At 40.6% G+C, this 72,089-nt stretch overlaps 1 protein-coding gene across 12 annotated transcripts; it reads left to right on the plus strand.

Annotated features, from left to right (window-relative positions):
- The first annotated feature begins 4,412 nt into the window (after positions 1–4,412).
- EPM2A (EPM2A glucan phosphatase, laforin) lies at positions 4,413–58,332 on the plus strand. 12 transcript variants are annotated; one of them, XR_005104799.1, is made up of 6 exons: positions 4,413–4,769; positions 18,647–18,821; positions 42,111–42,352; positions 43,788–44,091; positions 46,356–46,405; positions 53,270–58,332. XR_005104799.1 is itself a non-coding variant. In XM_037391154.1 (5 exons), the coding sequence occupies exons 1-4, from the start codon at positions 4,508–4,510 to the stop codon at positions 44,066–44,068; spliced, it is 960 nt and encodes a 319-aa protein (XP_037247051.1). In that variant the 5' UTR covers positions 4,413–4,507; the 3' UTR covers positions 44,069–44,091; positions 46,356–46,683. The 12 variants fall into 12 exon arrangements, 9 of the variants coding, with proteins under 9 accessions (XP_037247051.1, XP_037247050.1, XP_037247052.1 ...); XR_005104800.1 differs by lacking the exon at positions 53,270–58,332 and adding an exon at positions 51,294–51,996; XR_005104798.1 differs by lacking the exon at positions 53,270–58,332 and adding an exon at positions 46,571–46,683.
- The last annotated feature ends 13,757 nt before the right edge of the window (positions 58,333–72,089 follow it).

A 72,089-nucleotide genomic window follows, 5' to 3' on the forward strand; every position in this document is an offset into this window, starting at 1 on the left:
ATTTTTAAGGAAATATGCTCCACAAAACCCCATGCAAAAGTGAAAATAATCTCCTGTAGTTTCCTCCCTATTACTACAATAAAAATTTCCAACACAATTCCTAAAATGGTCAGGCATGCCAGAACTTCTGTAGCTTAGTCTGCATAAAAGGCTGTTACTAGCACTAAGCAGTTAAAACAGTTCATGCAGTTATCACTGCTTTGACACAGCACCTAAACCTAAAAAATAGGAATAACAGTGCTGATCTGGTTACAGGTTCTTGAATTGCTTAGTCTTCTTTCAGTCTTCAGACTATAAAGGTAAAAATCTCAGCTTTTCTTTTCTTAGCTGATGTACTGTCAAATTAGAACAAACAGTGAAAGCGTTAGTTCATACTTCTGTTGGAATTATCACAAGAAGGACAATGATACTTCAGTATAAAGCACTGATTAGATTATTAATCAACACTCACTTAGAAGAGTGGTCTTAAATTATTTGTATTAACTAGTTATTTCTATATTTAGTTCAATCTCTTTGACGAAACATAGACTTAAGTTTTTCAGCAATGAGCTTTTTACCTAAATCACTAATGCATGTAAATCAGCTTACCACATAATACATTTTCCCCTTTACATGCAAGACTATACAGTGTGCTGCCTTTCTCTTTTCTGTAATTAGCAAAACATTTGGAAATTGCAGTAACACTTTCTCCATATCTTTAAAAGAGAGAAAATTACCTAAAAAGGGAAGAAAGGCTCGTCTAGGAGGCACACAGCCGATCTAAACATCACCCACAATGTGCAGTCAGGAACACCCCCACTCCCCCTCCCTTCTCCAAGCAGATCCTCTCAGTATTTGTGTTTTGTTTTTGTTTTTCAAACTCTTGTCTTCACTACAGATTTCCCTACTTGGAAATATTACTGAGATCGCTGTACAGCAACAACAGATAAAGCTGTGCCAAGCAGCAAAGCGGCCCATGCTGTAAAAGTTTGTAATCAGTAAAGAACACGTACACTACACAGTCTACGCCAACATGGAAGTTCATCTGTCATTTTAGTTCAGATAACTCTGTGCTATTTCTATACCTAGTAGACACTTTTCAAATATGAAAATTGTGAAGAAAAATACAACTTTCCTCTTGGAAAGCTGAATTTTGGACTGCTGCATACTGTCAAACTTCTTAATTAGTGTCTTTATTACAATTTCAGCCAGGAATACTTTGTCCAATTTTCCTGAATGTAACAAATAGTTCAAAATTGAGTTCACAAAAATACCAGAACAATTTTATGCCAGGAAAAGACAGTATAAGAAATTAGAGGGACTTCTGTAGGATAAGAAAACAACAAATGTATCTTTCCTGACTGGGTAATCATCCACAGCAATGGGATTTGTATAAACACTGAATCTCAACATTAGTATTTCAGTAAGGCCCTATGTGGAAAGTTAGATTTACAATTCTGCAAAAGTTAGCACACAGCAACAGAAAATGCCTTTTAATGTTTTACATGTACATAAATATAATCACAGCTCCAGTTTTTGGACATTCAAACTTTTCCTTAGAACCCTTTTAGCTACAACAGTTAGGCAGGAACAGATGACTTAACTATTGATGGTAAGTTGGTACAAAGCCTCAGTGATTTGTCCCATGGAATCATCAACACCTGCACAAATTTTGAATAAACCACACATCAAGGCTAATTAGCTGGAAATTACATAAGGCTAGACCTACCAAGCACAATTTGAAAGAAATCCCACAAAGCAATTGATTCTTACAGAGATCGCAATACTAAAGCTATGGAAAAATAATCTTTATTGTACAGTTCTTTCCATTTAGTCAGTTACAAACACAGTATTGCCAAACACCTGGGATGGTAACAGTGACAATAAATTGAAGGCTTAAAAATAAATTAGGCATTAAGCATCACTATGTTGCTAATTTACTGTTAGATTTTAGGTAAGTCAAGGCTTCCGCTTAGATGCTGTAGGGTAAGTATATATTGCTAGATGCTAAACAGCTGTTAAGAACACAAAAGCACAGCGTTTATTATTACAGATCAGACAGGCCACCAAGACAGTAGTTTGTTCCCACAGGTATGAACAGTTAACAATAGTTTCTGAGACAGGTAAAAGCGATTTGATTATTAGGGTTTTGGCCCCCTTATGTCAAAGCATTTTGATGGGACCTGTAAGGCTTGCCAAGCTGGAATGAGGACTTGATATAGGAAAAAAAAGGAAATGGTCATGTTTAATTTTGTGGCTGTAAAACACGACTGGATTATAGAGAAATTTTTTAGCTTTGAGAATAGCATTGAGGACTGCGGGGGAAGAGCGCTGGCCAGGCAGTACTAGGATAAGAGGTCATTCTGGCAAAGGAAACTAGTTTATTAATCATTCCTTAGGAGGCTTGGGATGACACTTAAAATAAAATTCAGGGTTATGCCAATGGCCCCACAGTGGAAGTTCTTCAACAACTTCTGCAATCCCAAACACTAACAATGAACGTAACATCTCCCCTGCCCCCTCTTCCCCCACCTTTACTCTAGCTGAATTTCCAGTTTAGGAGATGACAAATCCATAGACCGTGCAAATCCAGCAATGGAAAACCCACGCCTTTGCCTTTGCTTCTGGGCTTAAACCCAAACCTTACGGTACCTATAGGTCACCTACCTTGGAAAATGCATTTTATCCTGCCTGCAGCCCTACTCAGTCCACAATTTCACCAATAAAAATTGCTCTTCTATTCCCACTTTCCCCAGCCATGAGTCTTCTGAGTCCCAATTCAATCTCCAGTTCTAGTTTTTATCCCAGTCTTGTAGAATCCAACAATAAATCCAGTTTTTCAGCCTTTCTTGTTTGATCTCTCAACTCTAACGCTAATTGGAACTAGGTTTTTTAGGAATCCGCAGGAAGCCAAGCTTGCCACTTTCTGTCATCTTTAAACTTTAATCTAAGTTTAATCTAACACCCGATATTGATGTCTGTCAAAATGGATTAAGGCGGAACCTGGATGGACTGAATTATTTTTAAAGCTAGTATTTGGCACATCAGGGTCGAAAGAACCATTTTTTTATTGTTCCACGTGGCTTACAGGTCTCAGATGAGGACTGAGTACTTATAGGCCCAAAGAAGTTAAGGTTTGTCTAAAGGTACACTGAGCCTTAGACAACAGCCAGGAACTAAACCTTCAATCAGATTTATCGGTGGATCCTGCAGTTTCTTAGCCCAGACTGTGACTGGAATGAACAGAAGCATATGGTTTTATGTAGACATAGTATGCTGGGGTGCTTTTAGGGCTACTGTCAAGCTTAAGCTTGAACTTTGGGATAAACCCCCAATGTTCACTGTTAACACTCTGCTGCCCAGAATACCAAAATCAAGGAGTATGGTAAAGGGGTGGGTGTCTGAAAGACAATGATGAGATAGGTTACGGGTAAGTCAACTCTAAGGCTGAGCAAAAGCAAAGATTAAAATGTAGTGCTCTGTTCCACAGTGGCAGCAGCGCTAACAGGGAGGGCTGGTGTGAGCAGAAATGCATGGAGGACAGCCAGAATTTCCTTAGCTTTGGTTATGTCTGGAAAAGTAGGGCCATATCACTTACACAAGTTCCATGAGCATCAATGAAAATGAGTTAAAGAACTCTGGAACACAAATTTGGCAGTACACACACTGCAGTGCGTCATCACCCCTGCACACAGGAAGCGGGCAGCCATCTTCTGAGGCGGAATTTCTTTGGACTCATTGCAAGGTCTTCATCCTGTTCCCAGAACTTGACCTAAACAAAGTTACTGCTCCTCTGCTTCTGTCCGTGAAGGCTTCTGAAATGGGCGGATTCAGACGAGAACCCCCCTATACACGGTGGATCGCATCCTCCCGTGCGTTGTCGGGAGCACCGAGTATCGCTGCGTGGAGCTCCCGATTCCAGCCGGCAGGGCAGGACGCAGTGCCTGCTCTCAGGAGCCGCAGAACGTTTAACAAGGAACGTTTAACAAGCCTTCTGCCCTCCCCAGTATTTCACATTCCTGCTCTCACCACCCTGCCTGCCCGTCTGCAGCAAAGACATAAACACCGCGGACACCGAACTCCCACCGGCGGCTAACCCGGGTGTGCGGTGCTGTGTAACGGTGCGCTCGCTGCGCTAACCGAGCCTGGGCTCGCGGCAGTAACGGCGCGTCACTCAACGGCCGGTACATGCCCACTCGCCCAGGCCTCGGCCGGGATCTACCGGCAGGGCCCGCTCCCCCTCCAGCGGGGCACCGGGGCAGGCGGTGCTCTAGCTCCCGGCCGGCGCTCCGGGCAGTCAGTCCCCCCGCCGCCGCAGGGCCCCGCCGCACCCGGGCCGGTGCAGCCCCGGCAGAGGACGCCGCTCCCCGCCCGCCGCCACGCCCGGCCGCAACCGCCCCGCCCCCCCAACCGGGCCCGGCGGGGGCGGCGTCCCGCGCGCAGCGCCCTGCCCCCGCCCCGGCCCCGCCGGAAGTGCGGCCCCGAGCGGCGGCGCGGCCTGGTGGCGGCGGCTGCCCAGGGACCCGCCATGCTCTTCCGTTTCGGCGTGGTGCTGCCGGCCCGCATGACGGAGGGCGGCGGCGCGCTGCTGGTGGCCGGCTCGCGGCCGGAGCTGGGCCAGTGGGACCCGCAGCGCGCCGTGCCCATGAAGCCGGCGCGGCCCAGCGCCCCGCTGCCGGCCCAGGAGCCCGCGCTGTGGCTGGCGGAGGTGGCGCTGCCGGACGAGGACGCCTCCAGCCCCTTCTGGTACAAGTTCCTCCGGCGGCAGGGCGGCGACCTGCTCTGGGAAGGTAACGGGCGGGCGGGCGCCCTCGGGCCGCGGGACGGGCCGCGCTGGCGGCTGGGCGGAGCCGGCGCCCCGCCCAGGGGAGGTGCTGGCGGCGGGGCCAGGCGGGGGGGAGCGGCCGGACGGCGGCGCCCTGGGCCCCGGTGAGGCGGGGGGAGCGCGTCGGGCGCGGGCTTCAGCCGGCGGGGTGCCGCCGGGGGCCCGCCTGGAGCGGTGGCTCGGCGTTGGGCGGAGCTCTCCGCCCTGGGGGCATCGCTTGCCCCGCTGGCGGCTCCGAGAGCCCCGCGCCTGGCCCCGAGCATCGCCCGGGCAGGGTCCTGTCAGAGGGGCCGGCCCCCAGCTGGGTGCTGCGGGGGCGGCGGGGACGGCGCTGGCCGCCGCCTGCGCGGGGTGGCCCGAGTCCGGCAGCGGGCAGAACCTGCGTGTCGTGACATGCCGTGAGCACTCGCTAACAAAAACGTTTTGTTACCATGTGGCGGAGGACGGTGAGTGCAGAAGGAACCTGCACTTCTAGGTTGATAAAAGCCCTCTGAAGCAGTTGCATTGGGTTTTTTCTTACTTTAGCACACGTTGTCTTTTTTTTTTTTTTTTTTTCTTTCCCCAGAAGTAAAGAGCTCAGAGTTTCGTACTTGCGCTTTAAGGTGCGATCTGTTACTTTTTTTTTTTTCAGTAAGCTGAAATGTCACGGTGGCATTTTCAGGCTGGTAAAGTTTACTATCGGAATTACTGGGAAAAAAATAGGGAAGGTTTTGTCACAGCTTTTCCAGTCGCCGTGCTGTTGCAGTAGGACTTCCACCTTTTTTCTCTTCTGTGTTGACAAATGTTGGATAACTAGTCAGTTTGCATGTGCTGTTCTATTATATCTGAGGATCTTAAAATACAACTGTATGCTGGGTCACATAAATCACTAAATACGGACCTGACAGATGCCTAGGTAATTTGTGAGGGTGGTTTTTATTTATAAAATAGTTTTATAATCCACATACCGAAATAATGTGTTGTACAGCAGTTGCTCTTCACCCATTTTAAGAATACATATCACACTTTTAAACTGCCATTCTGTCACATAGACTAAAACATGTGTGTTGTCATAAGTTGCATTTATTTTTTTCTTTATGCTAATAAAAACTATATGTTAATAGTACCTTCGCAGAAGTTTATATTGTGAAGTACTGTTTACACTGTGTAATAGTAATTGTTTTATTTAGCAGCTAAAATAAATAGTATATTCTGCCTGTTTTAACCATGTTTTTCTTTTGCAGAAATGCAGGAAAAGTGAATTTATGGAATAAAAATCTTTGCATCTGTCCAAGGAAGCAGAATTGGGTCTCTTTTGAAGGTGCCGAGTTGTATATAATATGCCAGTGATACTGGTGTATAAAAAAAGTCCTCACCACACAGAATATAGAAATAGTAATAGAGCATTCCAGTCTGTAGAGAATTTGCGATTGTAAGGTGATGGTTTCTGCCTTGTTGGGAAGTAATGACATCTCAAGGTATTGTCTGTACCTGGGAGCACATTTACTAAATGGAGTCTGAGTAATAAATTATGTTTTGGCAGTAGTGCTACTGATGCACTTCTAGGATTTAACGTGCATGGGATTTTTTTTCTTGTCATTGTGAATGCTCAGCAGTTTGAGCTTAGCTCAAATGATAGAAAACAAACAGGCATATCATCCAAATGCAGAGGGGATTCTTAATTACTTATTCATATCAACCATTTTTTTCTAAGTCGTTACTTACAGGAAAGAACTAAATTAGCTTAAACTTTGAAATTTATTGTTCTTCATGTGTTACATGAAGGGAGCTGAAGGATGTTTTTCTGTCCAGTGATTAAGAAATATCTTGCTGTCCCTTTTTGTGTCATTTGTTTTAATGATCATTTTTTCAACTGTAAAACTTTTGTCTGTCATCTGTTTATTCTTGTAAAAATCACATTTTGAAAAGACAACTGCCTGTTTTTAAAAAAACTTTTTTTGTGATAAGTAAATGCTGTGCTTTAGCTCTTTAGTATCCTATGTGTTTATTAAAATGTACTTTGGGAGATATTTAGCAGTTACAAAACATCTGCAGTTTTGAAGCCATGGTTATGAGGGATAAAGGAAAGTGCAGAATGATCCTAGCTCGAAGTTTATGAGTTGAGGTGTTCATCTGTAACGAGAGAAAAACCTATCCAATTATGGGTGCAGATATGCGAGTGTGCCGTATTTAAGAAAATTGCTCCCAATTTTTTCATTAGTATACTTCAGTGAGAATTCCATTAGTAATGCATATTATTTTATAATACTACAGTACATGTTGAATCGTATGTTTTGAGTGTAAATTTTGTTCATCCTTAAAGCCATTCCACTGCAATGGGGAAACTTAAAGTGAAGTTATTTTTCTTGTGGGCTAGAAGAGTCAAAGTCACGGGCTAGTGTTCTGTGGCTTTTGGGTTCTGCCAGGTGGTCTGGTAGGAAGCCTTCAGGTGAGGCTTGGCCTGCAAGAAATGACAAGATGGCTTGTTGCTTGTGTCTGGAGGGCACTAGTTCCCCTCTCTAGGAGGATGAGGTGGGAGAGGAGACTCTCCTGTGCTCCTGAAGGTTCAGATACTTACCTCTGCTGTCCCAGGGCGATGATGCAGCTCGGTATGCAGGGCCTGTTGCTTAAAACTATTGAGCTCTTATGGCTCAAATCACGATTGCTGTATGCACTTTGGCTCAAGTGAGGTTTCTTCAGAGTTGGTACTTTGTTTACCTGCCGTGAGCTCAGCTGAAAGGCCTGTTACCCAGGAGGGTTTCTGACTGCTACAGCCTACCTGTGAAAAACAGGTTGGTTATGTTGAGCTGTAAAATCTGGGAATAGATTAGAAATAAGATTAAGACTAAATGAATGTATATATCCCCTGCCCCCCACCTGCATCCTATGTGTCTTTCTCTGTACTTTGGTTTTGATGTAGATTCTTCAGAACTGGGTTTATATGTCTCAGCTTGGAAAGTAAAAGTATATTGTGCCTACTGTCAAAACTAAATAAATACAAGATGAAACTTACAGTTGAATTTGTTTTTGTGAGTTTATGCTTGAACACTCATCTATGCCTTTATCCCCTTTACTCTGATCTAAATAAACTGTAGGTACTATGCAAGATACATGTTCCATAATAGGACAGAGGAGTTGCTAAGGGTATGCCCCAAACTGTAGTTTGAGATGATGGAATGCAGTCTGTTGACACCTTACATTTTGAAAAGGGGAGAAAACATATATAAAAAATATAAGGTTATATTCTAAAATGTTGATCCGTTGTCACATAACCATTAGTTTGATGTAGTTGGTGTTTGCTTGAAGCTTGCGAGAGACAAAGCTGAAAAGCATAGTCAGCCTGTGTTCTAGTAATTTGTACAGGTGAGCAGAGCCTTATTCCTTCCAAAAAGAAAACTTCTCTAGTTTTGGGGAGGGGGGAGGATAGAAAAGGTGTCTTGTTTGAACTGCTGTTGCTCTCTGTGGTTTCTTGGGCACCCAAAACCAACAATACAACACAGTTCGATTTAGAAACAGTTGGGTATGTTGGCCTTCCAACATTTCCAGTCCATGCTTCTGTGAGCTTGTTAGTTACAGTTGAAGCCATCTGTTGGACAACATACACTTCTGATGAGAGTTCAAAAAGACTGGAACATTTATGGAGTAATAAAGGTTTTCATAATGTCGTAATATAATTAGTGGAAATACTAGAAGTAAAATTTGATCATAGCTTTCAAGGGTTGAGCACTTGATTGGCTGAAAACATCAATGATAGTAAGGTGTATTAAAATTCCATTTTCAAAGTGTGTTGAAACCTAAAACAGTCTCTATTGGCCTCAACTCCATGGAACAAAATGGGTATAATTTCTTATTTTAAAGGGAGAGATTCTTTAAAGGCTGTATAGGCAGTTAATAACTAGTTGTCATTTGCATTGGAGAGATTGTAACAGAATAAAACATATTTTGGTCTAAGCCATAGCAGGATAAAGCAAAGTAAAAATTCTTTGAGGCTATTCTGGTGAAGCACAGTTGGACGTGACATTATTTTTCTGTAGCCTAGATGAATGTCGTCGTCTTTCCCAAAGCTAGTCTATAGATCGCTACATTAGGTAGCATTTTTATTATTAAACAAAGAAAAACAGTCTGGAGAGGATACCATTTCTTCGTACTCTTTTAATGCAGAGATTTTATGTAGTATTGTTCCCACTGGGTGTCGCCGTTTTACTTGCGTATAGCCAGTGACTGCCTAGTTTCTAGCAGCTACTTGCACATTTCATCAGTGTTTAATCTGTTCCGCTTTTGAAAATAATCCAGGGTTTTACTTGCTTCCCCCATCCCAGTCTTGTTCTGAAGTAGGTAGTGATGAGGAAGACACATAAAGCACAACTGGATATTGATAGTTGAGTGAGTGTGGGTAATTAACACATTTTGTTTGTGCAAGGCTGTTGCTTTCTGGACAATGCTAGATGCCTTAACACTTTTCAGGTGTGAGAAAACTTTATGAGTAAAAGTGGATAACTTTGAAATCTACTTTCCAATAAGTCTTCAGTGAATGAAGAGAAAATTTTGTTTACAAAGTGCAATAGCTCCTGGTGTTTTGTTCTTCATCCCCCTCAAGACATAGGTTTAGCGTGGATTCTGGTATAATTAATTGGTAGGAAGTTTTTCATTACTTCCTATCTGTGTGTCAGCATTAACCAACTTACACTGAGCAGACTCCTGGAGATCAATAAATCAACGGAGAGTTGCCCCTGAAACTACACAATTAGAAGAATAAAAATAAGTATGTACGTATGCAGTCCTCTGGATTTGGCAGGTATGTGTCATTTCCTACCCACGGAGACAATCTGGGGCCAGCTCTGACTGCTGTGAGAGCCCAACTAAAGCATTTGTGGTTATAGTGAGTAAAGTTACAATAAATGCATTGGTTTTGCAAATACTTTTATTTATTTACCATTTTTCCCATCCCCACTTAACTCCCTGCCCTCACTTCCAAGTGACAGCAGCCTGCGATATGGGTCAAGAATTTATTTTCAATGGCCAGAAGCCCTGAGAAGTGTAAGTAACGGGGATGATACTGTGGTTAAGATTTTACCATGGTTACTATTTTGATGTAGCTTATTTCCTACCTATCGTTCAGTAGTCTTGGCTGGTATGGTAGAAAGTAACAATCAGTAGCATACATAGAGTTTCAAAGCTGTTCGGAAGGCTGTATTACACTATACATCTTGTTGCTGTCAGCCATTGTTCTATCATCCTTATTTTCTTTAATATTATTTCCACCATCTATGTGAGAAGAACCTCTTTTTTTATGAGCTGAATTCCATTTTAGTTCTTATCTCTGGCCTAATCTACATCATTAGACGGGGCATTTGATTAAAAACTCTTTGTATGGTAGCGGCTCCCATTGAGAAACATCTGTGCCTAATCAGACATAGAGGGAGGAATGAAACACATGTTTTTGTAAGTTGCCTTTGAAATGTCTTATTTTTTCATCTCTGATTTAAGGGGGTAAAAAAAAAAGCCTTGTTGATTAACAACATTAAATGCTGAGGGTGGCTTTCTTGTAAACCACTTAGTTCTAATTCTGGCATAATTAAAAAAAAAATCCATGAAAAGTTCTCTGCAGAGTAGACTAATAGACAAAATCTCAAATTCAGCATGGATTCTAATAGGTTTAAAACTTGTTTCCTTGGTTATATATATCAGCCCTACCAAATCAGAAGTTGAAACAGTCTGATTTAAGTCTGGTAGGAAGTAAACGTGCGGTGTATGATACAAATGGTCATCTGCTTTTTGGTTTGGATATCTCTTTTGGGCTGGAAAATGCAAGGAAGCATTTCTGAAAATCAAACCAGTCATGAAGGAGTTAGTGAACCAGGTGTGGCAAATGAACAATTTTGTCTTATAGCAATATTAGATATTTAAGTAATACTATAAATTCCTCTACTGTTTTCAGAATCTAAAGGGAAGACGGTTTATTGACAGCAGAAAAAGTAGCATTAAAAAGCAGAGTAAGTATACTTTCATTAAGCACACAAGTAAAGGGTTAGTATATGACACAGAATTCAGATGCGTTATTTGGCACTTTGTCAGGGGTGTAAAAACAAAGCGCCTTTGCTGAGACTTCACGAAGGTGGGACTCTGGTCCAAGAGCCTGTGGCAGGTTCAAACTGGTGAAATGCCTGACTTCACTCAGTTCCAGTGAGGGGAATTCAGCCTCCCCTACCTCTGTGCTTTTAACAGTCAGGAGCAATTCAGCTGTGGGGGGGTTGAGACAGATCCTGGTTTAAGACATCAGAGATTGAATTTCATTTAGACAGGCGGCAGGGAGACTTCCATGATGTAATCTGGTGTAAAGGGTAAGTGAATTTGAATATCGTAAGTGTAGTGAAGGAAGTTCAATTAAAATAATATCCGATAATGACACCATGCAGTAGCACATTCGGGTAACTGTGAGAATTGTGTCCAAAATGGGACTTGAGGCTTTTCTTCGTTGGTATGAAAGATAAGGAAGCTAGCAAACACTTAATCTTTTAAATCATTCATTTTGCAGGGTTTTTTTTCCCAATGTTTCTCATAGTTCCTGTTGTTCTATTACTGTTTTTTTTTTTAAATCTTCTATTCCTCAACCCCTCTGTGTTTCTCTGCCCCCAGAGTGTTGATGGTGCTTATGATGTTATTAAACTCTTCCAGGGGAATTTCTAAGCAGCAAACTCAAGATGTTAATTTACCTTGTTAAAGGACCTCATTTAATATTGCAAGTGTAATTAGTTATAATATTTAGGCATACTTAAAATTTTGACTTGATGTGTAAAGCCTGCTGCTTCATGCAAAATTTATGGCAAAGATTACAAGAGTAAGTCTTTGCTCTTACTGATTTGTAAGCAGGTGATCTGAAGATTGCCTGGCTGCTTGCTGTTTGGATTTGTTAGTTGCCATTGAAGCTAATGTGTGCATCTAAGGTTGTCTAAGTAGCCCTGTGGTTTTTCAAAAGTAGCAGTGAACTGAGAAACACACTGACCTTGCTGGGTTTGGAGGTTTGGAAGTTCTGTGTTTGTGGTTTAGGGTCTGCCTAAGGCAGGGACAAGGTACACAGCACCCCTATGGCTGCTGCTGTGCCCTGGAGTTTCTACATACCTTCCCTCAAACAGTAGAAAAGATAAAAAAATGCAAAAAGCTGGTAGCTGGGAGAGCTGTGGCTGAGCAGCACACTAAGTGGCTTTTCTGCAAAGAGCCTTGCAGAGACAGTGGAAGAGGCAATCTTATTTTTTTTTTTTGTTCATTCATGTTTTCTTCTGTTTGCCACACTTAATGGTGCTGAGAAATTTCATTGACCCAGATTTTGCTCATTATCTTTTGAGATCAAGCTGATAATTTCACCACTGTGACTCTTCTTTTAATCTGCATGCAGTTGTCCTCTGTGTCAGCATGAGTCTGTGCTGTTGGCAGACTGCTGGATTATAATTTTTTCATCCCTGCAGTACAGCTGTAATAAAATAGTAACTGATGGGTTTTCATTGCACTCTGTTACTCTATGTGATTAGATCAAATTTCAGAAGATCCTCCTCTGGTCCCTGCTTATCTTCTTCCAGTCCTCAGTCTTTGGACATCTTTTACTTACTGTATCTTCACCTATTTTTCCTTTGGTTTGTTCTGTCTCCATCTTTTGCCAGTGCCATTTATCATTTATGTGGAGATCTGTGGTTTTAATCTTTGGTCGGTTGCACAGCCAGCTTCCCTCTTGACCACTTTGGTCATCCTTCCTATGCATTAAATCAGGAGCCGTAAGTGCAGTCACGCAGATTTTGAAGGAGCTCCCTGTGAGGCTTGAGCTGTAAGCAAGGCTGCTTGGTTGCTTTGCTCTCCAGCAGTCCCCTGCATCAGTGGATTCTCCTGCACAACCATCTGCAGTAGAGACAAACAAGGGGGTTGCAAAAGCAATGAGAAGCTTTGTCATTTAATGCCTAGAAACTCATTTTTATGTTTTTCTTTCAGATAAGCATTTTTGCTGTGAAGAGTCACAAAGATGGAATTGAAATGAAATCATTCTGGATCTTATTGAAGGAAAAAGGGTGCTACCCTATTGGTTAAACAAGGACCCGTGCCTTCTAATAAACTCATGCAAATTCCTTTAGTGCTTTAATTAGGGAAGTCGATGTGATCGCTTGACAAGAGGATCGGTACCGTTCACATATGTAACTTACCCTTTTTTATGGCTGAATTTTACATGTTTTTAAATGATTGTGTGTTTGCCTCCCAAAAATAAATAGTTAAGCCAATGATTTGCTACTTGGAATAGTGTGAATAAAAACAAAATGAAGAAAAATACTAATTTAGAAGTGGTTTGCACTGTAAAAACTTGTCTTTTCTCTTGTGTATTGCCCTTTCTCAAAGAGCATTTGTGCTTATTTTCTCTTCTGCAAAGATGTATAGGTGAGTGGAAAACAGATTTGATTTTCTTTGCTTTACTATGGGCTCTAGGAACAGAAAAGTTGAAATGCTGTTAAAATCACCCAAATCTTTGAGGCTGCACAGTTTTCTTGATTATAAAAAACCCTAAAAATTCACCCAAATAATTGTTTATTTCATATTAAAGGTACCTGGAAGCCTACCCAGTGGTCTGGCGGTGTGTGCTGTGAGCTCTGGGACTGGAGCTCTTGTTGTCTGGCAGACGCTGGTGAGGAGTTACACAGCTGCTGGGCCTGAGCATGGTGTTTAAATGCGAGTTGTGATAAATTCCCACTCTAGAGACTGGGAATTCACGGAGGGTTTACTCAAAGTATCTTGAACTCTTTGCGCAAGGTTTGGGTAAGCATGGGGAGACTGGTTATTGTAAGGGGGCGGATGTATTTATAGTAACAATTTATTTATCAAAGGGTTCCTTTTGGTGAGAATTTGCCTCGCAGCTCCCCTAGGGATTCTGCAGCATGCCTTCAGCTCAGCACCATCTGTTTCAAGCTGTTGCCCTCCTAATGGCGTGAAGTCTAGAGCACCCAGCTTGTAAAAGGGATATGAAGTCCTCCGGCTGTTCAATGTCCATGTGGATGGCGTGTGCCTGGGACCGGCCATGGTGCACACTTTTCCCAGTAAAGATGTGACATGCACTTGTGGTCCTGGAAGCATGCTGGGTTGCAGCAAATTAAGCCCTGGCCCTTCTCTGTGCCATGCCAGACAGCGATGCAGAGGCACCCTGGCAGACGTGGCTGCCCAGCACGGTCAGGATAGCCTTCCCAGCTTGTAGGTGCAGCTTTCCCAGGCTTCAGGTGCAGAAACTAAGCTTCAGCACTCGGCTCTCTGTTTCAGTAACTTTATGAAATACTTTGTGCGTTTGAGAAATAAGCGATGCTGCTGAGCATGGCTTTCATGGGGAAGGGCTTCTTGGCGAAGTCACTTGGAAAATGCAAAGGTGCAGTGTCCTTTCAGATACAGAACTTAATAGGGACAAATATAGGGGTAGGACAAACTTAGAAGTGGAGTAGGAAGTTGGTGTGGTTACGAGCAGCTTCAGACATGAGCAGGCATGTCCTGACTCCACATACAGGCAGTCTCACGGCACTTCTGCCTGCACGGGCCGCTATCCTTTCTCTCTGGTGCCTGAACAGAAGGTAAGGAATTAAAAAGGGCCACAAGACACTTTTGATGCTCTGAGTCAGATGCTGCGGAGCTTGGTCCCACTGCCTTCAACATGTGCTCTGTCTCCTCCCAAACTGACCAACCACACCAACAGCCCTGGACTAGGGAGAGAGTGAGGAGGCAGTGGTCTTTGATCCATGGTGCTGGCAGTCACTGCCTGGAGCTGTCCTGGGTGTGGGGAAGCACCCCATGCTTCAGGCTTCCACATCCAGAAAGGGCTTTGCTTGGTCTGTTGCGGTGAGGGAGGAGAGAGTTGATGTGTCACTCTGTGCCAGATTTTTATCCTGCCTCTGAAAGCTATTTTCTTCTTGGTGTGAACTCTTCCAGGGCTTGTGGGAAGTCTTGGGCCAGCTTGTCGGAGCCTGACGGGCTCATGTAACTCTACCCCAGATGAGATGCAAGGAGCCTGCTCTGTCAGCAGAGCTGAAGGGGCTAAGTGAGGCTGAAGCATGTTTTCCCTGGACATAGCTCATACCATTAGGTTGATGCACCTTGCTTCACACAGAGGAAACTCATGAGGAAAGGCTGAAAAAGATAGGGATGGAAAAGGAAGAACTGAGGGTTATCCAGCTAATTAATAATTTCTGCTTGTCACCCAAGCTGTGCCCATTGTCCTAGCTGTATACATTCTGCAGATATACAACAGAACATGTAAGTGATGCTAATTATTTTCTATTTAAAACATGGTTTATGGTCAGTTACCTTGAACAAAAGCTGGCTTTATTGGTTGACTTTTATTTTCATATTACATGACTCTGGAAGATTAAAGTTGAGAGAATTCAATCTTTAGCCCTTTTATAGCAGCTCTAAATCATTCATGAGTTCTACATACTCCTTCAAAACTGTCACCTGGTTCTACTTCTGAAACTGTTTCCTTGCATTGTTCTTTTATGGCATCCAAAATACTGTGCGTTTGCTGTGACAAACTGCTAGCAGAAGCATGATGTGGACCGTTACAATTTTCTCTGTTTTTGAAACCTGGACCGTTAAAACAATTTTCTCTTTTTTTGAAATGTGTTAAATGTGTCTTGTGAAGCAAACTGTGGCGAGAAGCACTTGTGTATCATTTGGATATTACCTAGGTAGTGAGATCCTGATTATTTGTGGTAGTTGCCTTCTTTTGTAAGTCTTGCAAGGGGAATAGAGAATTCAGCTTCCTGAACACAGCTCAGTGCGATCACACTGTTCTCTAAATCAGTATTTCTTGGCGATTTCAGGCATTCTCCCCTGAAATTATATCACTGTATTTTTTGAATATATGTTCAACAAATACATGAATATATATACACACATGAAAAAATGTGTTGAATGTATATGCACATACATTCTGTTGCACAGCCGTCATAGTTCAGTTAGAAGCTAATGTTAATTCATGGATTGGTATAATAATACTTAAGGAGTAGTAAAGAGCTATGCAATTCTTATGACAAATGTTAAGAATGCAAGCTGTTCTTGTTTACTGGAGTATTACAGCCAAAGTGGTAACATACCTTTCGAGATTCCTGTTTGACTGCAGGCCACAGCGGGAAGGTGAGGTCAAGTGGTGCAGAAAAATCAACAGCAATAAATAACAATTAAAGAAGGAAGCTTTTCAGAATGAGATTTGACAAAACCTATTTGAGGGAACAAATGAAACAAATGTCTCATGACAATTTACTCTTGGGTCCACTTTCATGTAGGCTAGGTTGGGGAATGAAGGATGGTGAACGTGAAAAGGGTACAAGGCCAGGAGGTTACTGCCATTTAAGAAGGCAGATGATAGAGAAGGAAGTTAAAAAACCAGCCAAATTAAAACTAGAGGAGGAGGATGGACAGTAAAACTGGCAAATGACAAAGGTGCATGCACGTCAAGCAGCAGCGGCTAGAAATGGGAAAGTAGGAAGCGTGTCGTGGTGCAATTGGGATCATGGAGGCAGAGGCTTTGTTGTCTTGTAGGACTGACTAGTGATTCGAGGAAAGATGAAATTAAGCAGGAGGGAGAGAACACAGATTGTGATTGCAAAAGTTCACAGAGAAACACTTGTGAGAGAGGAGGAACAGTTGTGAGCAACGGAAGGGGCAGTCCTTGTGGGAGCCAGGGAGGGCACCCAGGCACTTGCACGCCAGGAGAAGTAGGGCTGGGAGTAGCAAAAGAGCCAGAGATCCTGAGAACATGGTTTAAAACTTCCAGGGTGCAATGAGGGCTGGTGGCTCCCTGGGGTCACCCCACGGGGCTGGCAGCCAGAAGCAGGCAGCCGGGGGCAGCAGGGGTAGCCCCAGCCCTGGGCATCAGACACCTCCCTGGGGATGGGGATGGGCCGGGACATCTGCCCGTGGGTGGGTGGTGGTCAGGATCAGACACAGCCTTGTGATGGCAGGACCATGGTGATGTGCATCGCTACAGACAGTTGTCAGAGAATAAAACGGGAAGGCAAGATGTGTTATTTGTGGTTGTAAAGATTTTGCTGAATATATGAAGTTAATTAAGTGCCATAAACATCCCTAGCTTTTGTTATGCTGTTGTATTAGTCGATGTATACTGCTGTCTTCAAATACTGTTTAAAAGTGGTAAGAATGTGTAAACAATTAGAAATGTTAGATAAAAATATAGTGGTAAGATTTGTAACTTCAAGGGCTATATACTGATCTTGCTCACCTTATTTATCAAAAGGTGTGTCCTACCATTGCATATGATGCGTAATGGTTCAGCAATATAGAAAGCGAAAATAGTTTTCTGCGTAGTATTTTCTTTTTGGTAAATGTTAGTATTTCAGAATTATGGTAAGACATGCTGCATGTCAGCTGGAAATAAGGAGATTGTTGGAGCTTTAGTATTAAATGTTAGTCTTATTCTCTAATCATGGCATTAAAACATCTCCAAAAATGCTCTTGCTGTAGCAAATTTCCCTAAATGTGGTGCTTGAAAGCTGGTCATGCATTTATGTGCAGCGTGAAATTGAAGATACTCCTTCGGGCATAACTTTACTCAGAAATGTTCTAACATCATTAATAATTTATAAGTGTAACAGGCTTACGTTAAAAGCAAGCCACAGACTAGGTCACTTCCAATCTGCACAATAATTCCTACATGGCAATTAGTATTACAATAAGTATGAAAAAATGGGGGGAAGGAGAATTTACATGTACTGAAAATTTGGAGGCAAAATAACCTTTTGATTGATGACATGACCCAGTTCAACTCAGGTCACTTACTCTGGCATGGTATTAAAAATTTGTCTTCTGGACTAAAGCTCGCACTATTGCCATAAGAGAAGAAGAAGGGGCGATGGGTATTAGTTAATGGAAAACAGTAAGAGAAAATTTTTTCTTTAGACAAGGCCGTTTTAGGTGATTGGGATCGCTTGCCATTGCAGGTGTGACCGTCTCTCTCTTGGTCACTTTGGGCAGCTTTTACTATGTATAAATAGACCCTGTAAGCAGGATGTGCATCTGAAGAGTACAAAGCGATTGTTTATTGGTTAGCAAACGTAAAAGATGGGTAGGATTTAATGAGCTTCTAGGCTAGACACCAGTGTTGGGTCCTGTCACGCCTGAAGTGTCTTTGCTGGCCAGGCAGGTGTGAAAGAGGAGGGGGAGGACCACCCTTCTCTCCTCCCTGAAACAGGTATTCATTGCTACCAGGCTGCTGTCCGCCACCTGCTACCTTTCTTTCTTTGGGATTTGATGCCTTTCCATGTTTTTCCTCTTGAATCCTTAAGCTGGCAACAAATCCAATGTCAGAGTCCTACCTTTGTTTGCAGTTTTACCCTTCTGATCTTGAATGGCTGTACTTTCTGCTCTCTCTGAGGTCTTTCTCGTAGCTTGGCAATTCCTTTAGAAGTAAGCCTGAGGCAAGGTGATGCTGCTTGCCCTGTCAGAGCTAGACCTGGGGCCACAGAAAGCTGGACCCTCCAGAAGACGACCACCCAGCAGAAACATTAAATGCTGAGGTCACATATTATCAGACATTAAATGAAATTAATAATTCTTGAAATTTTTAAGTACCACAGTTCATGATGTGGGAGTCTTACGCAGTTTTAATGCTTTTCAAAAACAATTAGCAAACAATTATTTTAATGCTGAACATTTCCTTTGCAGCAGCACTTCTGTTACCGCTATTTCAGGTGTTAGTAATGTGCTGTGAGAAATGCAGTTTGAACAGGCAGCAAACACCACTCCTGGCCATAAATGCTCTGTTCACGTCTCCTGCAAATCTTGCAGAAGATTTTCCAGATACACAGCCTGCAATTGTCCTCTCTTCTGTTCTAGGTAATGGGCCCCATCATGATCGGAGTTGTGTTTACAACCAGAGCAACATAGTAGATGGAGTTTACTGCCTCCCAATAGCACACTGGATTGAAGTTTCTGGACATACTGATGAGATGAAACATACAACTGACTTCTATTTTAATATTGCAGGACATCAAGCTATCCATTACTCCAGGTAAAAGAAAAGTGCAGGGCTTGGCTGGTGTCAAGTATTCAAACAGAAAATCTGTACCAACACAATGTCAGCAAGATTTGAATTTGAGGTGGTGAATGGTAGTATGTATGTAACAGTAAAGTTTAACGAAGATTCAATACCTCTTTGCAATTAAATCTTACTTTTGGCAATAAAAAGGAGAGATGCTGAGTTCAATGATACCTGCACCTTGTACAGGTGTATTAAGTTGCATCACATCTTTTCAGATTTTTATGACTAGTGGTAATTTATGGATAAATTTATGAGGAACTGTAATTTTCAAATGCTTGTCCACATACACATGTAAATATGCATGTATGCAATGTGTTTGGTTTGGGATTATTTTGCTGAAGAACATCTCCTGGGAAACAAAAAGAATATATTCCATCACTAGAACTTTAGGTGTCACATTATATTGCTCATGTGTGGCAGCAACTGCAATTAGTGACAACGATTAGATGAATTCTCCTTCTGTGCATGCATTGAAAAAAAATACTAAAATTTAGACAAGTCTTAACAAGTTTGTACTTCTGTAGTGTTGAGTCCACTGCCTCACCAGTGAAGCATCCTGGCCTCAATTAGGAGACAGTAAAGCTTAAAGAGGGCACCCACCCTTTAGGGCTGCAGATAAAGCACAGGCTGTATGTAGAGTGCCAGCCTTAGCACTGGTGGTTAACAAAGTGACACTGAGGAATTTGGGACCATTTGAAACTTTTTTTCCATCTCCAGTCACGGATGTGGCAGCAAGTTTGTTGATTGATAATCGTTGCATGAATGCTGGCAGCCCTGGTGTGCCATGTGCAGCTGGTGTTCGTTACAGAGCAGTTAGTGGTCTCAAAAGGCTATGTATTTTTTTAAGAAATCAAACCACCTGGTATTTTCATTAGGTCTTAGCATTGCTTTGTGCAGACTTCTCCGCATTACTGTTTCAGCTACACCAGCCTCACCATCTTGTCGCTCCTCTTTCTACCCTTTTGTCTCTAGCCTCTCACAGGGTAGGAAGCTGAGTTGTCTCGTTCTCATCGTGTTGCAGTATGAGGGAAAGATTTCCTTCCCTTGCTATCTTTTGGAACAGTACGGATTCATAAACACTGTTAGGCCTATGTAGGCATTCGTGTGGCTTGGTACCTTTTCCCTGAGACCCCCTCAAGCTATATAATACGCCTGACAGACTATACTGTTATCTGTGTCTTAAGCATCCGTTTCCATCAAAGCATCCGTTTCCATCACCCTATCAGAGAAAAGATCTTGTTTATTCCAAAGCACAGATTTGCCAATCCCAAATAATCTTTGCTTGGCAGACTAAGTTTGTGAGAAAGAACAGCTGTCAGAAAGCCAGTATCTGAGTACCAGACGCTAACTTATCTTCCTTTCCAGAGGCAGCAGTGATCCATTTAATGCTGCCTTATCTGCATGACTATATGTTTCCAAGGTTAGGTAAAAAGCTGTAGATTCCACTAAAGAATATTTGAAGGAAATTTTCTGAATTGTGTAGTCTTTCCCAGATGAGGATCTCCTCCTCTGTTCCCCTCTCTGAGACACATGCCTTCATTGTAAGACAGTCTTATGCATGCACACATCTTCAGTGATTCTTATTTTTGAGCTATATTAAGTCAGCATACCCTGTAACAGTCCTGTCTCATAATTATTTGTAATACTTTGAAGATACGCAGCCTTAAATGACTTAACAGTTGGAGGCAGATTCACCATTCTGCTGCTTATAACAAAGCAACACAAAAATACTGGCTAAGATGATTTTTTTTGTTGTGTTTTTTTTTTTGGCAGAGCAATTGAAGTGAGCTGCTGAAAAGGCCTTTATTTTATAATGAATTTCTTGATTCAGAAGAGTACTATGGAGATTAATATTACCAAAAAGGAAAAAAAACCCAAACCGCAAAAACCTCCCCCAAACCAGAAGCAAAGAGCCAGTCCCCCTGCCCGTACGCAAACGGCTCAGTGCGTGATGGGGTCGCAGGTGCCCAGCTAAGGTTACTTTTTTCCACACTGTAGCAGAGACAGCAGTACTGTCAGGAGCTTTATGAGCACAAATTCTGAGTTCTGTTGCCAGCTGTAGGATCTTTACAGGATGGTGGCGGCTGGCAAGAAGTGATTTATCAAAGAAAACTTGTGATATGAGCCCCTTCTCTACATCGCTCCACTTTATAGAATTTTCAGGGCGTGAGTTAGCTGGAGAGGAAAGTTTCTCTCTGTTAAAATGGCCTCACACACAAGCCCTCGGACTGATTTTACTTGTCATCTGTCCAATCACAACAATTAGAAACAGTTGCTCTGAGCCTTGCCTCTTCATAAAAATGTGTGCTACAACTTTAAAGGGGCTGCAGCAGGGTGGGAAACAGCTGCTTCCTGCCGGTGCCAAAAATCATTTTGAGTCATGCTGAGGCTGATGGTAATGCTCCAAGGAATCAGATTTTTCTTAGTTGGTATAGATATATTTGCTCATGAATCAGTGAATTTATGTTTAAACTTATTAGAGAACTCACTTTGTGTTGGTTGTTCAGGTTGGAGAGTATATGATGTGATTTTTAAGCATAGCAGGACTGGAATTAATTTTATGAAAGTGTGAAATGGACCTCACCTGCAGCAAGAGTCGTGACTGATACCTCCGTGGCATTAGTGTTCACTTGTTTTGGACATGTAATGACACATATCACCAAATCTGATTCAGGAGAAAGATAACAGTCCCTTTCTCTTTTGCGCTAGATATTACTGCAATAAGATGCTTTCAAATTGCGGGAGAGTTCACTTAGGACACAGTAATTTTCCAAAGCAAATTAGAGTTATTGTAGTCTTTTTCTGGGAGAAGATGACTTCAGAAAATTTGTAAATCTGGGGCATGCTAGTTCCACTTCTGTTCCATCTGTGAAAGGCAGAACTTCCTAATTCTTAAGTGTTACATGCCTTATTATTTATATAAAATCCTCTGCAATTTTCAGAAGAAAGGCATTGCATAAAAGCAAGAGAGGGAGAGACACCTGAAATTACAAAAGCCTTAAATAATATGTTGGAAACAATTATGCTTGATGGCAGAATTAGGTGCTACAGGAATGAATATCACTGAGAGGAAAAGCCATCTAGTTACAGTTTGCTGCTTTCAGACTAATTTTAGGTTTCTGAATCCACCTCTGGTAAGTAGTGACTTCTCACAGATTTTGCCTGCTCATTCTAATATGATGTATGACTACCACCTCTTCATTTTAGGACATACACTTTGATGCCATCTGGTGTCTAATTTTTTAATAATGTGTGTTTCAAATTTGCTGTCTTCATAACTGTAATTTTATTCAGTGTATGTGCTTTTTGGTCATATCTCCTAAATCTGACGACAAAAAATATTTTTTACATGCTTTGCCTGTAAAATGCAGCCAAACTAGGTTTTGTAAGTGAATTCCTCAGACAGAAATGATAGCTAATCTGTAACTGAAGTATTGTTATGGCTGCCAAACATTTTAGAGGAAAATAACACGTCAGCTTTAAATATAAAAGAATGTGACAGGAGAGTTGCTACATGAGAGTAGCTGTGGGTCCTGACAACAATTTTATAAGGTACAGTTTTTATAGTAGTTTTTTTTCCCACCTAAATATTAAGGCTATTAAATATTAATATTTTTATGTTTATGGAGTGAGTGGGATGGTCCTGTAGCTGGATATAATCCAAGAAATTCTGAAGCTGGTGGATGTGTTGCTGTCATCAGTGTTTATGTCCCTGATTTTTTCCATAACATAAAATAAAGCAAAACATAAAAGAAAATAAACCCTTGTGCTTGGAAATACTGTTTTTTCTTTGTTTGTTTCTTGATGATTGCAAATCAAACTTAATTTATGATGTAGTCTTTGTAGCTTGATGGTAAGACTGCTTCCTTCAACACATGTAGGTTATAACCTAAGTTAAATGTTAAGTGGGGATGATCAGGAGGGTGATATAAAATGTGTGCTCCGGGTTTGTACTAGAATGTTAATGTAGACAGGTGAGTGAATGAGGAATGATCCAATGAAAATCCAGATGCTTCTTGTTTATCTTCTGGAGGCACTGAAACAGTATTCTGCTGATGAGTCCTGAGTTTCCTTTTGTCTGTAGTAATTCTGTGAAGAAAATGAGCATTTCCTTGACTGACATGCATCTTTAACTAGGGTGGAAAAGAGGAAAGCTAGTTGAGTATATTTTTGCATGAGAGTCACTGGAGAAGGGAAATAATGTAACTTCTGTAAATTTATTTGGGTCATACGAGGCGCAGTTATTGCTATTTGAGTTTTAGAACACTGCTGGGACTGATGAATGTAAAGATATACTTAAAGACATCTGTGGTAGCACTCAGCTTGAGATTAAGACCACTAAATTCATATGTCTATATACAGACTCGCCGGTGACTGCCTGTCTACTTTAGAGTGAATTGAAGAATTGAATTGGTCTCCAAACTGCACTGAGATGCTGATGAGATCTCTATTGGTTTGTAATGAGACATTAAACATCCTGTCTGGTTGCTTGGATGTTGATGTCTAGTGTCATTTGAGATACTCTAGAGTTTACTGTCTGGCCTCCAGCTGATGTGCTACAAGAACAAGATTTCTTTTAGCTCGTTGGCCATATCTGTGAGCCCCATCCGTGTGTTCCAGATGCTGTAGGACATCTCAGATGTCAATGGGAAACTGTCCTTAGGTAATGCTTTGAGCATTGCTGTGCCTGAAGACAGCAGTTTGTAGATAACAGGGGATAGCTGTCTTCATCTTGATCTTGTATCCCATCCCTAGCCTGTACTAATGGGTAATGTCCATCTCAGTTTTGTATGAAGTCAAAATTAACTTTGAATTCTGTGACTGGAGAAAATACAATAGAGCACTTTTATTTGTTTTTACTCTTTAACTTCTCTTCTGACTTACTGATTTTAATTAATTCACAAAATAAAATGCCCTTCTATTTTAAATGTAATTCTGAAGTAATTTTTTTATTACTGAATTATTTTAAAAGCTGTAAAAGAGGAAGCTGTCACACACACACCCCCCCTCCCTGAAGTGCAGTGAACTATGCTACTGAAGTAGAAAGCTGAACTGATACTTTATGCCTGTGTTATGAATTAAGAAGTGATGATGTCTATGGACATTACTGTAATTAACATTAAAAGCTGAGAGCTAGCTGTCCCCTGTGCCTAAAGAATACTTGTGGTATTAAAGAAAAGAATAAGAAATAATGAGCTCCAGAACAAAAGTCTTTGATTGTATTCTAGAAAAATAATCCTGATTAAAAATACTTAACATCAATAGGAGTTTGACCTTTGGTTTCAGTACTTGGGGTTCTAACTGTAAAATTATCTGGCCATTTTATACATTAAATAATGAAAATATTCTAAGGAACAGTAGTTTGCAGTATGTTCCCATAAACTAGGACATTTGACTACTTGTTGGAATACTGATTCATTATACAGAGCTATAGTCTTAAACTAGTCTAAACTGGAGTCATTGCTTACTTATCAATGGGAATCATCTTTTATAGAATGATTACATATTAATTCTAATTTTTGTCCCTTGTATATCATATTTTTTCCTGTATCACCAGCTCAACTGGAGCCATGAAATGCTTTTACTAGTCTGCTGTGAAGAAAATGGATTTCAAAACAGTGTAAGAAGTGACTTTTAAGCAATTTTTAATCTGAGTTCTTGAAAATTAAGATGCAGTGTGAGGAAATAGGAGCAAGAGTGAGAAGACAAATTATGAGGTCAGAATTTTATCCATTTTTAAAGTTCTTATTTGTTTACATTTACTTCACTTAGAAGTATATCTGTATTGGGTAACAAATACATTTTTCTACACATTTGTCACCCATCCAAACAAAAGGTTTTCCCTTTCATTAACTCCCCACACTGCCCTCCCTAACAATGGCTAGAAAATTGAAAACTGATTCTACTTTTCGAAGTTTTGTGATTTTTGCCTGGGCAGGATGATGGCACCTGGCTGGGACAACCTAAGCCAAGCTGTTGGAGAGTTAGTGACAAATCTGAGTCCCGTCAGCTGTGAACAGAAATCCAGCGAGGATGTGCCAGCAGTGCCGTCGCGGACTGTGGTACCTGTGTGATACCGTGGGTGAAGCGGACTGCAGGGACTCACTTTTCAGTCATTTTGGTTTTCTGAGTACTAGCAAATAACTGTTGTCAGCACAGCTCCAGTTCCCTTGCTGTGACCTACCACCTGAGCACTCGAAAGGAGCTTAGAGTGGGAACTCCTGGATCTCCTGGGTATTACACATTTCTGATTGCATTTGTTGTGAGTGTAACAACCAAAATCCGGCATTAGAATGGGTGATGTAAATTTTGCCAGAAGGAAAAAAACCACAGAGCTATTTAGATTAAAGGTTTTTGCATGACTGTCATCAGTGTTTGCATTCCCAGTATTACTTCTACCTATAGTGTCTGGTCTATTAAATCCAATGAACGGCTTAGCCGTTGTGGTGCCAGGTTTGCTGTGTACTGCAGTGGCTGAGGGACACAAATTATCATCTAGACCTTGGGATGACACTGTTGAAGTGATGGCTGATGAATGTGATCTATGTGAGTACAGTAAAACTGTGGGAGGGAATGATTTTGGCAGCAGATGGGACTGAAAACTAGCAAACTTGTGAACTATTAATATTTTTGTCAGCAGTTTTTCAAATGGCACCATTAATATTCACCAGCTTTTCTGTTTACTCTTCTTTTTATAAAGCTACAATGTATGTTGTCAGCATTATTGATAAATTAATAACTTTCAACAGTTCATAGACAGTCTAAATAGCATAACATTTTATAAATGTTTTAATGTGGTATTTTACATGCTTTGGGTTATTAAAGCAATTAGAATAATTCTTGATAGCACAATAAAAGCACATCCCACTGTTATGTGGATTTTACTTTTGATGGAAACCGATCTATTTCTAATGGAACACAGAATATTTTCACAGTTCAGAAATCACCGAATCCCCTGAAGTAATGCCTAACAATCATCTGCACTGGAAAGAAATGGCCTCCACAGCATCTTCATTTTTGCCTTCTTTTTCTTAAGTCTGTTATATTCCTCATGAGGGAGACAAGATCTGTGAAGCTCTTTCCATTGCTTATCCCTGGAAAGAAAGACAAAGGAAATCTTTTGGACGTTACATATCTAAAAAAATATTTTTTCCTAATCACATTCTGAATCATACTCAGAAGTAATGTCAAGCCCCTTCAAACTGCCCTGTGACTCAGCTGAGACAACCAGCTGGCTTGCCTAAACTTTGACGGCTACAGAAGTGGTACGAGTATGCAATGACTTCCTGAGAGTATTGCTAGAAACCCTAAACAGTAATGCCCCTGAGGCAAGAGAGAGCTTTTGCAGTGACAAATCTCTTAATGTACTCTCATCTCAGAAGTTCATATCATTTTGGGTGGTGCAGGGCTGGGCTGGGCGTTACGGGGTCTGCCCAGTGCCGCCGCTGGTCTGCGGCATGTGCGTGGTGGCAGGAGGAGGAGTGGGACCACAGCGGGGGTCCCGGTGCTCCTGACGCCACATCTGCACAAAGCTTTGCAGGGTGCCGGTTGTTAGATGTGTCATTCCTCTGGACACCAAATAATTTCTGTGTATCAATTATACATATAAAGTACATTGAGCGTGGCTCAATGTGCTTCTGGTCAACTCGGTGAATTTGGAAGACTTGAAAAAAAATTTGAAAATAATTTTAAAAACCTGGCAGGACGTGCATAGCTGAGTTGGACCATGGGTTGTGAGATGGCTGAGGGAGAGAAAGCTGTGAAGACTGGCTGCTGCTTTGTGGAAACACCTTGCTTTTGTCCACATACCAGGAGCTCGTGGCTTGCCAGGTGCGTTAGAAATAAACCTGAAATGAGGGTTTGACTCAGAAAAGCTAGTAATTTAACCAGGGAGGGGGCAACAGGACTCAACAAGCTAAAGGGGAGCTTAGCATGCTGTCTGGATGGTCTTGTGAGTTTTATCTGGACTTTTTTCTGAATTTTTCTGTACCATTCTGCCATTCGTGTGTGGCATTTGGAACAGGCATTTGATTGAGAATTATTTATTTAGAGGGATGATTGTTTAGGAATGAGTATTTCATTAATAAAATGGCAGCAAGCAGAGGCTGACTAGCTGCTGATGGGAAGATGAGCACCTTTTATCAGCTGGCTGGTAGTGGGTAATATTTGCTTAAAACCACTGTTGCTGTTTTAAAATGCGTTTTTTCATAGGTGTGTCGCTGCACAAAATTATTTCCTTACTTCTTAAGGAAAAACTGTGTCATTCTGGGAGCAAAACCCAAGGAAGAATGGGAACCCTCGCTTGAGAAGTAAACATATTTATTCGTTCTGTTTTTCTCTGTGGGAAGAACAGACAAATGTTGATAGTCTAGTAAATACGAATTGTATGTGGGATATCACTGTTAGGGAGCAAAAACCATTGTTGCTTCTAATTTCTCTTTCTGTATTACTGTGCCTCCCTGTCCCTTGTCTGTTTTTCTTCTGGAGGTCTTCAGCCCTTTTTCCTGCCTCTACTCTTTAACATTCAGGCTGTCAGTGAGGGAGTAAAGTTCTGTCTCCATTGGAAAGCAATTTGCTGGTGTTGCCAGCTGTGAATGAAATTGACTGAGATTGTGAAATCCTGGGCAATTTAGCTCGCAGCTGGGATGACTGGGAAGGGGCAGCAATTGCTCTTTCACCAAAGATGATGTTCCAGTTGGCTTACAGATATTTATTTCCTCTTGGTTTTTTACAGGCATTTATGAGGTGCCCTGTAATTGCTGACATTTCGTAGCAGAGTTTATCTAAAGATAGCAGAAGCTCTTTTTCAAAAGCAGAGACTGGGTACTCAACCTTGTTGCTGTTTAATTTACCAGGAGGGACCAAATTCAGGTATTTGGCTGTTATTGGAAGACCTTCACTAAGAGAACTCCATAATTTGCAGCTGGTGAAACTGTTGAACCAGGGACTTGTGTTTGCAGTGTAGACCCATCCTTCCTACCCTTCCCGTGGTTTTTCACAGGCACAACTCCTGGGGCAGGTTATCCTGGCCAGCCTGCAGCTTGCTTTTAAAGAAAAAAAAGCCTTGAAACGAGAGAGTTTTCGGTCTCCAAATGTGAAAGGTAACACCTTCAGATAATTTATTACCACCAGCTTGTTTGGTGTTTGCTTGCTCAGTGTATAACTGTAGATCTGAAACAGGTAACCTGTAAGTCAGAAAAATCTGAAATTAACTGCATAGTTGTTTCAACTCAAGCAAAATCAATGAACGGTAAAAAATACATCATTTAAAACAGTAGCAAGCTGAAGCCATTAAGTTACAAATTCTACCTCTATCTTCAATAATTTTATAAATGCTGAGAGATAGCAATGCATGTTGTCATGCTTAAGTGCTCTGGATATTTGCAAGATGATTTTAAAAATGCTTCTCAATATAAAAATATGGAGAATCCTATTTAAAGGATAAAGAATGATTTATTAGAAAGGAAACTTGAATGTAGCTCTAATTTCTTTGAAGTTTGTGTCAGAAACACAAGTATTTTATTTCCCAAGAGTAAATAGAGATTATCAAATTGCTGCTGTATTTTCCCGTATATAATTTTCTCTCTGCAAGAAAAAATGAAAAACAAAGAAATGAACTGTGTTTGTCTTCCCAGGGAACATGCTAAGAGGCTGAACTGAAAATCTCTTCTTCCCTCTTTTAATGCTTGTACTTTGGGAAATTTAATTTCAGCGAATCAGGTACATAATCCTTGCTGTTTTTCAGAAGTATAATATATGTCCTTTTGTGAACTATGATAAAAATTGAGTCAAATGTTGTAGATGTTGACAAGTTACAAGAAATACGGTTTCCTCTTTATTGGTCCAATGGAAATCATAGTTTGTAAGTTTAAATGAAATGTCTCTTTTCTTTGATGTACAAAAAAATAATAACAGAAAAGATGGTTTTAAGCATGCAAGAAGATGAAAAAGGGAAAACATGCATTTCAGTTTTAATATAGAGACAAGAAAATGTAGAAATAAAAATTAATAATGAATTAGAAGCTCACTCTCTTCTCTCCCTCCTTCCCTCCTTCCTTCCCTCTTATTCCATGTCTGTCTGTCTATCTATCTACCTATCCATCTACCTACGTACCTATAATTTTAGCTGAGTGAAGAGCAACAGGAATGGGATTGTAGCATTCATGCAGAAAGTCATCAGCTGTGGGCCAGCAGCAAGACTCTCCGTGGCTCTGCCTTGCAGTTTAGGGGCTGGATGCTAGATGCTAGCATTTATCTGTGGATGTTGGTGGGCTTCTAGAGCCTTCTTTATTTACAATTTTTTTTTTGTTTGTTTGTTTATCTAGCTTCCCTGGGACTGCCTTTTCAAAAATTTCCAGAACAGTTATATCCAGTGCCTTTACTTTCCCAAGGTGAAGATCTGATAAGGAGGATAGGCATCTTCCCTAATAAAATAATTTCTTTAGTGTTCCTTCTTTCTGCATTCCAGCTGCCAGCTTGAAGGGTTGGCTGTACGCAGACCATTCCTAAATGCAGCGTTAACTACTGCTTTCACTGCAGAAGACTGAATTGCTCAGCTTCCTTTAATACTGAGTTGCTTCGATCTGGTGAGATAAAAGGAGAAAAAAAGCTTCTCAACTATATTTGCGGTCCAGGTAATAGGGCTATCCAGTATGAGTAATGTTTTACAAATGTACAAAGTCAAGCTTCAGCTGAGAATATAAACACGTTTAAATAAATTTTAGTAACAGCAGATCACTTTAATACATTTCTTCAAATGCCTGCAATTTCAGTTTCCAAGCAGGTGAAATGATACTGTTCGGAAAAGAAAGAAATCTAAAAAAAATTTAAAAAAGCAGTTTAAATAAATAGACAACCCTTGGTAATTCTTGTCAATCTTTGGGCTCCAATAAAACCTGCAGCATTGCTCGTTCACAGAATTTAAGTCAAATGATTTTTTTACCCTTTTGACACCCAAGACTTTTTTGAGAGATCCCACTATACTTTGCAGTTTTGTGTTAAGAAGGCTTACACAGGTCCTTCTGGGGCCTCTCAGTAGCTCCGTTACAGTCTCAGCCTCAACTTTTGAGGCTGGCAACTCATCCACCAGGGTTATGAATTTTATGTTTATAATCTAGTAACCAGATATGTTAGCTAAAATGAAATTTTCTGACAATTTTGTTATGGTAGCACCATGCAGCTGTTGTGCCTTTGATTTGACTTTGTTGTGGGAACACATTATTTTAGATATTTATGTAGCTGACTGAGGTGATGCATTGATTCGGTCTTTCTCAATATTTCTGAGGTGTTGTCCCCCAGCCTGTGGTACTCTAGAATGTGTCTTTCCCAGTTTAAAATTAATATAAGTGAACTGATGTGAGTTTAGAAATTCTGAATAAATGTCTTAACCAGAATGATCACAGATACAGAGCCCATCAAGACTGTTGTATTTGAGTGGTACCACAAGGGATGGATGTGATGGATGTGCTTCTTTCTCTGACTGGTGCAGCTCTGAAGGGATTCCAGCACTCTGTACATGTGCATATGCTGCCATGTGAATCACAAGGCCACCTTGCAATAAACTGTGCTTTCCAATTATGTGATTTTCATGAATATGTGCTTTTGTTTCTGAAGCACTGGAATGCATTTCTGTTGGATTTGAAACGCTTTATTTTGAAAAGTGGATTTATCTTTTATTATTTTCACAGTCTAGATTTCTAAGCAGCTGCTAATAAGTAAACTCCGAAAGAGGATAAAAGATATATTTACCAACAATTCCTGGAACTTCTTGAGCACTAACTTAAAAGTTCATCTCTACTGGTTTAAGTCAATTTTGTTAAGATGCTTTAACTTAAAGGTGCCAGCAGTGGCATCATTCCCATTGCTAAGCATTAGTGTTAGAAATTCTCATTCCTAATGCCAAGAGATTCATGGCTCATTATGATCTGGCTTAGTTTAGTAGCCTGTTGTTCTTGTGTTTCCGAGTATTTGTTCTAATTCAAAACAAATGGGATTGCTGGCAACTGAACAGAGACATATGTAGGAAGTAACAATTGGCAACCGTGAGTGCATGAGGCAAGATTCTATAATTGGAGCATTTAGGTATTAATCCACACAAGCCAATGGACGAGTCCTTTCCAGGTTGTTCTGTACAAGCATTGGAACCGGATTCTCTTCTCAGGCTGTATTTTTGTAGTTGGCATATCGCTTGGTTCAGATAATGTTTATACAAATGAAAGTACGAGAAGAGTCATTCCCTACAAAGGCAAACCCTGCTTTCTGCTGCGTGCAGTGTGCTCCTTAGGCAGCAATAGAAACCTTGCGTGTATGTTTGAAAATAAAGTCTGGCTAGATCTGGACACCCTGCCCTACAAGGAATTGGCGTGCTTGTGAATGATTGCTTTCTTACCTTCACAGTAGAAATACATAGTGAAATATGACATATTTCCCTTTGAATACAGGGAGCGTTAAATTTTATCTTCCACAATTTAGTTTTGGCCATGTACATAGTCTTGTGTGACCAAGTTATTTTAGATCATATCTAGAGTAGCGATAAAACAGATTATAAAAAAATGTATAAGATATAAATTTATTTGCTGTAAGTTTTTTAATGGAGCGAAGTGAATGAGAGGGGAGAAAAGTGTATAGTATGTTTTTTCCCCGTATAGATTCAAATGACCTGCAAGCTTAATGAGAGCAATTTTGTTGAATTTATTGGACCATACACACTTACCTAGAGAGCAAATTAGATAAATTTGATCTGTTGTTGTGTCAGAAGAACAAAGATGGTTTAAAATCCCTTTTGCACTTCCATTTCCTAAGTGGGAACAAGTCTGGAACATGTTCTAGTCCTGGCATGGAAGAGATCAGCTGTGTCAGGCTGGTTTATCTCATCAGTAATTGGCCTTTGAGGTAATTTATGCGATCCCTGTTCATAGGGACATGCTGTCTCTTTTGTGTTGCCTTCTTCACAGGAACTTTGTGGTCAGGAGATATCCCACAAAAAAGAATGCCCAAGGTTGCTTGTTAGGAGAACTTTACATCCTCTTTGCATCACAGCAGGAATGGGAATAGCAAATTTGGTTTTGCAAACTCATTTAAAATACAAAATGATGTAACAGTCTTTTTTGTTTCTGTGTCAGGGTTTCCTTGACAGAAGATTACGCCTTTGTCACAAACTGCAGTGAAAAGCAGAGATACCTGGGCTAACCTGGAATGAATGAGGGCATTTGCCACAGGCTATGTAGCTTTTACGACACTGGAGTTGGAGCAAAATAAATTGGCTTGCAAGAAGCTCTGTGCTACATAACTCGACTGCTTCTGGTATCTGAGATAGACTGCATAGTTAAATTAAGACTGAGAAGGAGGATATATTACTGTTTGTAAAAGACATTCAGGAATAAGTACAAAGGAGGGAGAAGAATTATTGAAATTGAACCTGCTTTAAGATCAAATGGATATTAATTGCTTCTGAATGAATTTAGAGTGTAAATTAGAACAAGGTTTTTGACATCAAGGGAATGATGTCTGATATCTGGCATGACCTTTCAAATAGGGCAGGGAGGAAAAGGAACCTACATTATTTCAAGATGGATCTTGATAAATTAATATAGGTAGTGATCCCAGAGATGGAAATTAAAGTTTGTGATTATAATACCATAGATCATAGGCTCAAAGAGACCTCAGAAAGCATCCAGTCCATTTCCTTGCTCCAGCTTATTCTCAATTACCTTTAAATCATTCTAGGCTTATCCAGCCTGATCTTAAATATGATCTCATCTGATGAGACTCTGCTGCCCTGTTACTCTTCCATTCAATCACTAGTCCAACCATTAAAAAGCTTTCCTAATCTCAACTTAAGCCTTCGTAGCACAATTTAAGTTAATTTCTTCTTGTCCTTTCCACAGCAGGCTTGGAGAACAAATTAGCATCCTGCCCCTTTATAGCCATCTCTTATGTTCTCGGAAACTCCTGTCCCTTTTCCCAGAATCACGGAGTGGTTGATGGAATATCTCAGTGTTTTCATTCTGATATTAACCCTCAGTTCTTCAAGTCTTTTCCCTGAAAACTTGTCTTCTAGATCTCTGATTGTTCTCATACTCTGTGCTGGGCTCTCCAGGTGTTTCTCTTCCTTCTTCCCATTCCTCCTGATGATGGTCTACCAGTACTGAATGCAACAGAAGGATTATTTTGTGACTCTCGGGCATAGTGCTACTGCTTATTTATCCAAGTTTTAGTGTCATTTTTTCAATGTGGGGTGTGGTTTACCTCCCAGTCGTCTAGGGGTTTTTCATTAAATACATTCACTGCTGTGGCAGGGTATAGGATGTTAGAAATGCCCTTGATCTCTGCAGCTGTCTTTATGAGATGCTTTTGTGAGTTGCTTCTAATAAATCTCTTATGCTCCTTGACAGGGAATGTTTGAGGTTACTGTGGAAGGGGGAGGGGGGCTGTAAACAGAAAGCTTTGTGGATCCATCTAGACTAAGCTTCTGTTATGTGATTGACTTTGATTCTACTTAGGTGGATACTTCTTATCCTGTATCCCTGGTGCAGTCAAAGCTGGGACAATCCATAAAGCAGACGTAGCCTACAGGCCTCCCCGCAGTTGGAATCCACAAGAAGGTTATGAATGAAGAGCTGTGCTGTGTTTAGGCATTGGCGGGGTTGCTCCTTGCCTCCTACCCTGAAGAGTGCACCATACTACCTGCTGTAAATGCAGATTGCTGGGTGAAGGAGGGACAAACAAGCTCTTTTGTGCCATCAAGCTGATGCTATGGAAATCTCTTTCTAAGACAGCAAAATCTGAGGGCACTGTACCACTGGAACTGCTTTGTGGCTGAATGTCTGGGTAACTTTATATTTCAGTTATCAGTTTGATATTATTCTTACCTGTTTTCATTTTAGTGCATTGTCAGCTTGAGGTTGAATCTTAATGGCTTCTTTGTTCTGCATATCAGCAAATGAGGTAGTCTGATGCCACACTGGTGCATGAATTTGTGAACGTGGAATAAATAAGGTACTATTAAGCATAACACTCAGAATTCAAGGGCTTGAGAAACTTTGCATGTTGCTAAGCTGACAAAGGGTTGTTTTAAAGTGATAAAAGCAGGTGTTTCTTTTTAGTTGCCAAGACTGCTCCCATGAGAGAGGCTAGATAAGTAGTCTAAATTACATCTAAGAAGAAAATTTGCCAGAGCTTAATTACTTTTCATAACAGTGCCAAATAAGAAGGAGAAGAAGGAAAAAAACACCTTGGAACTACATTGTAGTCTAATTCTCCTCGTTTAAAGCCCTGAGGTAGAATTGTTAACTTCACAATAAAACTACACCTTTTCAGTGGTAAAGCAGAACAAATTTATAAGCAATGACTTGTGCTTCTTCTACATTTGGCATTTAGGTAAAAGCAATTTTTTTTGTACAAAAAATATAAGTAGTTTTTACAAGGCCTGCAGCTGTGTTGTTTCAGTAGGATATAGTTTTATCATTAATCAATGCTTTTCTTTGATGACTTCTGCTAAGGTTATGGCCGTTTATTCCATCTTTATTGAGAAGAGTGATTTTATTAAGCCTGGCTATTATATCTTGGTGTTCTGTGAGTTAGACCATCGTATCATCATCCTCGCTCTCCTACTCTGGCCAGTTGTGCTTGTCTGTGTGCTGAGTAATTGAGTGCATCAGACTGTTCAGTCAATCCTGCTTAATTCAAGCCTCCCATCACAAAGACTCCATCAGCTTGTCTTCTGCAAGGAGACTTTATCAGTAAGTCAGCAGGAGAAGGGATTAAGACCACAGCCATTTACCCATGTGCCCTGTGCAATGTGCAATGAAATGTCAGTGTCATAACCCCTCAGTTCTATATTATTATTTCCTTAGTAAGGAGGCATTTTGCTGAGAGATCTCTGTCCTTTAAATAAAGAGGCTGTAATGAAACCAGAATTCTTTTACAAGACCAAACCAGGGACTTGTCTATTTTGATATCTGCCTGTGTCTTCAGTATTTTGGAGGAAGATGCAAGAATGAAAAGAAAGATTAAAAAAAAATAATCTGGCATTTTTCCTCATCTCCTGGTAGTTGCTTTAAAGGTGAAACTATAGGAGTTGAGATTCTTCACCTCATTTATGGAGATAGACCCTGTTGATTTGCCCCTCCCATATATTTTATCTTTAACCAGTCATCTAATTCCCTCTTAAAAAAGCTAAATTCTTAGTCTGCCCTCATATGAAAGCACTTTCAAAAGAAATAGCTATCTTCTACGTATTTTGGGTGTTTTCAATTTTCTATATCCTTTTTTATACAATGAAATGGTTAATAGAAAGTTCAAAATTTGAGTGCCTAGAATAGGATCATTGAACTGGCTAATATTACCACTTTGACCCCTCTATAAAGCAACACTTTCACCAACATCACTGCAGGCATGTACTTTTCCCTTTCTAATTGATTATAGTTAGCTTAAAGCCCAGTGATGTGTCTGAGCGGCTGAGATTATTCATTCCAAGACACATTACTGAGATGCATTCATCAACTGGGAATCTCATCTGCTCCTTTGCTGCATATTCATTTAGATTTATTTGATATCACTGGCAGTTGTAACTAATGTCATCTTAAATAATTCTGTTTAGGGCAGATTTTACTCTATTCTTGAGTAGGCTTGTCTCTTGTGAGAGCTCTTAACTTGAAAACAGAATTCCATGTTGAAAATAGGTCAGCAGTGTCATGCTGTAAAAGGACAGTCAGGGAACTAGAAAGAGGGATATAGCCTTTAAGGCACAAGAATCTCCAATTCTCAGAAATGGTAAAACTTCTTTCCAGAACCGGGCATTTTAAGAAAGATGTTGACCAGCTGGAGAGTCCAAAGGCAAACAAGAATCATCAGATGCTTTGAATATATGACAAGCAAGGGTGTATGTATGAAGAATACAAGGCTGTGTGAGTGTGTTAGTAATTTTCAGATAGTTAAAAGGATTTTGCAGAGTGGAAAGGAATTTGTGTCCATTATGGAGACAAGAAGATTTCACTGTGACCTGTGACTGGGCTATTGGATGTTAGAATATCTCTGAAGGCGAGGATAGTCACCAGTGTTCTTTCTACATATCAAGCAATATTTGAAAGTGTTCAGATCTTCCACTGGAGAGCAGAATTTGGCCATTTGAAAATCTTTCTCTGTAAATGTATTTCAGGACATTAGATAACAACCTAAGTAATGTTTCTAGATCGCTCTGACAAAGGTACAGGAACCTCATCTGATTTCTAGCAAGTGCTCTTAGTATTTTCACTGTCACAGGTTCAGGAGAAAAGAACAAGGAAGGCCCAGAGAGAGATGTCTAATTTGGTACATCAGGGAAGGTATGTATATACCTAAGAATGTGCTGCTATATGTTGTTAGTAGGGTGCCAATGGCAAAAGAAGCAGCACATACAGGTTGATAGTTCTGGGTCGACATAATCCAGTGGTGTCACCTAAAGTGATGTGCCTTGTCACAAGGCAGAGGGTAGAGAAAAGACAAAAGAGCACCTCAGTGACAGCTGGTAGGATTTCCTATATTCTCATTTTGAATATGCCCAAAGCAATACTTGTGAAATCTCTGTGTCAAATGAGAGGGAAAGAGAGGTGGGAGTTTGTCTCTGTCTCCCTTTGTTTCTCATCAGACATTTGGTCTTTGAACTAGTTTAAATTTGGTTTCAAGTAGTAAGTTTCAATGCAGATTTTTAGTTCAGACAGATCATCATTTTCCATTAAAAATCCACTTTATAAAAAAAATTGGAACCGGTTCCTACTCCAGTACAATCAGGGGAGAAACAGGAATGCACTAAAATCGGAAGCAGTCTCCAGTAGTTGGAGCGCTGCAAAAAGCACCTCTGAGTCGTTCTTCAGGCCTGCATTCCCCTTGGGCTGCTTGCTTGTAGTGGTGTCAGGGTAATAGCACTGCAACAGTACAAAAACCACTTGGTATGCATACGAGCATCACAAAATGCTGGGGTAAATTGACTGAGTTACATATGTTGCTCTTTTGGGAATGCGGAATAAGTTTTGCTGCAAGTTACACGTAGTTGTAGTTGCATGCTACACCTTAGGAAATATAAGCCTTAAGGAAGGACACAACCAATTTAATCATTCTTTTGTTTGTTGTTTCAACTAAATTGCTCTTTCTTGTTATATGTATATATTAGTGCTCATCTTGCTGCCATCAAATGCTTAGTGGGACTGAAGGAAGACTGCTGCAGACAACTGAAGTGAATTGTGAGCTTTAATGTCAGGCTACATCTTGATACGGTGTTGAAGGGTGAATCAATCCATCACTTCTCATTTAAAATAATACACTGGGCCTTGGTCAAAAATATTACCGAAATAAACAAATGACATGGTTGATGGATCACTCTGTTGCCAATAACCAATGAGAAATGCTTTAGTATTTGTCCTTCGTTTGGCAAAGTCCTCTTTCTTGATTAAAACTGGCAAGTATAGGGAAAAAGGACTTCTGAAATATTGCACCTGATAGATGTTCTGATGAAATGTGTTCCCCAAAGGCTTGAATCCTACCCTTTTCCATAAGAGCTGTGACTCCTTAGAAAGGCTGACTGATTTTAGGAGAGACTGTAAGATGCCTGCTTCTAGCACACTGATGATTGACCAGATCTAGAAACAGTACCTGAGTCATCCCAGCTCACAGCTCAACTTTTTCAGGAAATTTGAATTCGGTGCCAGTTTGCCTTAAATCATTATCAACAAAAGTAACACAGGAACTGCTTAAGAAGCAGCATAGACATCTGTGTCAGGGAGGAGGAGCTGACTGCCCCATGCAGTAACTGGTACCTTCCCCTAGGGCAGGTCGCACTCCCTGTGAGTCAGATCCCTACAGCTACAATTGCTGGGTTGGTTTTGTACTGTCTGTGGAGATCTTAGAGCAAAAGGTGCAGTGTACTACGCTTTGGGGACGTTTCCTCTAGCCTGAAAATTACAGTCAGCATCATTAAAAAAAAGATTAGAATGCTAATCTTTCATTGCCTCAGACTCATTTTCTTCTTAAGGATGGGAAGACTATTTGCATATGCATTGATTAAACTGAATGCATTTGTTGTTTCAGATACATTCATATGAATTGTTACAATTTAATCTAGGCTGTGCAGGGTCCTGAGGGGAAGCAACCAAGTGCAATATATACCTGCATCATTAAAAAGAATTTAAGCGTGATGACAGCTGGAAAATAACGGTACAAATGATTTCAGGGTGTTCCATATTTATTCCCTGGTGATGATAAATTGTTGTTGGTTTTCTCAGCTTACAAGACAAAAGGCGAGTTTTTCATGTCAGCCTTCAGCCTGGGCTCTGTAAGTCAAGTAAACTCAGCAGACACCTGCCTAACATTAAGCCCTTGTTACCACAAATTTAAGCTTCTTGGATTTATTCATCCGTTTAATCCCCAGAAGTCCCCCTTCAGGTAGGTAAACATTATCTCCATGTTACTGATGGAGAACTGAAGTGTAGGGCAGGCTGGAAGTAACTTTACAGAAAGTAGCTTTAAAGAAAGGGCTTTTAGACAAGCTACAAGTCTTAATCTCAGAAGTTAGCTGAATATTTTTGATGTTACTTTAGGTGATTTGTTCATGGATAAACTGTCTCTGACTGAATTGACCATGTCTTCTGGGACCAAGCATGGTTTACAAACCTTAGTAACACAGGGAGTTAACAGGCGCAATGACAAAGTGCCACTTTTATATTAAAACAGAACTCTTAAGTAGATTTTTGTTAAAACACCATCCTGTTGTGATATTTCGGGAATGTGACAAGGGTTAATGGCTGAAGAGCTTATAGGTTTATTGATCACACATAATCTCTAAATGTTTTTTAAACTGTACGTAATCTGCCACTGGAAAACAGCTGCATGTGAGCTGGAAAGCAGCAGCTGTTGGAGAGCTCAGAGTACTATTGCAAGGCAATTGAGAGGGGAAAGTAAAAGAGGTCTCTTTCCCCTGCCAAATACTCTTGTGGCTAAAATCCAGCTATCTACTGAAGCACAGTGGCAACTTAAACAAGAAAGGTCACACTGGAAAAGGAAAACTAAAAGTCATAGGGGGAGAGATGTAAAAATGAAATTACCACATTCTTGCTTTGTTTAATATGCACTTCTTCCTGATCCTCAGCGTAATTAAACCCTCAGTAGGGCTATCAAAAATCATTACATAAAATATATCTGCTAAACTCTCCATCACTTTCTGTATTGGCACATGCACTCACCCTTTCGTTCTTTCCTTCTGATGTCAGACAAACTCAAGGTATGAACCAGATAAAACCAAACTGAAATACAGGTACTATGCAGTAGTATTATCCCAGAATTTTTACATAAATTAGCCTGTTTTCTGCATGGACTGTTCTCCTGGTAAAAGAGTGGTTAAACCTTGTCCAGAAAGACCAGGAATTTATAGTTATTTGGGGATGGGTGAATAAGGGGCTTAAAGACCAAGGTCAAGGCTGCATGTTGCTACTTTCAATAGCTAAACTCTAGGACCTGATAAAAAAAATAATTTGCAAGAATTAGTTATCTTAAATACGTTGTTTTGATCATTCTCTGAATGCCACCACTAGTTTGGTTAATTACAGGGAAAGACAGTCATAAAAACTTGGTAAACCCATCAGATTGTTTACTAAATGCAATTATTATTTGCAGTACAGGAGGTCCTGTCATGGACAAGCCCCTTTAGGCTGCAAGAACAAAATAAACAAATGGTCTATATCCCAGTGGTCTTGCAGATAGTGCAGCTGTGATGTTCACCCACTAAATAATCATTGAGGAAAAAATTACAACACATTGATTTTTCTGTAAGCAAGAATACTACCCAGAATTTTACTTATCTCAGGAATGCTTTAGTTGCTCCTGAAGAATCTCAGGAATGCTTTACTTGCTCCTGATTCAATCAAATGCTAGAAAACATGCTTTTGCTCTCCTGTCAAGGTAACTTATTGTATTAGATGTTTCCCAAAATATCAAGAGAATTACATATGTATGAGTCTCCAGGAAAGCCTTTGAAGGAAGGATACTAATGTTCTTGTTCTTGAAAGAATATTCTAATATTGTCGCAAAGTATTAGTGATATTGCCATTTTTCATTCCCGGCTATGGAGTTTTGTGGGCATTGCTCATATCCAGCCATTTGTCAGCGTTTGTTAGGGCACTTTAACTTAAATGTGCCACCTTGAAATGCAGTAATCACTGGGGGGTGGGATGGGGGGGTGGTGGTGGTCCTGTGGCTGAAGCCTGACAGCCGTTGCTCTTTCAGGTTAGGATGGGGTTTGGTGTGGGGTTGGCACAGTGAAGCAGTTGTTGCAGTGCACCTTCACTAACCCCTCTGGTCAGTGGGAATGCTCGATTTGGTTTTGCTGGATTTTTGGGCAATTTTGAGAAGGTCCCTTTCTGTACCAGTGTGTGGGATTGTGTCTTGAACATAATGGTTGTACATAATTGTGCTTTATTGCATTTCCTTCAGGTTGCTGCTGAATCCACCCTTGACTGAGTCTTGATATTTCTTAATATATGACTTAAGTAGTAGCTTAAGAAATCCAGAGCCTGTGTATTAGAATGTCTGTCTTTCTGTGTCTTCTCTCCTTCATAAAGGTAGTGTTCAGGAGTGTGAGAAAAGTGACAAAGGAAATGACTTCAAGGTGTAAATCTGAATTTCTGAAATTTTGGGTTAAAGCTTGCTTGCTACTCAGGAGCAAATGCATATTCTATTAGCAGTGGGCAATAATTCTGTGAATAATAACGTGAAGCAATAACTAAGTTATATGTCTTCAAATGATCTCACTATTGAAACACAGTCAAAATGGTTATTTGCTGTGTAATATTGTCTAAATTGGACTCAGTTACTATATACTGAGATTGAGTGTGTTGTCTCACTGAAGCAGGGTCTGTTAAGGCCAAAGAATGTGTGTGTGTGGCTAGTAAGTAACTTACTGTGGATGCAGCTGAAATACGGGAAACAGCAATAATAATTGCTTCCTGGATTTTAATTTTTCTTCTTGACAATGTTTCAGTAGTAACATAGCAGAGTTTAATCATTGTCAATTATAGGTCTTAATTAAAAGCTAGTAAGCACTTATTACTGAGATAGTGGAATGGAAATAGCTACCTGATGATTTAAGGGCTGTTTGTAGGAGTAAGTGCTCCTGAATAAACGTAAAACTTTTCTCCTGAGATTAAAATTGGAAAAGACCATAAGAAATACATGGCAGACATTTCATTTTTGAGGATCTTGCTTTTGTTGTAGATTGGCTTAAATTTTTTTGCAGTTAATAATATTTGCAAAGTTGTATGTTCAACTGCAGGAGTATTTTGTATAGTTTGTGGATTGCATGTGTAAAATAGAAGTTTATGCAAACAAAATTAATGTAAATAGATCACTAATAATTTGTTCGTGTAAATAATCCATTGTAGATATCATCAGTTTAATTACATATGCAGATTAAAAATCCTCATTTGAAGACAAGCTTCTGAATATTCAATTTATATTTGTTAAAATCTGTTGAGACTTACAGTAGTTTTATAATTAACAATGGGAGAACCATAAAAGTCTTGACGTTTTATTTTGTTAAGTACCAGAAATATGGATGTTTATCCATCCTACACATACCTTTCAAGTTTTCTTGCAAAATTTCTCGTTCTTCAGGCCTTGAGGGAAGCTAGATATGTATTGTAATTCTGCATTTGCTTCCCACTAGACTCCACAAGAGCAGACAAAAATGAGCAGAAAATTAGTCATTCATTTTTGTGTTTCCTCACAGAAGGGCAGTTTAAGTTGGTTTGGTTTTTTTTAGTCTACTATCCTCATTATAGAGATCGCTACAAAGCTGGAAGAGTTCTATCTGTTTGACTCATTACTAAAGTGAGTGAGTTCTGGATCATGTGAATCTTTTAGAACTCCTTTTTTTCATGCAAATTGCTTGAATCTTCAGAGTTTTCTTATTCTAACCTGTGATGTTACTAAGCCTCTACTGCAAGCTTAATGATGGATGCCTTGGAGACCTGTGCTACTAATTATGCTCAGAATTTTTTTCTCAGACCGTCTAGCTCTTTGCAGTACCTTAGGAACTTGATCCCCAGCATCAAACATTACCAGCTCAGCTGTAATGAAATAAGAAACTGCTTACTGCATGGCATGAAAAAGCTGCACTTAGCAGTGTTTGTGCGATGATGCTAACCAGGTTTGGGGCTGGAATGCCGCTGAACTTGGCAGTTTCCTTGTTAAGATATTTCAGTCAATTCCACTGCAATGTTTTCTCAATACTAGAATTCTGCCAAACATCTGGCTGGGAAGTTGCCCTCGGCAGCTGGAGCATGTGACTGTCAAGCTGAAGCACGAGCTGGGTGTTACCGCTGTGATGAACTTCCAGACCGAATGGGACATTGTTCAGAATTCCTGGGGCTGCAACCGCTACCCGGAACCCATGAGCCCTGAAGTCCTTATGAAACTGTATAAAGAGGAAGGGCTTGCCTATGTCTGGATGCCAACCCCAGACATGAGCACTGAAGGTAATGCTCAGACCACTCTTGCAGTAAATTAGTAGTAAAAAAACCTCTGAGTTACTGATCCGCTACTTGCTTGGCTGGTTTGGGGTTTTTTGTGCGTAAATTTTGTGTAAAAACATAGCTAACACAAGGTATAATGTCTCTGTGTGTTGACTCTAACGAATTGTTCATATTTTCTTGTAGGCAGAGAGGCCATCTAAGGTACTTCGTGTCTGGCAAGATATGTGTATTTGAATTTAAAGCTGTCCAACATTGATAACTGCTTGACTGCTTTTGCTTTCAGCCTGAATTCAGCCCATCTAATGAAAATATGTTGTGTAGGTAGAAGACAGCAAGCCTGCACAGCAGGACAGCTTGCCATCCTTGCTGGTTAAAAATGGAGAGACAGTACTGTATGTCTGTCTCTGCTCTTCCCTTCCCCCAACAAACAGCTTTTCTTTAACTGTAGTATTCCAGTCTGATGCATCTCTATGGAGTAATTTATGTAATTATTTGTAACTAATTCAGAATATCCATAGCACCTGTTGTTGTAAAATAATTATTTTTAATTTTTCATTTTTCTGTTGGAATGCTCAGTTCAAAATCCTATTTCCAACCAGTAGATTAGAGAGTGTGTGTGTTTTCAAGTGAGTTGCTTACCAGCAGAAGAGCGTGCTCTTTCAGTAGGGTGAAATACTGCTGCCACAAATAGAAAATTGTCATATCAGTAATAAGACATCAGGGAAGACAGGAGATCTTAAAACAGGGATTTGAAGGGTCTTAATGTCAGTGCTCATCTGTGCCACGAGGAAGAGTAAGGCTCTGATGTTTGCAGCTTCAGTTCCTGGGAAGAAGTTCCCGTAACAGGGAGAAAGGCATCAGGAAATATGTTTATTCATCCCTTTGGGAGTGAGAAAAACTATAAACCTATTCTGTGTTGTTTAACCATGTGCTAAGTACACAATTAAATCATAACAGTATTAAGTAGCACAGGGAAATATTCTTCTGCTCTCCCTCCCTCACTTACTATTGACATAATGGCCTTCATTACAGTGTTTTGGAAAGCAGCGGTACGTAGGTAACGTCAAAAACCTCTGGTACTTAAAAACATTTCATTTTTGGTTTGCTAACTTTAATGCCATGCAAGATGTGCTGTTTGATGTAATTTGCTGCATTGTCTCAGTCCCTGTGAAAACAAATATGCCACACACATCCGGTGTTAATCAGAATGTATATTTAGAGAAGAATTAGGGCATTTTACAGATTTTGTGTGATCTGAATCTATGTTGCAAGAAAAAACAAAGTTAGAGTAAAAAGTCATTAAAAAAACCAACCAACCAACCCCAGAATGTGTTGTTTGCCATTATGATTCATAGTTCATCAGGCTGTGCAGACATAATCTCAACTGTAAACCTGGCTTTCTGAAATGCAAATGAATGTGCCTTGTTTATAACCTTAGGAAGAATACAGATGTTGCCACAAGCTGTCTGCCTCTTGCACGGGCTACTGGAGAACGGACACACTGTCTATGTTCATTGCAACGCTGGTGTTGGCAGGTCTACGGCTGCTGTCAGTGGCTGGCTGAAGTACGTGATGGGATGGAGCCTGCGGAAAGTGCAGTACTTCTTGGCTTCCCGGAGACCGGCTGTCTACATAGACGAGGAAGCTCTGAATCGTGCTGAAGATGATTTCTACCAGAAATTTGGGCATCTTCGTTCCTCATGCAAAATACAAGAGTAGAAAAGCAGAAGAGGAAAAGGAAGGTGAAGAGGAATCCTTACATTTGAACCCCAAGGACTTAGAAATCATGAGTCAGACGCCCGCCTCTCCTCTTCAGTTTATAAACTCCTCGTAGAAGTCGTGAGAATTTTGTTTCAAAATTGCCTTTGAGGGTTTTTTTATTTGCTTTCTTTAAGCTGATATGATTTATTTTTTCAAGCCTTTCGTTGTAAGTATGAGACCTAGAAACTCTGCAAAGGGAAACAAGATTTTCTTTTAACTGCTTGCCTACAGGACCTGAGTTTTCAGGGTAGGCCTAAGACTTGAGATGAAATGGTTAGACTTAGCAATATTCAGTGTCAAGAAAGAAAAGGCATTTTCACAAAAATGGATACAAAGGTTGACTGGATTAAGGTTCAGGCTAGGATGGAGCTGATCATCGTCAAAGCTGCTCAGTTATTTTAGGTGGGAGCGTACATTATTGAAGTCTTCTCTAGTAATTTGGTAGACAAGTGGTATTGATGAGAAAAACCAGAAAGAAACTGATTTCTCAACTCAGTTTCTTAAACAAAAAGCTAATGTTTAATGCAGTGAACTAAAATTTGCTCTCTTTGCCTATCTAGTTAATGTTAAATATTAGACGTTACAGCTATGTCCTGTTGTGACATCGGGGTTATGCTAGGATGTAGCATGGGGAGAGGAAACAGCTCCACTTACTGCAGTATTACTGTTTTACAGGGAAGGACTACTATTTATTCATTATCCTAGGCTGTGAGACCTCTAAGTCAAAGATACATTTTGCTCTTCTAGTCCGTGCAGTGCTGTAGGGTGGGCTCCCTAGGTGCCAAGTCAATCTAAGCCGTAACCACTGGGCTACAACAGGACCTATAGGAACTGTGTGATAAGCCTCTGCACATGCCTGGCACCACAGCCTCTGTGTTGCTGACCTAGATTAATTTCTTCACTATAGCAAAAGTCTCTCCTTGTGCAAGCACTGTGTGGGTGTTCACAGATGCTAGATTTCACTGACTGAAGCTAATGCTGGGCTGTCTCTGGAATGAATGAAGCCAATACATTCATCTACAGAAGGAAAGGGCAACTCTGAGGAGGGTTTCTCAGGAGCTTACCCTCAGCAGGCTAATGTTGGCTTTGTGGGTGATCCTTAGTGTTTTCTGGTGCTGCTTAGTCCCTTAGCTGAACTAAGCAGTGGCACCAACAGCTTCCAGCCCTGCTCAGGTAAAACCAGTCTGCTGTGGGTTCAGCCCAAGAGAGAAGGGAGAGCAAGAGTTTACTAAGGAACAGAGGATGAAGGATGCATAAACATTAAGAAATCTAATTTCTATAGGCTTATTCTTCAGTGAAAACTCTTTTTTTTTTCCAGCCAACTTGTTCCTCTAAAGACCTAGTCAGTGCCAGAGTAGTTTAGTTGATATATATTGATTATCTGAACGCTTAATGGAGAAACTAGTAGGTATGAACTGTTTATGGAGAATGTCCAGAATAATATAATACATTTTATTTATCCTATACTTCAATCATCTTCAAAAGGAAAAACATTTATTTAAGTTATATGTGTGGTTTTGATCATGACTTTGTTTCTGACTTTTTTGAAATAACACTGCTGTTTAGAAAATGGATGAGAAGAGTTCTCTATTAAATAAAAACATAATGACAATCCCAGCAGCCCATTTTGTCATATATCTTTGGCTCCCAATTTCATGAGTAGCAAAACAGATCATGACCGATATTTCTATATAGAGGTGGGATCAGCCACTTTAATGGTAGCAGCCCATTTCTTATCTGCTGTACTGTGTCAGTTTTGATGGACTGTTGAGGATGAAATCTCAAAGAACAACACAGCAAAGATGTGTGGATGATATGGCATCTCTGGGACCTCTGAAGACAAAAAAAGGGTTTCTTCTCCTGGCTCGATGCAGAGAGCAGAGGGAGCGTGTCAGTGCTGCTGCCTGGCTGTCGGGCTTTCATGCGAATGTCCAGAGCTGCAGGCTGGCTGCCCAGGAGTTACCTTGTTTTGACTGAGTTTGAAGTAAAAATGGTGAGGTTTTGCTACTGTGTGACTCTCAAAATCAAGTGCTGAGAGGAGGGTGATGGCCTAAGAAGTAGAGAGTAGAACCTGCTTAGGTTTTACATTTCTGTTGAGATATATTTGGAAACCCCATGCTTAAAACGTGTTTCCAAGCATCCCCGACAGACAGTCCTTTTCATCAGATGCAATTTGTAATTTATGTCGGAAGAAGTACTTGTGGGTTTGATTCTTGTTTCATAGCTAACTATATTTCTCTTTTAGGTCTCTTGGGACTGAACAGTGTAACATGGCACAAACAAGTTTACAACTAAGTAAGTATAGCTACGCCTTATCAGCTATTTCCTAATTCTGATTTTATCCACAGTGGAAGCAGACTGGTGCTTCGTTTGTAGGGTGGAATTCAAATGATACAGAAACCACAGATTCAAGAAGTCTCTAGCAAGGGGTTGTTGATTCATTGCTTATTGTCATTTCAGTTTGCTTGTCTGCTGAAGTGTTGGGGGACTATATGATATACAGATTGCGTTAGCTGGTGAAGTGCATGAAAACTACTTGCCAACGTCACGATAATAAAGAATGCAAAGAGCTCCTATGGCTTGCAGTCCCTTTGTACCTATTTGTAGCATAATTTTTTCCCCTCATTGCCTCCTTACTGCGTTCCTCATTGAAAACAACCATGTCAAGTAACATTAATTCAAAGCCTTGTCTGTTGAATGTAACTAGGAATTTTAATGCTAGAGGCATCACTGCAAGAGGCTACAGCAACAGAAAAAGCAATCATATAAAAATACTCTATTTCTCAAACTCTATAATTATGTGATAAATCTGCATCTAGGGATTATCTATTAGAATTCCAATTTGTAATATGTTCTTATGCTGATTGGATCGTTAGCTCTTTCCACAGACTAGCCTCTTGATGCAATTTGGATGAAAGGACGAAGATAGTCAGTTGTTTATGTACTTGTATATGTCCTTGCTGCTTTAGTCATTAAGTGCTACAAAATTTAGAGAACAACTCCTATGGAAAGATTTAGAAACAGATAAACAGTAATGGTTATTCTAAAGTGGGGTCAAGAAGCCAAACTAATACACACACAAAAATAGGAACCAGGTACAAATATTTTGATAATTCATCAATGAAAACCATCAGTTGGGGAAAATGGTTTTCTGCTGGCATGAGCATCAGTATTCTCTGCCCCATTACAGCCAGGTTTTTACCTCTGTTGAATTAAAGTAAGTAGAATTTGCTGTGTGAAATGGGAACATTTATAACTCTAGGTGCTTGGAGTACCTCAATGTCATTATTAGGCCAAACAATAGTATATATGCTTTCCTAGGGCAACATACATGAAGGAGCTAAGCAATCACTCTTACAAGTGATTTTGTAACAAACATAGCCCCTTGAGGGATGGCTCAGGCTTTGAATTATATAGTTTCATGAATATTTTTCCTCTTGACATCAGAAAAATGCTAATGAGAATCTTCTGCGTGACTTTTTTAGGTAGGCAGTGCAGCCTGGTGAAAGGAGACTGGGCTGGCTGGCACGACTGTTGAATTCCTTCCTTTCTCCCTTACTCCTTCCTTGTAATTTCACACTTTGCACTTTGGTCCCTTTGGTGCTTGTCTGCTCTAGTTGCTTAGGTTGTAAGTTTATGGTCTTCCCTCTCTGTACAGCAGCAAGCACAGTGAAGCTCTGGCTGCAGGTATTATACCAGAGCATACTCTGGAGCATTTGGAAGGTCTCACACCTGGCAACTGAATTGTGTGTGCTGTACAAAAACATGTGCAAAACAGTGCCTCTGCTCTGGAGCGGAATTAAAATTTGAGACTCCTAGCCAAGCCCTCTTGGGCAAAGATAAAGGAAAAAAGATAGGCTGTAGGTTGTGCAGGAGCAGGTAATAAAATCTGTATTTAAAACGAGAATGCAAAAAATCAGGCTTACTCTGTTACCTGCTATGGTGCCGTCTTTGAGTTCTAAGTTATGAAACTCACTGACTGTACTGGTCTGTAATTGAGAAAAAATATCTGATTTGAAGTAGTCAAAGACATTTATCTGATTTGAAGTAGTCAAAGATATTTGCCATATTACCCTGTTGCTGCTTTTATTCTTCATCATTAAATTGCAGTGAGAGGTTTCAAACCAATGATAAAGTTAAAAGAGAAATAGTACGATTCTTAAAAAAAGATACACTGGGACTGTGCAACAGAAAACTATGAAACTATGAAGAAATATTTAGAAGGATAACTACCGCAAAAGCATATATTTGGCAAGCAAGCCCTACCTTCTTGAAGGATAATGAGCATCAGGCTGCCCTTAGCTAAAATGGAATTGGATTAACGTAGCAAAGGATGGGATATAGATGACTGTCTCCAATTCTGTTTACATTCTCAGTGGTAAATCAACACCTCTGCAGCTATTTTGCTGGAAAAAATTGTGTTTTATTTTCTACATGTATATAGCTTAAAGGGAAAAGGGGTGCTCTGAGGGAGCAGACTTTGGAACAGTGGAAGTATAAAGGAATTAATCTTTTTTCTGTTGCTCAGCAACATGACATCACCAACAGCAAGGCCAAACCATATGACTTCATAAATGATCTTCTTCCTAAATTAACAGAGGAAAGCAATTTTTTCAAGGGCAATGACATTATCATGTACTAGCATCATTGCATGGTTGTGATACAAGCAACGAAAATACCCGTTGTTGGCCCTTCAGTTATGCCAACAGTGAACCTGTAGGGTGTTCATTCTTAATTAGGCGTGTTTTCCTCCGCCCTTCCACCTCAAGATCCTTCATTCCAGTCTTGACTGATTTACAGATGGTTTTGCAGCTAAAAATTGCCATATTTGTAAAGATGAGTAATAAGTATTTTATTAAACATTTTTTACGTATCAAGGCTTGCCTGAGAGTAAGGAAGTAAGACCTGTTACACCCTGTAAGCCAAGGATGGTGACACTGTGAACCTTAGCCCTATATAATTCAACTGCTTTGTGCTTAAACATGTTGTCTTATTTCAGAGATTGAATTTATAAAGGTTGCAAGATGATGTCTGTGATTTGATAATTACTTCAATGCTGATGTTGTTATCTTTACATCAAGGGAAAATAGAAGGCCTGTTTATTCATGAGCTGGTAAAATATTAAATGATATCTCATTCTTGATTTAGATGGTGTGAGGAAAAAGCGTAAAATGATGCCAAGAAAAAAATTCTAATGCTGGGTGGCTTTCTATGGTCTTTACTTTAATGTCTTTATAACAAAATTTATTTTGTGGTAATGCAGTTTCAGCAGGGAAATAACTAACGGTCAGGCCATCGTCCAAGGGTAGCAGCCATAGCTAAGCTGGGCAGCCAGGCCAAAGTCACTGCAACAAATCAAATGCTGAAAATGAATCCAGTCTTCAAAAATTCAATAAAATACATAAACACAGACATTAAGAAATGAATATAAAATTTGTGTTTGGAAAAAAGGCAAATATAAATGAAGTATAATCCTGACCAATGTCAAAGGGAAAAAAATATTTTGTAGTGGGATAGCAAACACCACAACTCACTTGAAAACATATTTGATGTGTTAGATAGAACTATAGCTGGTATTTAAAGTTCATTAACCAGTCTTTAACTGGGTACCACTTAAACTGTCTAGTCTTAAAATGCAGTTACAATATTTATCTGTATAAAGAAAGAAATGTGGAAGGGTAAGCTCTCAAGGACACAGACCAGTTGGATGTCCTCTCTTAGAGGCGTGTACTCAAGCTGGTGAAGCTTTATAAGCCCAAAAGTGGTTGCTGGGGCACTGCGGTTTGGCAGTCAGATAAATCCCTTACATAGAGGTACGTTGTTCTGAAATAGGATCAATAAGGCCATGCTTTAGAAGAACTAATGGGAAGGGCATCTCTTAAAATATGCTTAAATGGTAGCTTCAGATGGAAGTTTAAACAAACATATGTCTTGATGGAGCCTTTCTCTTCAGATGTGTTGCTGGAACAGTAAAGCCTCTTAGAGGTCTTTTGCCCTGCAACACCTGTGCTTACAGTCAGAGCACCAGAATGGGAAATTGTAACTGTGAGTAGCAGTGGTCCTGACGCCAGTTAAGACTGCAGGTGAAATGGATTATTTAATCTCTATACTTGAGTTACTCTGTTTCTTAACATGACACAAAGGATGCTTAACCTCAGTTCCCTACCAAGAACTGAATGGGACAACTGCTGTTCTCAGTGCCTCCATTCACAGTGGCTGTGTGGATGCCTGTGAGCACTTGAACAGACACTATTTCAAGTAAGTCCGTGTTTTATATGGTCTCTTCCACTGGGATATTTAAATTTTACTGGGAGTTACTTGTCCATGTCCCCAACATACTTTCCTGGCATGTGAGTATGGCAGTTTGGTGGCACTCATAGGCAACACAGGGTCTAGAAATAAGAACCAGGACTCTGATCTGGCTTTCTTCCCAACTGGGGTATCTTACTCACCTGGAATAAGGATGCCATCATCTTCCATCAGACTTTCTGTAGTTTTCTTGGTGCCTTACACACATTTTCCATCCAAGTGCCCTCTTCAGAGAATAATGAAAGCAACCATGATAGGCTGTTCTCAGCACTGAAAATCTCATTTGCAGTGTGGTTGTAGGCTGGTTTCTTTGTTTTTGTTTGTTGTTTTTATTGTTATTGTGTTTTGTTGTTTTTGGTTTGTTTTTTTTTTTTTATTTAACCTGATTTAGGTAATGAACAACGGGCAACTAAAATAGAAAGTGGTGCTCTGAATTTTTGCCATCTTCCACTCTTCCTAATTGGTAAAATAAATGCATTGTTCTGCAGTAATTTTCATGCAAAGGAACACAAAACATTCCATAAGGCAATAACTAGATATACTAGACCACCAAAGAAAGACTTAGAAGCAGGAGTAGGAAAAGACATGAAATGCAGACAGGAGTGGTCTGCTGAGATGAGGCAGAGCAGGTGGCCAGGTGGCCTTCCAACCAGTGGTCTCATGTCACGAGGAAAGAAGCAGAGGAGAAAGTGAGGGCTTGCAGCACAGGCTGAGGACAGGGAGGGGAGTCAGTCCAGGCAGAGCTGTGTGAACCAAGAGCAGCTGGGGAATAGCCAGGAACTGGGGGAAGGGCTCAGAGATGCGGGGTGAGCAGGGCTTGCTTGCTGCGGGCAGCGGTGCCGCCGCTGCAGTCACATTGTCACTCTTGTTTCAGGGAAATATCTCATTCAGCAGTTAGCAGACACAAGCATGGGGGCTGAGGAAATGCGACAGTGAGACACAAATACATCTCGGCACCCAGAGATCACCAAAAGCACACAATATCCACAGGAACAGCAAAGCCTGGCAAGCTATTTAACAAAATCTGCCAAGATCATTATTTTTGAGAGGAAAAAATTTGATTAGGTCTCTCTTGATTGCTGGGAACATGACTTGAGTACACTTTGGAAAATGCTGAGCTCTGCCATTTGTGTATTTCTGCTTATGGAACTGAAATCAATAACTTAATTTTAGCTGTAAACATAGTTTTATTTTGCTTTCCTTAATAGCAGTCATTTCAAGGTGTCTTTCAGTAGCACCCTGATTTAAAAAGAAAAAAAACAAACCCCGAAAGAATCATATCAGACATTGATATAAATGATATGTATCTAGGGTAATTTCTGTGCTTTTAATGATGCTCATACTGTTTATTGGGGTATTACTGAGCTCAGAATGTGCAGTTACCTTCTTTTTACTCAATTACTGTCTTACATTCCAGACTAAAACACAAACTTGAGTAGTACACAAAATGTGAAAAATAGCTAGGTTTGGAACTGTTTCTGAAACTGTTATGTTTTTGCGCTGCTGTGAAGGTCCAGGGTTCACCATGTCAAATTTGTTTTAAAACCCCCACAAGAATAAAACAAACGTTGAAAAGAAATGCAGTAGTTACCAGAATGTTTATTTTCCTATTACCTGCTTTTCATTTGACAGGGCTGGAAAAAAAAAATAATTGGAAAAAGTTGTTAAAGTCAAACAGAAGACATGCTTATGCACATCAGCATACCTTTCCTCCCCTTTTTTAGCAGTGGGTTCAGGCAGAGCGTCTGCTGATTCTCCTCCTGTGCTCTGAAAGGCTCTGCTCAGGGGACATCTCCTTTAGATAGAAACTGATCTATCAAAGCACTTACCGCTTGTGGAAATTTAAGTACAAGAATAGTCCTGGGGATTTCAAGTTGAAAACTTCACACTTGGTGCCTAAGTGCTTTGTTGCATTCGCCACCTTGATTTTTGATGAGATGAATTCTAAATTGGTGCCTTGCTGCAACCAAAATGCCCCCAGCAAATGCCATGGATTGAGAGTCTTTAGAAAAGATGAGGACACTTGCTTGCTACATGACTGTGGCTCAGACAAGATGTGTAAGGTGGTAAAGTGAAATCACTTTGTTTTTCAAGGGAATGGGTGATAATAGGTGTTGGAACATCATTACAAATACAATATCTGTGTTGTGCATAATGCCAGCAGAGTGATCTAAGAATTTATGTTCATGTGCCACATGCCTGCCTGAAAAAGAAATAAATGGAGAGCAAGCCTACCAAGGATCAGAGTTTTCAAGACTGCAGATTAAAAGAATGAATGCTTATGTGTCAGATACATATGGAAACGCAAATGTGCTCTGCAGTGTCTTGGAAGAGCCTGTGCTTTTTAGCAATATTTCTGTTGTGTTATGCATGAATGTGATTTTCTCTAGTCTGTACACATTTCTCTAGTCTGTTTACTCTTGTACTTTTCCACTTGCTTTCTGCTCCTGCTTCTCCTCCCATTTGAAACAGACTCAAATACTACAGAAATTTGGAGGAAAATGCTTTGACTTATGGAATTTTTATTCTCTGTAGGCTTCCTTACCCTATTTTGGTAACTGCTTGTTCCAGACCTGCAAAACACCAGAGCAATAGTGTACCTACTTCAGTGCCACAGCTCGCTCTTTTCACCTGTTCTTTCATGGTTTTTGAAGATGGTGGAGAGAAGCATAGAACCGTGTAATCATTCTGCATGGCTCTGGATCACCTCCAAGAGATGTGCAGAAATCAAAGCAGAGAGACAGATAGAAATCTCATTGCTGAAGACTCTGAAAACTACAGCTGAGCATGATATTTCCACCAGTCCTTCCAGACATCATTTGAACTAAGGTGTTGGTTTTTCCTACATAGGTTGTTACTCAGAAAATCCTTGTGCATTTTCTTCTCCTTCAGTGAAGAGGGCTGGTCTTGAAGAACACTTGGCAACTTGCAATGGTTGTGAATGGTCTTTTGGTCTCTTTGGTACACAAACACTACCAAATTCTGATGTGTGCCTTGGACGGAGCCATTTGGAGCTGCACACTTGATATCAGAGCTACAGCAGTTTCCTGTGAATAGATCTCTGCTTATTTTTATATTTTTCTGTATCTAATTCTTTCATTGCCTAAGTTTTGGCACAGGTGTGTAGAAACTGTTCACTCAGTACCATTAGTTATCATTTGCGTCTGCTCATGGCCTGTATGTAATACAATTCCTTCAGCCAGTGTCCCCGCCTGTTGCCGACGGCAGTTCTGTGACCCGCAGTGCCTCAGCTGGGCAGGAGCAGATTGCCCCAGTTGCTGACAAGTAGGGGTGTAAGTTGGTGTTGCAAAAGGAGTGGTAGGTCAGGTCGTTTAAAGAATTACCACCGAAGATGTTACGTGAAATGGATTTAATATGTTGAAGCGTGACTACACAGGTTTTGATGGCAAGATTCACTCTATTACTTAATACATGGAGTAAACGCATGGAGGTAAATCACATTGAAATCAAACCAGAATAGAGGCAGAAACAGTTTATAAAGATCAAAGGTATAAAAGGTTAAAGGAGATTCTTCCACTGAGTCATGAGGTTTAAAGAGTAGACCCCCTTGCTTTCTAAACCCTCACAGAGTTTAGTTGTGGCTGTATGCAATCTTTGTCTCAGACTTGGCCAATGGTTTATATCTAAAAGAGAGAGAGAGATAGAAAGTGGGGTAAAAGGGGAACCATTCTGCTAAGTCAGGAAGTTTAGAATAGACCCCCCCTTGCTTCCCAGACTCTCACACAGTTTAGATGCAGCTGGATCTATCACTAGTCTCAGACTCAGACAGCTGATTTGATCTAGGGAAATATAAAGGGTAAGGGGAATTCTGCTGTTGAGTCATGAGGTTTGGAGTAGATCCCCTTGCTTTCTAATCTCTTACAGAGTTTAGATGTGGCTGGATCCATTCCTAATCTCAGATTTGATCTAAGGGTGGGGAGAGAGAGGGAAGCGAAAGTTTATTCACATTCCTTAGGATTTTAGCAGCAAATCAGTTGTTTTAAATCACAAAATTACATAGCCAGCCTAACTACTTCAAGCTTGCAATATATTACAGCAAAGGTATACCTACTACAAGATTGCCCTTGAGTTCAGTGAAATACATCTAATGTGTTTGCATTACTCAACAGGCAAAGGGTTGAGCCTCAAGGAGCAGGGTTATCAGCCCAGGCCCTGTCATCGACTTTTCATGATGGTCCCCCCCTAGTATTGCAGGCTGACTGGTTTGTGAGCTTTGAGCAGTGTCCCGCTCAGAGGGAGATGCTGGACGCAGCCCGCTGTGGTCCAGGGGAGCTCCAAGGTCCTCACTTCAGGAGCACTGTTCATAAGGCTGTGAGGTGGTGGGCTTTAGTCATCAGCAAATTTCCATCCCGACTGCAACCTGAGCTTGCAACCTTCTCAAAAATTCCAGGAACAATATATTGTTGCACTTGTTTGCCACTCAAGCTGTGGTCTGGTGTGAATATTCCAGGGTTGACAGGGAATAACTGGTTATTTCAATTCTTCTCTGATCTGACCAGTCAATGGGAGCTCCAGCACAGGCAGCTGCACCCCCTGCCTCAGTTGAGCGTGGAGGCTTAGCTGACAGTTCCTGGTACGGACAGGGCCACTCTCTGCTCTGGCCGAGCAGGGGCTGTTGACACAGTCAAGGGGCACTTAACTGCCCGACTCGTCACTCAAGGCCCTTAGGCCCAGCTGGCAGCTCCTGAGGCCACAGGACAGCCTGGAGGAGGGGGAGACGTGGTACCACCATGGTGGTTACCTGACCCTGACAGAAGCGAGCTCGAGGCTATTCTGCTGTTTGGTTTCTTAAAATATTGACTCAGATTTTGAACATTAACCCAACATAAATGCTAAGAGAAGAAGTCCTCTTTACTAGAGGACTAACCTAGTGACTTCTGAGAGGCGTCTCAAAGTGCCACACAGTGAGTGGGCTGTGCTGAGTTTGCCCTGTACTCCAGTTATCCGTCCTTGAGGAGGAGTGACAGAAATCCAAGTACCTCTGTTTGGTGGTGGAGCTTTGACAGGGCATGGGTGGCTAAATGAGGACAGTCAGTGAGAACTCATCACCAACACCTTGTGACTGCTTTGATTTGTCCTTGATATCTCTCAGACATGTAAGAATAAGATTTCTTCCTTGACTTCTGTGGTGATCCCTAGGCATACCTTGTTTGCTTGGTTCAAAAACATGAATTGCATCCTGGGGATATCCTGGAAACAGGGTCTGAGACTTAATCTTGGCTTCTGTATTTCTACAGAGAGGCTAGTAGTGTTGTTCCCCGTGGGCCATGAGTGCACAGAGCAGTTCACTCACGGAGCAGCTGCATGAGGTCGCGTGGAGGGTTCGCCCAGCCCAACCGCCTGGCTTGGACGGTGGCTGCAAACAGAGGCTGAGGGCAGAGTTAGACCAGGGCAAACACACAGTGTACTATGCTGCCCCCAGGCTCAGGCCATTTGTAGCTCAAGGGATTTCCAGAGCTGGTGTAATTTCTGTTTGGTAATCTATAATCTATAATCTATGCAAGTACTTGCAGTGTCTCCTGTGGGCTTAAGCTTCCAGCACTCACAGTAGATCCTTGCAAGAAACTCTACAAGTCTGCTACTTACTTGAGGAATAACAACATTTATTTTGTTCGTTTTGTGGTGCGTTTCGTATCCCCTAGTTTTTGTACTGGAAGAGTCAGAATATAATTAATCTCTTCTTCACCTCCTCCATCAGAGAAGCATGTGCTCTGTTAAACACACACGACAGAATATTGAACACTTGATGAAGTCCAATGGGAATAGACAAAACCTTAGCCCAAACCTAAACACCAACTTATCTGCAGATGCTTTGCTGAGCATGAGGGCTCCAACAGCATTGCTGTGAAGCTAAACTCATTCTGTTCTGTTTTAAAGGGGAATTTCCTGTGCTGAGCCTTTGTTTGGGTGTAGACATTTAAAAGGTCATTTCTAAACCTCTGCCTTCCTTGAGACAAACTTTTTCCATCTATCCCTGTTTGTTATCTGCCGCCTCAAAAACCTTCTGGTTTATTAAGGTATTAAATGAAGTGTGCATACCATTCCCACATAGCTTTAATTCCTTTAACTCTTGCTTACCTTGGATTTCCATTTGCTTGCTGCCTCAGTCAGAAGCAACCAGCACGAAGAGAGGAAGTGAGCACCTGCACTCATCTGGCCATTTCACAAAGGCTTGAAGGTGCAAAAGTCCTGTAGGCATCAAATTGTGCTTTTGAGTGAATGTAATCATTACATTAACATTGCTGTGTAGTTCCTCTGGTGCTTGCGCTACTGTAACTCTGTTGAATTATAAAAATTCTTATGCATATATGCATAGATAAAAGACCTAGAAGTAACAGAGGATGACTTAAAGGAATGAGTCTTCATATATGTGCCCAAGCATGTTTCTGATTAATACCTCCTAAAGTCCTTGTTCCAGTCCCCATCACTTTACCCAGAGTTTTATTTCTGGGTATGTGACCTGCAGCAGTTGTAATACCCCAGCTACATTGTTTCTTAATAAGTTTCTTAATAAGCGTTTTTTATCACCAGCTAAAAACTGAATGAAACCATGTAGAGCTTTAGGGACAAGATGAAGCTATATTGTTAGGTATCCCAGCCCCCATGCGCCACCCACATGCTGATTGAGGAGTCACCTGGAGATACCGAATGGAAAATCAGAGGGCAGAGGCAAATCTGATGCCTGCCCCTAGCTTGGGAGAACTTCAGGTAAGCACCTCAGCCTGCCTGGGACATGGGGCACAGCACCATCCCGCTGGAGGACACACCTCTCCTTTGTAACGGATTGCTGACTCACTCACCCTTGACTTTCAGGGTGGTGGGGAGGGGTTGTGGCTGTAGTGTTTATTGTGATTATCCAGGGCTTAAAATACTGGCCTAGAAAATGGGGCCCTAGGCTTAATTCACTCCTCTGCCGAAAATGTTTGAAGACCATGCCTCCCAGGATGTGGCCCTAGATGCTGAGCTGTATAGCACATGAAGGAAATTTATGTTAAAGGAGCCTTAACAAGCCAGAAACAACCTGGAGATCAGGAAGGGCACCACCAAGCTCCTTGTCAGCCATGAGCATCCTAGTCTCCAGATCCCACCACCACCATGTCTGCTGCGCTTTCCTTCTCTCTGGGCCAATGAAACTTCAAATCTGTTCTGCACACTGGCACAGCTCTGGCATAATTCTGGGGCTGTGGAGGAGTGGGGGACTTGACCCCACCATACTGCAGCCTAGCTTAGAGCTTGTTAGTAAAGCAACTTGCAGATTTTATGCTCATTTCCAAAGCAAGCATTCTTATGAGTAGGATATTATGCCAAAGATATCACAATAATGTCTGATATTTCAGAAGAGATGAGAGAAGTGGTGGCATATGCTCACATCAGCATTTAAGATACCCACAGTAAGCAGGTGATATTTGTGCTCTGAATCCTAAACTTTCTACTGTCTACAGTGTTGTAAATCCCATCCCCTGTGGCTGATGTATACAAGGTATGGAAGTGCTCTATGCTGGCACGCCAAAACCTAAGGGTTTTTTTTGGATCTCAGCTCCTTCTGAGGCTGTCGGGTTATGAGAGACAAAAAAAGTGTGTATGTGCAATCCGTATGTTATTCAACAGCTTGCAAACTTTTGCTACAAATAAAAAGAGAGAGAAGGTTGGGTGCTGCCTAACCAAATGGGAAAATGTGAAATGTCCCCTTTCATCCCCTTCTTAGCCTATACAAGATACTTAGACACTGCCAGTAAAAGCTATACTTCAGAACAGAGAAACATTATAGGTTTAGAAAGTAAAGAATTTGATTTTCCTGTTGTCATTGTCTTTTTCTTTTCCCCATATGACAAAACCATTTAAGTAAAAATTTAAAGGGGAAAACTATATCTTTAGTTGCAGAGCAGACATAGAAAATGCCAGTTTACTGATGGTTTTCTAAAAATGGTAGCTGGTAGCTACGGGGGGGCGGGGGGGGGGGGTGAGGGGGTGAGGGGGGGGTGGTGGGGGTGGGGCAGAAAGGAAAGAGAAAGGGCATGAGCCTTTGCAGCCATTCCCACATTCTTCATCTGCAACCCTCCAACAGCTTGTGCCATCGTGGGGGAATTCTGAACTAGGCTGAAATCTCTCAGGAAATATATTCATGAAAAACACGACATACAAATCCATGACCTGAAAGTGGATGTCAAGGTGAGGGATGATTTTTCGGTTGCTGTGGGAGTTCATTGCAATCTGGGCGAGCTCCTCTGTGCACAGACGGGCCGTGCCCTCCTGGTGGGAATTGCCTGTGTGCTAGAGGAGCTGATTTGAGGGCAGCCTCGCCGCACAGACTGGCTCTGCACCCCAGAGTTAGCAACAATTTTTAAATACTCTGGCCCAAGCTGGTGAACACCTGCTGCAGAGGTCCAGATTCCTCGCCTGGGGCATCTCTTCCCCTCTGGGAGCAGAGCAAAGCTAGTGTAGGGAGCCCCTTTGCATGCCCCTGCCTCTGTCCGCAGGGATTAGCCTTAGGCAGAGTCCATAGAACTGTCAGCTATTGCCACCTGGCACAAAACCAGAGACAGACTAATGCTTAAAAAAAAACACCACATGAGCTTTCTTATATGAGCAAGGTTTTGAGGGTCATCACAAAATGTGTTTGGGATATCGTGATGAAATCCTGCTCAGCCTCCTGCCAGTATGTTTCAGAGGGCAGCAGAGAGCCCAGGCCCCCTGCCTGCCTGCCCAGCCAACCCACTGCCCGTCGGGGCAGACGGGCAAAGAGAAATGCAAAAAGAATTTGCTATTTAATTTCATAAAAATGGGAAAGCTGGAGAAACCAGCTTGAAAAGGACATGAGAGACCTGGAAAGTGAGGCAAAGCACACCAGGAGAAGAAACCATGCAAACACGTGTGTGTGTGTGTGGTTTAGCAACTCTGTCAAAATGTTTCCAGCATCCCCAAGAAAACAGGGGGAAAAAAAAAAGAGTCTAGCTTTACAGATCCTGGTGTTTGTGGTATCCTAATAAAAAAGTCTGTTGGCCCCATACTCAAAGTCTGCTGGGCCCAAACATGAAGTGCTGTTTCTTGGGGTTTTTATTTTGTTCTGTGTCTTGCTGACTGAAAAATATACATGATATAGGGGAAACAGAAATCCACAGAAAATCCTTTTTCTGATACTGCCTTCTGTGGTGATTACAATTTGCCTTTGCCATGGGCTTGTTCTTCTATACTGTATCATAATGCTTTTGCACTTGGCAAAGAGCAGCCACTTACCCTGCAAGTAGCCATATTGTAACTGGCAAATTTACTAAAATTCAACTATATTCTCTTCTACTTCCCCCCAAGATATTCCCAAGGGAATAATGCATTCTTGTTTCATAATATTTCACATTATAACATCTGTAAGCTACTACGAAAGGGAGGAAGGATGCACCTCTCCTACGCTTTACCTTGTATCTCACATAATTTCTGTGATTCGGAGATCTTGACAGGAGAGCCCTGGGAGCTCCAATAACATTTTGCAAGGAAAACGCTTAACTGTGGAAAGGGCAAGTTCCTGAGAAACCCACCTGAAAGTGCCTTTGTCTTGATCTCGCTTGACAGAGCAGACTGTGCCAGGGCTGCATGTCCCCAGGGAACCACATGGTGTGAGGGCAGGTTTCCTCCATCCTTGTTCATCCTCTCTCCCTGGAAATTTCAGGTCACTGACCTCAGCAACACAAGATTTATTTCCTTTGTTCCTTTTACCTCTCCAAAACTGGGTAAAAATGTAGAGACACAGATTTCTTTGTATAGTTTTGGGCAAGGGCAATTTTTTCAGCTGTCTACAGAGCCAGCAGCCAGTGCAGTGAGCTCTTCTTGCTGCTGGGGCTGGATGGCATGTCTGTAAAGTAGGTGGGGATGTTTGGAATACATATGTTGAGTATGGCTCCGGTGCTTACAGAAAAATCCAAGCAAGCCCCTCATAATCTGAAATACTCTGTTTCAGTCAGTATTTGCCACAGTTGAATTGGTCATTCCTGGGCATACTGCCCTTTAGCTGTGTCATTTCATGGTCAATTCATAGAAAAATGTCAAGCTGGCTGACTGGAAATCTTTGCTGCAATATATACACAAAGGGCAGATCTGTAAACCCGACAGGGGAGCTGATATTCACACAATTCATTGCTTCTGGCTTGGCTAGAACTGGCGAGGTAAGAGCTGCTTACTGCTGGGATCAGGAAATTCATACCCCACCACAGGTGGTTGCTTTGCTCAGGATCATAAAGATTAACACAGGGAAACATAATGATATCCTGCTTTGTAGTTCAGGTTAAAAGTTTCATTGATCTCATAGGATTTAGCAGTGCTTTGGATGTACAACATCTGGCCTATAAGAAATAGGAGCACATACATGTGAAATAGATACAGTGTAAAAAATGAGAAGTAAAAGACAAAGCTAATAGTAATGCTTTTCCAAAAGTATTACAGATTCGAATGTTGATCTACACATCAGCAACTTCTTTTATTACTGACTAATGTGCAGAACTGTGAGTCCCAGAAGAACTCTCGTAACAGCGTTCGTGTTCTTTTCTTAAAGCACCTTCTAAATTGACTTCATCTCTGTCTCCCCTCTCTCCTTCCCTTCTCAAGTGTTCCCTTGCTATGCATTTATTGAATTTTTAAGTCACTGCAGTTTCTATTGGTCTTTGAGAAAAAAATAAATATGCAGCACCCACAGACAGGTTTGAACAGACTGACTTGTAGGGCTTCATTTTGTAAGGATGTAAATGGCAGTTTTGAAGAGTTTTACTTGTGGGGCTGTTGAGGATTTTTTCTACTTTCACAAGAATGTTCCTCTTTTCATGTTTTTAAAATGGAATTTTCATTTTCATTTCTATTGCTTGAGGAAAATGAACTGAGCACCAGGGAAGGTGACTTTCCTCATTCAGATTAGGTTGGTACAGTTTCTTATTAAAAAAAAAAAAAAAAAAAAGAATAAAAAAGATGAAGTACTTGACAGTGCACCCATATTAATCTTCCCAGATCCTAATTTTTGGGAGCATGAGGGGTTTCTGAGTTAGTCTTTCATCAGACTGTCAGGACATTATTTTCCCTTATAAACTGTAGGTTCTGTTTGCATTTCTGTGGCATCTTCAATCCCAAAGGACTGACAGCACTTCACCTTCTATCCATCTGGTCTGTCTTCACCCTCTATTGAAGTACAGCTGCCACAGTCTCAGGAGCACAAATTGGAAACGTGTTTAATTGTGTATAGCAACACTGTCCCACAGTGAAGGACAGGAGCAAAGCAGAATCAAGCAGAAACAGCAGGAAACCTTCAGATAAAAGCGTAGGTAAGAAAGAATATTCAACTAATATAATTTCTGAAAAGAAATCTCACTTAATCTCATCCCTTACCTGTTTTAAGCCTATTTGTATTACAGGTATAATGTGGAAGGTATCTGGCCTACCTGTCACACACTATAGCTAGTATTTTGATCAAAGCCTAGTAATTTCTAGTTGCTTCTGAATTTGCTTAGGTAGGATATGCTTTCGGAGTCTCAGAGGTGCTCTGTCCTTGCAGAAAATCAGTGGGTACTGATGGAGCCCAGCTCACACAGTCATCCCACCGAAACACAGGCTCCCTAGATAGACCAAGTCAGGAATGTCAAATGAATGCTTGCTTCTGAAAATTTTGATCATAACAGCAGTACCCTGCTAATCCACGATAGGTATAAGTTAGATAATTGGTCAGGATCATAACAGCCTGTTCTAGCTAGCAGGGCAGCTCAAGACCTGAGATAACCACAGGCATTCAGGGTTTACAGCTGCTATGAACAATGGCACATCTAACGGCATAATAGCAACAGTATTCTGGAACTTTAATTCAGCAACTGGATGGTCAGTGATAGAGTTTTGCTGTCTGCAAGAAAACACGGCAGCAAGCACAGCAGCCCAGAACATACCTTTGATGTGCTTGCTTTTCTCAGGCAGAGGCTATGCTGGTGGTGAAAGGAAGAAAACAGAGCAGCAGTATGCTGACAAGCATAGGCAGGGCTTCTTGGCAAACAACCTCCAGAGTAAATGGCTTGTTACATGGAAAGAGTTCAGCCCTAATTAGCTGAAATTGTAGGGAAGAATGTTTAGCTAGTAAAAATAAGTTCAAAGGACAGAAATTTGTTCAAGTCAGTGAAATGCTCTTTGTTTAACGCAGGTGAAAGTAGTAAGGTCATTCTTGTTGATAGCTTTTTAAGAGTCATGTTTTCATCGATGTTGTACTGATTTAATAACATCCTGCATCTCCATGCTGAGGCCACGTGTGTGGCAGTGCTCACTCTAGAGCCATCTTTAGCACTGGCCATTTTTCTAATCATTCCTGAATATGATTTATGGGTGAGCCAGTCTGCTGAGGAGATTTGGTATTCATGGTAGCAATCTCCTTCCTACCTCCCAGTCATCTCAAAGGACTCATTTGGCGATGTCTATCACATACAATTATGTTGGAAGCCTATTAATTAATAAATATTGGTTGCTAATGGTTATGCAATTAATTGCATTTGGAAGAATATAAAATTGAGTAAATAATTTCAAAGGTTTGAGTCCTATTTGGCAAGCTAATACAGCTTATCCTGCCCAATTACACTGATAAGATTTTAAACTAATTGAGCTCACACTGTGCCTCTCCATTACCTGACATTCGGCAGCACACAGAGAAGATTAAAGGGATTCAGGGGATGGTGTACTTGTAAAACCAGGAATAGTCACCCCTGGTTCTCATTTAAACATAAATACATGTTAATTCACAACTGAACAATACTTTATATAAAGGTTGCCGTAGAAATTAGCATTTTGAGAAATTTGGGACTTTTTCTGGCCTTTTAGGTTAAAAATAATGATCCAGGTTACTCAGGACCTCATTACACCATGGCAGGTGCATATCCTGCAATCCAGCCGGTTGCTCACCATGGCACCATAGGAGCAGGGGGCTCGCCATACTGGATTAAATCATCTGTTCATCTAACTTGACATTTTGCCTTCTGCACTAATATTCTTGAGGAAGGTGGAAGGCTCCCATAATGCCTATTACCTATCCAATTATGCTATGTGGTGTACAGGGAAGAAACATCCTTCCAGAGCCCTGCAGGCAATTAGCTTACACCCAGAAGCATGATATTCAATTACCCTTAGTGTTTTAGCATGCCAAGCAGGAAGAGGTTGTTAACGATTGCATGAAATTATCCAGCCTTTTAAAAGAAAACACTCGAAGTTACCAGAACCTTACATCACATGACAGCAAAACCCATATGAGGCCTACTAACAGCGGTAAAACTGAGGGAAGGCAGGTGACAGATTATTCACTTGCATGCCAAAATTTGTCTTTTTGAGCCTCTTGTTCATACCCACAGAATCAGTCCTGAGGGACGTTTTGCAGGATGACAATGTTCATCCAGAAGCAGATCTATTACTCTCCCCTAATGAAGCTCCTGGCTTTTTGTTTGCTGTGCAGCACTGGCTGTTTTTCAGAGAAAGTTTTGGGCTGCTGAGCTCTCGGCTTTTGTTCCAGCACTGTGGATTCAGAAGTTGCTGGTGACCATATTCTGACTTCTGCCAGTCACCAGACTCCCAGCAGAACACCCCATACTAATGGAAAGGATCTGATAAAATCCTTCAATGTTATGAAGAAATGCTTTTGGAGGATTAGTTATTTTTCCTAGAATAAGAATGGGTGGCTGAACTAATTCACAGATTAAGTACTTAGAGAAGAAAGCTAAAGTTCTTTAGGCAGAACAAACTAAACATTGAAAACTGAGTTATCTTTCAGCAACTGTCTTTTAAACAACTTTGCAGTAGAGGTTGCACTTGAATAGGTATTTCCATTGCCATGGAAAACGCAGCCAAAGATGCCAAGCTCCATGTAAGTTGTATAGGAAGATAGTATAAAAACATTCCCATGGGTCAACAGTGACTGGGTACCCCATCAGACTATACAAGATGGGAGGCAGTAAATAATGGGTATAACTGCTGTGAGAAATTCTACATTTGGTACCTATTTAAACCAGAGAAGAGATCTGGGCTGATACCTTCCTGTCCTTCAGAGATAGCGTAAAGGAGATGATGATGAAATGCATCTGCATTTTTGATGGTACCAAACAACTCCTGAACTTCATCAAACTGACATTACAAGTGGGCTGCAGGTGAAATTTCTCAAGACCTTTCAGTCTCTGAAGGACATATCTCTGATTAAGATGTATCGAATCATTACTTATTCAGTAAGAGACAGTTAAGTACTTCCTGCTAAAAAATCAAGCACAAAGCTTTATCTTTAAGGCTTAAAGAAATTAACATTCTTTTAAGTGTGAAACTGTCTGCTAAAACCAAAGATGGGAGGATGGGTGCCTCTTACAGCTGCAGACCATCATCCAAGTATTTAGGGTCTCAGGATGTCAGTTAAAATGCAGTCTCATACTTTTCACCAGTACCGATTGGATCAAATGTATATTCTATAAATACAGATCTCTCCACTGATGTCCGTGGCACTACCTCAGTAAACAACAGTACTCATTTTGCCCAGTTTTACATTTACTAAGTGATCATTTAATTCTACAGCCTTTATAGGAAAAGGCTGTTTGACAAAATGGATTTTTAAAACTGACTAGTTGGGGAATACAACATTTACTTTTTGAAGTGGATGACAGAATTTTGGGCACAGCCTTGGGATTCACAAAGAGAGTGTCATAATTTATATTCCCCAATGATAGACCTGTTGCTCATGGCAGAAAAAAGCCAGCTGCCCCCTCAGGGGTCACAGCAAACACACAGATAGAAAATATCACTTTGCCAAACTTTGTTGATTATCGTAAAATTCTTTTTCCGTAATATATGTTTCCTCTAGCAGATGGTAGGGAAAAGTGAGCTAATCCAGTAAGAATGCTTTCTTTTCCACAGAGATATTAAAATTTCAAGGTGTGTTATCAATTGAACTATTCTTGAATACCTGCAGCTGTAGCTTATTGAATAAAATGAGTGTAAAGTAGAAAAATGGGTGGGTTTACTTTTCTCATTAATCAGGGGAATAAATTGCATTAAGATGTTGATGTTTTCCTGGAACAGAAAACAAATGATTCTGTGAAAGACATATAGGAAACAGCACCAAACTGCTGCAAGTTTTCTAGAAACTGCTGCCAAGAGCTGCAAACATCAGAGGTAAATGAATAATCACCGATAGAGCAGAACAGCCATTAGACATAATGATAGAAAACCTCCTTTCACACTCCCAGGCATCAACGTTTCTGTGCAATTACAAGTTGCCAGAAGCAAACAATTGGCTTTAAAACAAGATAAAGAACTACGAAAAGAAGCTGACTTTTTGTTTCAAGGGACTAGACTGCAAGCAAATTCAGGTGCTCTGCTTGGAAAAGGGAACAAATAAGAGCATATGCTTTTGTACCCTTCAAAGATAATTCAGTGTAAGGAAAAAATCAAACTATTTGAAATTCTTGCTTTAATAAACCAAGAAATAACTACCCAAAATGTCCAATTCTCCTGCAACTTTTAAAGCAGAGCTAGTGGGACCTTTCAAAGGAGCCTTTAGATTTCTGCCCCTCTTGAGAGAGGTGCAGAGAAGTGGCGGGGAGTGGGGGTGTATCACTAGCTGATGAACAGCAAGAGCATGATAAGGGGGAACACTCTAAGTCTGTGTCTTCTCCCATAGTATCTATTTTGCTCTGGTGGAGTGCTACTGACTTCTTATGTGTGACTCACACCAGCATGAGGAGAGTTATTTCATGGCCCAAAACGCTTCAAGCATTACTTGGTTTAGTATTTCATTATGAGCTATTTTTATTTTGTGAAGGAAGTCGCTAAAGAAGATGGAGTATGTTATCTGGGGAACCTGTAGTACGAGATACTGACTAAAGAAGGGATGATTTAGAAAGAAAAGTGTGCTGGAGACACAGAACAATTGATCTTCTCAGTGTCACAGAGTGAAACCAAAGTGACGTGACTTTGAGGCGTGATTCCCTGTGGATGTTTTTCTTTCTGTGTGGGTTTGGGATTTTGAGATACAGAACTGTGGGATTTGTCTGGTTTCCTTTTTGTTGTTCTAAATTTCTGCTAAATTCTAACTCCCACATCCTAAATGCATCCAATGCCAAGTGAATAGCAGTATTTCACTGATCACCATGTTTAACTGACTCCAGCTAATTCATGCTGAGAATATTAGAAAAATAGAAACCATATATCTCATCACTGAGCAAGAGGGCTTAGGGTTGTATTTAGTCTGTGCTCATAAATGTTTTATTTTTGTATTTAAGAAAGAAGATAGACTTTTAATTGAAGTTGTCTCCATAAGAATGAGAATACCTGGAGTTTTAGAATAGATAGAATAGAAGAAAATAAATTACATAGTACCCTTCAAAAACATTTTCTGATTTTGGCCATTCCAAGCCGAAATGGTGATAATGACACTCTTCTAAATTTTAATGAAAACTGTAAGGCATTTTGAAATTTCAGAGTTAAATTCAACATTATTAAACTCCTGTAGGGAAGCAGTTTCCTAAGGAATAAGTGACAGAGAAGAACAAGTTGGTGGGCTCTCAGAAGTCAAGCTATTCTATAAATTACAATGGAAAAAGAAAAGGAGATTTTAAAAATTTTAAATGTATTTTGACCCATCTTGCTTATTGTAAGTTGCATGGTAATCTCTCTCAAACAAAAGAGAAAATATTACCGTATCATAGAGCTATAAACCATTTTTTCTCTGCTGAAACACAACATACAGGGTTTCAGCTCAGAAAGAATGTTATTTTTCGGCTCAGTTTCAGGAAAAAAAAGTTATGTTCTCTACTGCAGAAGGATTATCTTATTACAAATAAATCAGTTCTTTTGGAATTCAGATCATTATGGTGTGGAATGTTTAGTTTCGGGACTTCAAGGAAATGATAGGTTGACCAGACATATTTCAGTCACTGTTTGCATAGTAATATTTTACTGATGTGGGGCCTTTACTCACACAGCTACAAACCCCAGGAAGTCAGCAAAATAGTGTGTAAATGAAGAGAAATGCGACATTTGATTGTATGAAATGCTCTTTAGGTAATCATTCTCAGAGTGTCTAGAGACTTCAGGGGTTTTTACAGTAACCTGAAAAAAAAGCTTTCATAAAAGTGTCAGTGTGACAGAGATGAGATCTATTTTTCAGAAACAATGTAATCAGTATTTCTAAAGCGCTGACTGTAGAATAGGCTAAACCAAACCAGGCTTATTACAGGCAATTGAATAAATAATATGCACACCTGGGACTACTTTATGTACCAGACTACATCTTTACCTGATGGTTCTGATGGCTTTGCTAGCAAGAAGTTATCGCCTGTCAGGAAAGCGGTCATGAATCATTTCCCCTTCATCTCTAAACAGGACTAATCACAGTCATCCTGGCTAAATACGAAGCCACCACAGAGTTTGTTGACATGGTTTTTGAAGCTCTGTCAGTCATGGTGTGAGAGGAATATCCATGTATCTTGATAATTTCATGTCCAGTATGCATGTTATTTCCACACAGGTACAAAATTTGGTTTATAAATTTCCAAAGTACGTATGTGGTTTTATATCTGTGTAATATTCCAAACTGAACTGTGGAAATTCTCAGTGGTGTGAGAAAGGCAGTGAAGTTTTCTATGTCATTCTAACAGGCAGATACCTGAAGACCCAGTGCGGTAGGTGCTATGTAAGAGAGTAATTTTCACTTCTGTGAGTAGACCAGTTGAAATCAGGGCTACTTGCCTAAGCTGTACTTGGCACAGAGATTTATTTACAGGAGGAGACTCTATGGGAAGAAATATGTTCTGTTTATATAGACCTATCATGCAGTCTTTGGCTGAATTAATGTATGTTATTTCTAAAATAAACTAATATAAAATAACTTCCCTGTTATAAAAAATATCTTTCATGACATGAAATATTTTTGTCAAGTTGTAGCAGTGTACTGAAATGTTGTAAGAAATCTAATTTGATAATGATTCTTTACTACTGCTTTTTAGCTGCAGTGGCATGGTGGAAAACACTTAATTGCCTAACTATGCAAAAATTACTTTTCTGGGTTGGTTGGTTTGGCTTATAGTGCTCACTGAAGGAAGTTCTAACACAAGTGCTTGGCTATTAACGTATTAAGGTATTGCTGTATGGGAAAGCAGTTAAACACTTAAACATTTCATTGAACTGAGACCACAGTGTAAAATGGTATTACAAATTGCCATAGGTAAGTACATAATGCTGGAGCAGATGGAGACGCTTAGAAAGAAGGAAACTTCTCAGAAGAAGTGGGAAAAGATTTGTTGTGGTTTAACTCCAGCCAGCAACACAGTACCATGCAGCTGCTCGCTCACAGCCCTTCCTCGCCCCCATGTCAGTGGGGATAGGGAGAACTAGAAAAAGGTAAAACCAGTGGGTTCAGATACAAACAGTTTAATAATAGAAATAAAATACGGTATACTACTACTAATTATAATGAAGAGAGAGGTAACAAAAAGAGAAAGAGAAAAAAACTCAAGGAGAAAAAAACCCCAAGTGATGCACAATACAGTTTCTCACCACCTCACTGACACATGCCCAGCCAGTCCCCAAGCAGTGATCAGCTCACCCCAGCCAACTCCCCCACAGTTTATATACTGCGTATGACATCCTATGGTATGGAATGCCCCTTTGGCCAGTTGGGGTCAGCTGTCCGGCTGTGTCCCCTCACTTCTTGTGCTCCCCAGCCTTCTCGCTGACAGGGCCTGAGCAACTGAGAAGTCCTTCATTTAGTACAAACACTACTTATCAACAACTAACATCATCAGCGTGTTATCAGCATTATTCTCATACTGAATCCAAAACACAGCACTGAACCAGCTGCTAGGAAGAAAATTAACTCTATCCCACCCAAACCCAGAACAAGATTAGATGTTGTTCTTTACACCAGAAAAGGAAAGGAAAAAAGAAAGATAGAACAGAAAATAAATTCCTGTCCTCTTACCTCAAGAGGAGATCAGCTTGATCAATTCAGGGTCAGATCCCTGCTGAAATGGCTGCAGAGCACACCCTGTCAGCTGGGCTTTCTGCTGCAAGAACACCAACAAGCTCTCACCCACCTCTGCCCTCAGAGTCCTTTTTAAATGCTAGTGAAAGTTAAATAGGCAAACTAAAGAAGTAAAATTTCTTTGAAAAAGTTCTCCCCTTGCTTTTATTTCTGTTTCAGTGACGTTTTTCAATAAATAGGCTGTTAATTCACCACACCTTCTCTGTCAGGGTCTTTCCTGCAGCAAGGTCTTTCCCAGTGGGTTAATTAAGTGCATTAATCAGGTATCCTGGGCAACTGATCTATCTTTGTTAAGTTTGAAATTAGAAACTAAGAAAGAGAAAAAAATGTAAGTGGGATAGGAATAAAATGTAAGAGAGGGGATGACAGCAAACCTGAGATTTTAAAAACTACTTTAATTTTAGTAGGTTGGGCATTCTTGCAGTCAGTTTGCTTCGTGGGTACATTGAGGGATAAGGCCAGTACCTCTAAAAAGGAAAACTAGTTGACTGAGCTCTCTGGCTTTCAGTACTTGCCCTACGAGTGGTCACCCTGACCCTTGCCATAGCAATGTCAGAAGAGGATGTGGTCCCTTGTCACTCCTGGCACCTATGTCAGTCGCCTGTGTATCAAAACAACCCTTTAGGTGCATCAAACATAATTTGCAATTCAAAGACTTTTCTCTTCCCACTGCCGTGGTAACTCAGCACCAAGTGAATCCCTGGAGATCAGTTTTACTGTTGAATTCTCCCTGGATTGCCTAAACCAGGGAGAAACATTTTTCTTCTGCTTTGTCAGGAGATCACTTTTAGCAACAATTTTACAGGACACATTTGCAGGATGAGCTTGATTGTTGTGTTTCTCATTTTCATTCAGCAAAGCATTTAAAACTCAAGCAAATTTTTATAACATTTGCATGCCCCAACTGTAGAGACTTACGTAGGAATTTATAGTGTAAACAAATAATAAAGCTTCTGGCTAGGACCCCTCCTATGGTATTTGACTATTCTTCTACCCTCACATTACATTTCACAGTGTGCAAGCTCTACAAAAAATAAACTTCTTGTAAACTTTGAGTTTGGTTCTCTTATTGGAGAAAGAGTATCTTAATTTCCCTGCCAAATATATAATATTTTTCTTGCTAAATATAACTATGTGTATATATACGTATACATATTTTATATATATTTACATTTAATTTTTACATGCTGCTAATGGATGATGTTACTCCTTACTTCATGCAATAATTCCCTTGGTAAAAACACCTTGTAACTACTTTTAGTTTGTCCTCACTAATTTGTTGAAATCAACATTATAATTTGGCCTACATCACTAAGGTGCTAAACTACACTTACTGGACTCGTACATGCCAGAGCCCAGGAGTCCTGGAGATGAAACATTTCCTCTAGTCTCCTAAAGCAAAGAAATCTAAGAGGACCAAAATCAAAGAGTAGCCTTCTACTGTTGTTTGCTATTTTGTCAAGGATATCTGTCTTTTAAAAAAAAAAAAAGAAAAGAAAGAAACAATGTCTTTAAACATGTCTTACAATGGATCCTTCCTGATTGCTTCCTGATTGCCTGACAGATATGTTTCCCCAGAGAAAACAAACTGCACAAATAGTTTTTAAAGATTCAGACATCTTCAAGTTTCTCTCTTCTGCAAGGCACCTCCTGTAATTAAGAGTAATTTGTGTGTGTCCAGGCTACCCCTGGGTGTGCTAGGAAACAGTACAAAAATGCTGTGGCCAGAAACAAGACATGTATCCTTCAAAAATGAAAGCTACAGAGTTCTCTTTTTCGTACATGTTCTCACTTTCATGTGTGCTCATTCTCTTTCTTTTCTGAATCCCAGCCTCAGGATCTCAGAGATGTAGCAGCACCTTGGCTAATCTGTTACCTGGTGCTCTCTCTATGGCAGGTATTTACACCAGCCAGAAAGCATACAAAAGTAGTCTGATATTTGAAGATAAAAGTGTTACTCATATCAATAGCTCAGAGACATTTGATAATGGTTGGTGCAATAGATTTAAAAATCTTTAGTTTGCTACTGGCTTTTAACTTCAGAGGAACTGAGCAGCAGGTGTTTTGGTGGGTTTTTTCCCTCCTGTTTTTGTGCATTTCAAAGTTTTTGAAACAAAGATCTCTTTGGCATTAATACACTCAGCAACTGTCATGGCTCTGCTTTCCACAAACTGGCAGCCAGTTAGTCTCTCACCATTTGCTGCTTTACCAATACATCAAGAACTCATCACTAGTCCAAGCACCACCAAATGTCAGCAGCGCCGCTTTTCTGTGCAAAAGCAGTTGTGCCATTAGAAGGTTCCTATTGCCCTCATCATATCTCTAATTTCTGCATGATTTAAATGTGCACGTGGCCCTGCTGATTAGCTGGACTGTGCTGCAGCCCTGGGCACCAATCCCTGCAAAGGGTGACAGTTTCTTCTAAGGTCTGAACAGCCCTAGGCTGATACTTAAAGACCTTTTCTGAAAACCATAGTGTGATCGTTCCTTTGAAGCTTGGTTTTCCTGAAACAGACACAATACACTCCTAAACCTCTGTGAAGCCATGGAAGTAGAGATGCGTATTTTTCCCAAAACATAACACAAAATTAAAGAACAATGTCACAATAATTAAGGCACTGTGAGGCAATA

This window comes from Falco rusticolus, chromosome 6 (assembly GCF_015220075.1).
Source record: "Falco rusticolus isolate bFalRus1 chromosome 6, bFalRus1.pri, whole genome shotgun sequence".
NCBI classification, from domain to species: Eukaryota; Metazoa; Chordata; class Aves; order Falconiformes; family Falconidae; genus Falco; species Falco rusticolus.

Bases quoted from the DNA above. Each gene is read 5' to 3' on its own strand.
- EPM2A (XM_037391154.1), top strand. From the start codon at position 4,508: ATGCTCTTCCGTTTCGGCGTGGTGCTGCCGGCCCGCATGACGGAGGGC. The intron at 4,770-18,646 runs GTAACGGGCGGG...CTTCTGTTCTAG, and splicing joins CGGCGACCTGCTCTGGGAAG to GTAATGGGCCCCATCATGAT. The intron at 42,353-43,787 runs GTAATGCTCAGA...TTATAACCTTAG, and splicing joins CCCAGACATGAGCACTGAAG to GAAGAATACAGATGTTGCCA.